The sequence below is a fragment of the Stenella coeruleoalba genome, assembly GCF_951394435.1.
Source record: "Stenella coeruleoalba genome assembly, chromosome: 7".
Classification (NCBI taxonomy): Eukaryota; Metazoa; Chordata; class Mammalia; order Artiodactyla; family Delphinidae; genus Stenella; species Stenella coeruleoalba.
The window spans coordinates 119625247-119694891 of record NC_137153.1 but is presented as its reverse complement, the minus strand read 5'-3'; the positions used below and the strand labels follow the sequence as shown (position 1 = coordinate 119694891).

The 69645-nt window shown below is 56.7% G+C and overlaps 1 protein-coding gene across 3 annotated transcripts; it reads left to right on the top strand.

Moving 5' to 3' along the window:
• Positions 1-26196: 26196 nt before the first annotated feature.
• OLFM1 (olfactomedin 1) lies at positions 26197-61826 on the top strand. Of its 3 annotated transcripts, none has more exons than XM_079927295.1 (6): positions 26197-26526; positions 38434-38583; positions 43248-43403; positions 45971-46190; positions 53696-53802; positions 60185-61826. In XM_079927295.1, exons 1-6 carry the CDS (start codon positions 26461-26463, stop codon positions 60857-60859), a joined length of 1374 nt encoding a protein of 457 aa, XP_079783421.1. In that variant the 5' UTR covers positions 26197-26460; the 3' UTR covers positions 60860-61826. The 3 variants fall into 3 exon arrangements, with proteins under 3 accessions (XP_079783421.1, XP_079783420.1, XP_079783422.1); XM_079927294.1 differs by lacking the exon at positions 26197-26526 and adding an exon at positions 36309-36546; XM_079927296.1 differs by lacking the exons at positions 26197-26526; positions 45971-46190; positions 53696-53802; positions 60185-61826 and adding exons at positions 36309-36546; positions 45457-45810.
• Positions 61827-69645: the final 7819 nt, after the last annotated feature.

The following is a 69645-nucleotide window of genomic DNA, read 5'->3' as shown; positions in this document are numbered from 1 at the left end:
CCCTCGGGTGTGGGGACCCAGGGTGGATATTTGAAAGCACACTTCCTCTCCTATTTCCCAGGTTTGCCTGGGTCCTCTGGGGTCCCTGGGACACCAGGAGTGGGCGGAGGTCTCACCCTCTCGCTGGCCACCTTGCCCGAAGTTGAGGGCCTGCACGCGGGCTGGCAGCCAGTGACCGAGAGCCAGGACTCACCATCCCTGGCATGTGCCTCTTTCCAGTCCTGGGGGCCTGGAACCCTAATCCTAAACTTAAGCCCACGAGGGCACAGCGGAAGGGGGCATCCCCCCACCTACCGTAAGACCTGTGCGTGGGTGGGACCTGGGCCTGCCAGATAAAATACAGGATGTTCTGTTAAATCTGAATTTCAGCTGTAAGACCCAAAAATTCCACTCCTAGGCTCCCTACTTAAGAAAAATGGAAACGTGTCCACACAGAATCCTATACATGAGTGTTCAGAACGGCAGGTGGAAAACATAGCCTAAAGGTGGAAACAGCCCAGATGTCTGCTGTTCACGAAAAAATTTGCACCAGGCACATGTTAAAAATAGCAAGACAGACTTTATTCAAGCCACTGTAGTAGGCGAGAGAGACTGCAGAGTAGAAACGAGCTCCGTTCCAACAAAGCAAGTCGTCGGGGGATGACACTCAAGGACGGGGGGCGTATGGGGGGGAGGGTGTCAGTGGATGGAGGTCACTCGGAGGAACTTGGTATCAAGTGGGGGATTCTGCTCTCCTGGCCCAACAGGGTTCCTGCTAAAGGCTGGCCAAGGACTTTGGCATCGAGCATGGGGGACGAGGGATGGGATCAGGTACCAGGGTTGGGGGGCGGATTCTCGATACATTGGTTTTTAGCAGAATTCTTTGCTAAACCTGGGGTTAGCATGCCAGGGGCAGGCAGCAGGCTGAGGTCGGGAAGAGGACTCAGAGTAGCCTGACTCAAGTTCAGGTGAGGAGACAGCCCTCGCCATCACCGCTGATGGCTGGGGAAGCAGATGTGGTCCATCCACACGAAGGGCTTTTATTAGCATGAGAAGGCGTGAGGCCCTGGCACACCCTACGACGTGGATGAACCTGGAAAGCACAGGAAGTGAAGAAGCCAGTCATAGAAGACCACGTATTACACGATTCCATTCATAAGAAATGCCCAGGGGCTTCCCTGGCGGTGCGGTGGTTGAGAGTCCGCCTGCCGATGCAGGGGACACGGGTTCGTGCCCCGGTCCGGGAGGATCCCACGTGCCGCGGAGCGGCTGGGCCCGAGAGCCATGGCCGCTGAGCCTGCGCGTCCGGAGCCTGTGCTCCGCAGCGGGAGAGGCCACAGCAGTGAGAGGCCCGCGTACCGCAAAAAAAAGAAATGCCCAGAAGAGAGAAATCCGTAGGGACGTAAAGGCAAGTAACGGCTGTTTAGGACGGAGGAGCTGGGGCAAGAGAGTGATGGCCAGTGGGAAGAGGGTTCCTTTCTGCGCTAATAAAAAGTCCTAAAAAACGATTGTAGTGATGATTGTGTTTACCTGCAAACATACTAAAAACTGTTGAATTGTACACTTGAAATGGATGAATCGTGCAGTATGTGAATATATGTCAATAAAGAAGTTTTTTTAAAAAAACCAGGGAGGTAGATGTCCACCCAGCACACAAGAAACTCAGCTGAGAGCTGCTTTCTCTGAACGGCTATATCACCGTTATCCTGAAAGAAATGAGAATTCAGATAAGCAAAAATCTATGCATAAACATGCCTCATACAGCATTGGTTGTTCATGTGAAATTTACATGTAACAGGCATATTCTGTATTTTTATTTGATAAATCCAGCTACCCACCCCCCCCCCCCCCCCAGGCCTATGGTCATAGAGCTTCTTCTCCAAGTTCATCTTAGCCCCAGAGGAGTCCCAGCCCGCTCTCCACATGCCAGCAACTGGGTCCTTGTACGACAGGATGGACCAGTGGTCATCACAACAACAATAATAATAGATCACAACCTCTGAAACAGGACGTAGGACAGCTACTACTGCCTGCTGTGTATTGGGTTTTCACCTCGGGCTCTGTATCCAGCTTGATGTCTCAGGTGGGGCGTCTCAGTAAACCTGGATCGGACTCCCACGCAGCAGGAAAATTAAGCTCAGGGAAGCTGCCGAAATGGACTCGACCCTTAGGTCATGGGCAAGGTCACACCAGCTCAGGGACCCTACAGAGGAAAGGCGTCACCGATGCCAGCCGAGTGAGGCCCTGAATCTTCCCGCAGGTGTCCGTAAGGATGCACCGACCACCCTGCAGGTGTGGGAACCCCTCCTCCTGGGCCTCCCAGGGCCAGGGTTGGATTCCAGATGCTGGGAGGCTGGTGGAGCTCGGGCATGTGGGTGGGCAGACAGAGCTCACGGCGAGTTACAAAATCCACACGGACCTCGGACTGGGCAGCGCTCTGTCCGCGGGAGTAGAGCTGCATCCTTGTCTGAGGCCCTGGGGCCTCCGAGACTCAACAGCCCAAACGCCCCGTGGTTAAAAGCAGGCAATAGCTTTCAGGAAGTGCTGCCTGACCTCTGTGAAGAGAAAGGGAAATGAAACCCCAAGTGCTTCTCTAAAAATTTCTCTAGGGGAGGGAGAGAAGCGTGTTCTGCTGACAGCCCAAATCCTCTCTGTGTGTATTTGCAGAGACCCCAGCCAGCGGAGGTCCTCTGTGCTAAAGCTCAGCTCTGGCCGGGCCTCTCCCCCTAACGCCTGCCCTGGTGTGCGGGGCTCTGCCGTGCCCGTGGCTGACATCGTGCAGCTGGGTTTATGGGAGGGGATTGATCCTGGAGCCCACGGACAGCCGAGAATGATGATAAGGACAGCTAACAGCAGGGTCCACTGCTACCTTCCCCGAGCAAACACAAGCAAACGGGTGTCCAGTGAGGCTAAGACTGGACATTGTGCGCAGAAGGGACAGAGCCCGAATCCATACCAAGTGTCTCGCTCCCAACTGGGTCCCCGAGACACTGTTATTTGGATGATAAATTCCTTGGAAACAACAAACACGTGTTTTTCCATCTCTCAGCATCCCCGCACTTTCCAAGACAAGACCTGGCCAGTGACAGGTACGGCCACCACCACCAGCCTCGACAGAGCCCCACTCTGTCCCAGGGCTTAGACCCTGTCTAGCTGGGGCCGACCCTGCTCTGGGCCAGGCCCTTCAATCCTTTCAATTGTCATCAAACCGGCCTTTAAGGTCACCAAAGAGATTGGCCGGAGGGTCCCACGTGCCTTTTATTCCTGTTAAGTGAGTCACCAGACACCCGGACCCACCTGCAGCCTCTCCCTGAGCCGTGGAAACTTACTCCTGGCCCAGGCCTGATGTCATCGTCAGGGTAGGGTGGACAAGGGCAGAGGGGCTTTCTGCCCAGCCCCCTGCACCTGGGGCCAGCCTACCCTCTTGGGGGCAGAGGAATGAGCGAGGGGCTTCTAACCCCCTTCCAAATAGTCTTCACCTGGAGAGGCCCTTCCTGCCCCTTAGTGGTGAAACTACGGGCTCCCGGTGGCAAATCCCCACCAGCCCCCCGTCCCCAGTCGAAATCCCATGGCATCTCTCCGTTGCATGAGGGTAGCAGGGGAATAAGTGTTCCCCTGAGTAGATCCAGGAGATCCGGCACATCAGAGTATGAGTGGGTGGCGCCTACCTACCGGGGCTGGGGCAGGAGCCCTGCATCTCTAACCAGCGGTGCCCACCTGCCCGCCCAGACACGCGGACCTGTCACACCCCTGGCCGGCCTGTGGGTTAGGGTGCCAGGTGCCATTGGTTGGCTCCCTCTGCTCCAGTAAGAAGGATGCTCAAAAGGACCTGTCTAGGGCTTCCCTGGTGGCGCAGTTGTTGAGAGTCCGCCTGCCGATGCAGGGGATGCGGGTTCGTGCCCCGGTCCGGGAAGATCCCACATGCCGCCGAGCGGCTGGGCCCGTGAGCCGTGGCCGCTGAGCCTGTGCGTCCGGAGCCTGTGCTCCGCAACGGGAGAGGCCGCAACAGTGAGAGGCCCGTGTACCGCAAAAAAAAAAAAAAAAGGACCTGTCTAGAGGGAGCTGTATCTTTGGGTCCCGAGGCACCTGTGGTCTGGGCTGAAGGTGGACACCTGTGGGTTGTCTTGTTAGCTGCAAACCCAGCCCAGGGCTTGGAGGGGTGGCCCCTCCACGGGTAGGTTTTGGTGGTCTAAACATCATTGTCATTTGCCCCGTCCTGGGGCCATGGAGAGCTAAAGAGATAATGGATGTACGTGGACGTGCCCCAGTTCTGAAGCTGGGATGCACTACACAGATGGGAGGTGTTATTAAACCAGTTTATTTCCTGGGACGTCCCTCCCAGCCAAATCCATTTCAAACCAATTAAACTGAAAAATGGCTGCAGAGAATGGTACATTGAGACTCTATGGAGTTTTTAGCCTTGGGCTTCTACTTCTGTGGGACCCCTGCCCAGGTCTGCTCAGCCCGCCTGCGGCCCCCAAAGATAACAGGTCCCAATCCCTAAAACCTGTAAATGTTACGTTATATGGAAACAGGGTCTTTGCAGATGTGATTAAGGATGTTGAGATGGGGAGATATTCCTGGGTTATCCAGGTGGCCCCATGTTATCACAAGGATCCGGATAGGACAGAGGCAGCGGGACATTTGACCCAGACAGAAGAGAAGCCACGTAAAGACGGAGGCAGAGACTGACTGCAGTGATTCATTTGGCCACAAGCCTGGGGAACGCCTGGAGCCTCCAGGAGCTGGAAGAGGCTGGCAGGTTCCTCCCCTAGAGCCTCCAGAGGGAGCGAGGTCCTGTTGACACCTTGGCATCTAGAATTGGGAGAGAATGAATTCCTCTTGTTTTTGGCCACCCAGCGTGGTCCTTTGTGGTGGCAGCCAGCGCACTGGCCTGGGGGGAGAAGCCTCTTGGGGCCTGGGGGGAAGTCTCTCCCGTCCTGACGGCCTGGGGTTTCCCAGCTGCAGGGGTGGAGGCTGATGGAAACAGTGGTTGCCGGCCGAGCACCGCTGAACCTGCTCAGGTCTGTCCCTCACCTGGTCTGGTTGGTTTGGGGTTCGTGTGACTTCATGTTTTCTCCACCAGGCCACGCTGACCCCGCCCACAGCCTTGGGAACTGTGAGACCTTCACGGAGCCCCTTTCCTGGGATATGTCATGAGAGGATGTTACGCACACCTGAGTTCTGAGGCTGGCTCCTCAAATAAGACCCAGAAACGTCTTGGCAGCACTGAAACCCCAGGGGAAGCCAGCCTCCTGCACGCCAAGCCCTGCGGCAGTGCCTGCCGTCCAGAGTGGTCTCAGCAAAGCTCTGCTCCCCGTCCTGGGGTCCAGGAGCCCCGTTTACCAGTTGCCCTGAGATGGATGACTTCACTGGGGGTTGCAGGAGCTCACTGGGCGTCCTGGCGGTGTCTGGGGTGGCCCTTATGTCCTGCCCTGGCCCAGTCTGTTGGTCACCTGCCATGTTGCTGTAAAGAGCTTCCCACTTTCCTTGGAGGCCTGGGGGTGTCGAAGCTCGGCTGTGCAGCTGGGCACAGGGAAGAAGGATGGAACCCAGCTCCAGGACGTGGAGCGATGCCCATGGCCTGAGGGGCTGAGGGGGCTTTGGAGGTTGTAGTGGACGACGAGAGCACTGGGTGATCAGAGCATTGCCTGATTCCAGCAACGTGCTCTGCTCGCCCAATTCCCTGCAGTTAGGAGACACTGATGACTAGTTCCTGGGCCAGAGGGGTTTCTTACGGCCCCGAATGCCATCTGAGGACCCACAGCCAGCTTCCTACAAGGCACCTTGGTTCATTCACTCACACGTGCCAGCAGTGCCCACGGCGGGGAGAGCAGACGGTCACAGGCACTCTCAGCTGTGTGGACTCCGTGTGCAGGGCCCCGGGGCTCAGCCCCGCAGCCTGGTCTTGCCACCCCTGCAGGAACCGTGGACTCTCTCTCGAGCCCCTGCAGACCCTCTGACCTGGGCTCAAGGCACCAGAAGCTGCAGGGCCAGGGGGTCTGACCTTCCAGCCAGCCTTGGTGGAGACGCCGATGAGCGGCCGTGGGAGTTGGGCTTGGGAAGAGCGTTGAACAATAATTCACACTTATCTAAGCTCCATCCTATTGGGAGGGAAAAGGGGTCTTGCTGGCTGTCTACTGGGCCAAAGCTTCCAGAAAATCTCTTCCTGATTGGATTCTGAACTTTTATCTCTTAAGCCCCAGAGTTGAAGGCAGCAAGGGATGGGGGAAAAGCCTGGCTTTTTGGGGGGACTTTTTTCTGTACGAAGTCAGGTCTTATGTGTGTGGACTCTAATACAATGATCGTTGAATGCCTTTGGTCACAGGCCCTTTCCTCCTCGGATCTCAAAGCATTATCGTGCTGAAACATGCCGGTTTCCTGGCAGATTGGATCCCTCATCCCCACCGACAGGCCACCCGTCCTCTTTGTGCACTTGGAATGACAATAATTACAGCAATGATAATAGCGTTAGCTCGCATCTGTAGGGTGCTTTATGGCTGATGAAAGTCTTTCCGCATCCTTCATCCTCACCTCATCCCAGCGAAGGACCAGGAGACGGTGTGGAGGCAGCAGGGCCTCCGTGCACAGAAGAGGCGTGAGACCAACACAGCAGGAAGTCAGGCCTTAGCTGTGCCCCGACTGTGGCCCTGGTCTTGGGGCCCCGCTCAGGGATGGTCTGCTCCGCACCAGGGGCCCAGGCCTGACCCCCCACCTTCTCCCTTCCCTGGATGGTGACCTCGAACACCTCTCCTGGGATCCCTCGTCCACGTCCCAGGTCTCTGACTGGGGCTATTCAGCCTCTGTACCATGAACTGCCCCCACCCACTCCAAAGACTGGTGGCAGCAGAGAGTTGGAGGCAAGGGTCTCAGTGCCCTGGTCCCTGGAAACACCGTTTTCTAGGGGTATCAGCCTCCCAGCCAAAAGCATCTTGGAAACCACCTTGCCCGTTTTCAGGTTTGAGGGAACCGAGGGGCAGGGGAGACAGAACTGCAGACCCTCTGACCTCCCATCCGCTCCCCGTCACCTCCAGGCATTGGGCTCCCCAGCGGTTCTGAAAGCCAAGCCCCAAGGGTCTCCTTGCCTAAAGGTTCCTTCTTTCCTAGGTGTGGGACCTCCCTGCCCTGGCCAGGGCTGAGGCCATCCGAGGGCTGCCCGGGGAAGAGGAGGCCTCAGCACGTGCCTCTCCTTCCTCCTGCCAGCCCTGACCCCCAGGGCGAAGCCAGGGTGTGGCCGGACCCTTGCAGGGCACAGCCAGTGCCCACTCGTTCTCCGCCTGGCAAACCTGGCACTGGAGAGTTCTTGCTTCCTAGAGATGGTTGAACCTCCCTCCTGGACCACTGATCTGAGGATGGTCCCGTGTCCCTCCCGGAGACGCTCAGAGACCCCTCTCTGCCAGCTGAGAAGATGATGTTTCTGTACCGGAAGCAGCGCCTGGATTTCTCTCACTCCAGGGGCCCTGGCTGGGAGCCCCCACACGAAGCACTTCCCAAAGCTTGTTCCTTGGCATACAAGGCCCAAGAGGATCCCTAGGAGATGGCCGGCCTCACCTTTCCACTGCAGACCCACTGTGAGCACCTGTACCTGCGCAGGTGGAAGGCCAAGGGGTCTTAGGGGAAACGGGGTCATGTGAGTACTGGCATCTTGGCAGGAAGAGGCTGCCAACCCCCTTGCCAGCTGCTCCCGGGGGAACTGCTCAGCATGTGTGGGGAGGATACACAAATGTTAGGATGTTACGTGTTGAACAAAAGATACACCTTTCATATGAGCAACGGGATCTCAGCTCTATCACACACATGTGCACACGCACGTGTGCACACACACACGCACCCAGTAGAACAAGCCCAGGACCGAGCGCCGAGGACAGCCACCCAGGGAAGCAGGGGGAGGTGGCCTGGATGAAGGGGTGAGGGCAGCTCCCGCACTCAGGCTGTGAACACAGTCCTCCGTACGGGTCCCCCCGGGCAGGTCGTGGACAGGTGGCTTCCCCTCCAGCTCCGAGTCTCCTCAGTGGTGCCGGGATTAGAAGGTTAAGGAAAACGTGCACAGTTTGGAGGAGGGTCAGGTGATGATGCCCGACCTTGGTCCACAGCAGCTCCCATGATGGTCTCTGCCAGGTGAGACGACCAGCGCTCATTTTCGTCTGTCCACTGTCCCTGTTTTCTAAATGTATGACTTTCATAATCACGAGGGCGATAAGCAGCTTGAAACCTGCAGGCCCGGCTGGAATGGCGGATCCCCCGGGGCAGAGCAGGGAGCCTGGCCTTCCCTCTCCCTCCTGGTTGCAGCAGCTTCCCGGCCGCCCTGACTAATTGGGGCCCGTTGCCCATGAGGGAAAGGGAACCCCCCCTGCCCTTGCTGACCATGGTCAGGGCCTGGGATCTGCTGTCCACGCCCCGCACTTAACACCAAGCAGACTGACAGCCGCCCCCTTGAAATGGAAATAGTGACCTACGTGCTCCACGCAAGGAGGGAGATGGGGTTTGCGGGCCACCTTCCCTGCCACTGCCTTTGCCATCATAAAGAACTGTGAAGGGCCCTTGTTCCCAATGCCACGTCCCATCTTCATGCCCACTGCCCCGGCCGAGGGTCCAAGAAAGGTTCTCATGGTGGGGCTGTGGTGATGGCTCCGGCAGCAAGGGGGCCGGCTCTAAGAATGAAGTGGGACAAGTGTTCCCAGGAGAGGAGCGGCACCCCAGAGGCTCAGAATGTCGGGGTGGCCTCTGCATGGACCAGAAGGAGAACTTCCCAGTCATGGGAGCAAAGGCAGGAAGCAGGAGGAAGCTGGAGAGTCTGCGATGCTCGCCCAGATTCCGTGGGAACTGGGGCTGCAGGACTGGAGGTGATGACAGGGCATCACTCCTGAGATCTCCGTCCCGACATCGCGCCTGTGCGCCGGGGCCTGTCCCGCGAGGCTCAGCAGAGACAAGCTGCCTCTGTTCAGTGCGGTCCTCAAACCTAGAAAGTATGTAAACTCATCTGGTGAGCGTTGGCCTCGAGATTCCCGGCCCAGAGCGTCTCGTTTGGAGGGGCCGGTGGGGCCTGGGAACCTGTAGTCAACAGGCACCCTGGAGATGCTGATGCTGGAGGCCCCTGGGTCACACGCTGAGAGGCACCACCTTGGGGGTCACGTCCCTGCTGGGTGTTTTTCCTGCTGTGAGCCAGGTGCCCGGTCTGTAGCCAACCGTGCGCTGGGAACTGCAGGAACACAGAGATCGCTGTCCGTGGGTGTTCTTTTCTGCAAAATTATTTGCATAATTAATGTGATGCAAAATTCTGCATAAGGCGAAATTCCAGGGATGAGAAGAGATGAGAGGTGGTCAGGGTCGACTGCAAAAAGGCAGCGTAAGAGAGTTTTCGAGGGGTGGGACGGTTCTTGATGGTTCTGTGCTGGGGGATGCAGAAATCTCTCAGTTACTTGCAGACTCATTTGCCTCCTGCCTTCTGCCGGTCACCCCAGGGATGTCCTGCTCACCTGGTATCTTGGACAAGAGTGAATCCAGCTGAACTCATCACCCAGCCCCGACACACACCCCTCAGCCTTCTGTCACCCTCAGCTCGGAGAGTTGTGCCAGCTCGCTCCAGGCCCCCAGATCTCTCCAGGATCATCCCGCCCAGCTCCGCATCCCGTGCCTGCCCCCACCACTCCCAGACCCTGTCCTCTCTGGTTCCCAGACACCCGTGAGCCCCACCCACTTCCTGTCTCCCCCACTGTAAATGCTAAGTTCAGGTCACCTCCTTTCTCCCCCAGGTGAAGGTCACAATCCTCTCACTGGTCTCCCTGGATCCAGCCCTACTCTCCATTCTCTACCCGGCCGCCAGGGTTCTCATTTTACTGTGTTCACTCCTCCCGCTCCCGAGTGCCTTCAGAGCACAGATGGCCATGTCTGAAAATGTTTACAGACACGAGAGTATACACGGGTGAGTGTGCACACACCCATCTCCTTGTCCTCACAGCTGAAAGGGCCTGGAAGCCACAACACCCCAAGGGCAACAAGCACACCCAGATCCCAGGTCTTGGTTTCTAACAGCATTCTCTTCTCTAACTAAAGGCTCTGGGGCTCCTTGAAGAAAGGGCTGATTCTAGACTGGGCAAGCCAAGACTGGAGCATCTTGTAGTGCCAGGGAGTAACGCAGCGTTCTCACACACACACACAGACACACACAAATGTACCGTGGTGGCCTGTCAAAGGGGCAAAGTCACCAACCTGAAAGACTTCCCAGTGGCCAAAGATGGAACTATTTGAACAACAAAATAAAGGAGCATCCAGTTATATCTCAAAGTTTCAAATACATGTGCGTGCGTTCATACTGATTTAGGAAATGATGGAGCCAGTCACTAAATGGGGTGGAAGAGGCACAGCTGTTCCGCAGAAGAGCCCCAGGTCACGTGTACAGCGACCCCACCCTCAAGGAGGTGAAGGGTAACTCCCACTCCTGCAAGTGTGGACCTCACATCGTGACTTCCTTGCAGGGAATACGGGGCCGGTCCCTGATCCACGGGGGCCACAAGGACAGCCCTGTGACCACAGATGCTGCGGCTACTCCGCGGCCCTTAAATCCCTACACGCGGGGCTGGGCGGAGCACGGGGCTCTGGGTCAGTGGTCAGCAAGTGTCACACTGTCGTGACGATGTGACCACCACAGCCCAGCTGTCCTGGTGTGTCCTTCACGCGCTTGCCAGATCCCCCTGCGGACTCAGAGGGAACCGGGGTGTATCCGCCAGCCACTCACCGGCCTTGGCAGGAGTTGAGCAAACAAGACACCGTTTGAACGTGACCTTCGGCTGGAGCCTCCATCCTCCGTCTTCTGGGTCGCAGCTCCTGGGGCAGCGGAAGGAGATGCTTCGCGCAGTGTTTCTCTGGGAGAAGGTCGCGGGGGCTGCTTGGCCCAAATGGGACACAAAAGTGGGACGGGCTGTGCTTGGAAAGGCACGACAATGTCTTTTCCAAGTACGACACGCTCTGCGCTCCACCCCCAGAGCAGTGCCATTAAATCACGTGGGCGCAGTGTCTCCAGAAGGTTCCCACAGGAAGTCCCACATGTCGGCCCAGGAGCCCAGGTTGCTCTGTAATTCCCCACCGTGGCCTTTACTGGTGGAACCTGACCTCTCTGTGGGGACTACCCCACACCCCACTTCTCAGTACCCACCTCCCCAAACGCTGGAGGTGGCCCTCCAGCCATGCTGTTCCTCTCTCTCCGACTTTCCCCTGCATGGCAGTACCCCTGTATGCCTGCACCCAGGGAATGTGACCCTTGTGCCACCCTGATGATCCCTCCGCCTGACCCCTGACCCACTCCCCCAGGCCACACAGAGAGATGCTCGAGCAGAGGACAGGATGGGGGAGAAAGAAAGAGAAGAGGTGGGGAGAACCCCGTCAGGAGCGTCCCGGGAGCCACGGAAGAGAGTGCTTCCGGAAGGTGCCGTCTGCGGTTCTAAATCCTGCCAAATGGAGTGAGATGCCAATGGGAACTGACCAAAGGGCCGGCCAGGGGTGGGGCCGCTGGACAGAGTGCTGGGGCAGTTTGGGCGCAGGGTGGGGGAAGCGGGGAGGGAGCTGGGTCAGGGAGTCGGATGCCCTTCGGAGTTGGTTTGGGGTAAAAGAAGGCAAAGAAATGGAGTGGGGTCTGCAGCACCCCGAGACTGGACAGTCTGGGTTTCTCATTGTTGAGGAACGTGCTGGTGGGAGAGATCCAGTCATCGTTTTGGGGTGGAGGGTGTCGAGCAGAAGCCAGCGGGCACGGAGGCCGCCCAGGGCCCAGGCTGTGGTGCGGGTGGGTGAGTGGGGAGGGGGAGGCTGGGGCTGTGTTTTGTTGGCTGCAGCCTGCCCTGCAGCACTGACCGCCAAGGATACAGGCGCCATTCAGCATCTGTCAGCTGCCATCCAGGACCATCACAACAAGCTGAACGTCCTGCGCTGTATAAACACGGGGCCGCTTGTGGGATTCTGAATCCTCAGGCTTTCCCGTAGCTGCTGGGCTGGGATCTCACCACCAGCATCCTGGGGATAATGGTGGCCTGGACCCTGGGAGAAGGGGCGAGGGACCATCCCTGTTGTGTCTGAAGTGAGACCCACCCACTTGTGTGCTGGGCAGGCTGAAGGGACAAGCCGGAGCATGAGAAAGGGGTGCACCCCAGCCCACAGAGCTGCCTCCCCTCCTGTCCCGGGCCAGCAGAGGATGCTCTCAAGGGTCAGGGAAGAGAGAAGGGGGCTGAGCTTCTGCCACCGTGCCGTGAGGGCTGAGCAGCCCTGGCCTTGAAGGGGTCTTTGGGCTCCCCGGCCAGGTGGTTCCTGCTCTGGCTCAGAACGACCCTTGAAGCCAGCTCCCCTCAAAGCCTGTCCCACACTCCAGGCCCCCAAGTGACCTGAAAACACCATTAAAAGCACAGCGGTCACTGGGCTGGAGGACAGGAGCGCCTCTGGGCCCCATGGGAGGTCGCCCTGTCTTGCTCTCTGGATTCTCGGTCCCCAGATCCCAAACAGAGCCACCCTGAGAGATGCAAGTGGCCATAAGCCAGCCTGAGCTGTGCTTTGCGTCCTTGCTTCTCCCCGCTTCTGAATAACGGCATTTCCACAGCTCTGGACCCCGTGCTGAGCTCTGAAAATCAGTTCCAACAGGAACTTGACTAGGTGTGGAATGTTTTTGTTTTCTCTCTCCTCACACTCCCAAATTTGCCTGGTTGGGTAATTAATGGGCCTATTTTCTTCTGCTCTTTGGAGAGCAGAAGGCTGCCTGAGGAGGAAGTACCACGGGAAATGATGGGGGAAAAGCCCGCTGACCTCAACATGCCCACGTCTCCCACAGAGCTCCCTGGCCGGTGGTGAGGGGCCCCATACAGATGCCCGTCTGTTTAAAGAATAAATCCCTCATGTCGCAGCTAATGGGGGTGGATGGCCCTGCACCTGCTAAGAGAATTGAGTGGTTCAATCAATGCTTTTCGTCTGGGACAAAACAGTGTGTTACACAAACGCACCATCGCTCCCTGAACACGGCCTTGGAAACTGGATACTTGGGAGATGCTCATCTGAAAGCGAGTCTGGCAGCCCTGTTTGCAGAAGGGAGATTTGGCCACCCCTCCCCCACCTCCACCCCTCCCCCACCCACCCCTCCCCCACCCCTCTCCCACCTCCCCACCTCCCCCCACCCCCTCCCCTTCCTTCACCCCACCCCACTCTCTCCCACACCCCTCCCCCACCCCACCTCCATCCCCTCCCCCACCCCCACCTCCATCTCCATCTCAACTCAGCTCAGCTCAGCTCACCTCAGACTTGGGAGGATTCCTGGGGGGGTTTTGTGCAAACTCCGTTCCCATTTCCAGGAGTAATGTTAGCTCCTTCCAAAAGTGTCTCCTCCACATCTCGTCCATAACACACTAGCTGGAAAAAAAGTCTTCAGCGGGCACCGTGGTCTGTGGCAGTCATCGCCAGGCCTGGAGTCACACCCGCATGCTGCCCCGCCATCCATAACCTCCTTTATTTCTGGTTCACGGGCAAGGGTGAGTGAAAACTGACTGCGACCAGGAAGCCGGAAGCCCTACCCCGGGCACAGGAGCCGCGGGCTGTGTGCGGCACAGGCGCGATCTCTCATGTGGGGGCGCCCAGACCCCAGTGGCCAACGCCTTGTACAGGAAGGGGCTGCCTTCCATTCATTCCAAGACAGGAGGGTCATGGGTCAGGCGCCGGACGTGGAGGTTGACCCTCCACAGCTGGTGGACGCCTCAACTCACAGTGGACATGCAAAGAGCCAGGCTCTCTCGATCTGAATCACAGCAGCATTCCAGAGCTGGAAAGACTCATCAGATACGTTAGGCTAGGTGACTGCCTGACACCCTGGCTCTGCCTGCCCACTGACCCCTGCTCTGCCTGCTGTGTGCCCTCTGACCTTGTGTCACAAGCTTTAGACAGGCCTGGCCTCACGACACCTCTCCCCCACTCCTGCTATAACACTGGACCTGTTGCACTGAGTTCAGAATACTCAGGGTCCTCAGGCCACCCAGGGGACCAGATGTAAGGACAGTGAGGAGGGAAGCAGCACTGCGGACCAGACAGAGTGGGGAAGAGACAAATCTCCAGGTCCGTGAGGCGAGCTGAAGGCTCTGGGGAGTGGGCGTAAGCAGGCAGATATAGGATGGGAATAAGAAAGGGGAGGCGGTGAGTGTGTGTGGAGAGTCTTAGGTTTCTGCAGCTGTGTCCACAGGGTGGCCCTGGTCACAGGGTCAGTGCCGGGCAGCTAGCACTCCTATGGGAAAACCTGCTGTCCTTCTGGTGGGAACAAATCTCAGGAAGGAGCCCAGGCAAGAGTGAGGGGAACCCAGAAAAGGAGAGAGCTAGGAAGGGGAGCCCATATTCTATACAAAGGCTCAATCTGGGACTGTGGCTGGACCCTGAAGCACACACCCATGGAGCAGACGAAGAGCAGGTGAATTGGGATTTCGGCTCAGTCATCCACAGATGGGACAGAGTTCACAGTTTGGGTCTAACCAAGTAAACTGCCTTAAAAATACCAACCTTTTGGAACCATACAACAGAATCCAAAGTCTCAGAATAAAGCAATAATAGTTTCCAAGGGTATTCAACGATTGGAGAGTCAGGAAAATGTGGTATGTTTACAAGGAAAAGATCCAGAGATGGACCAAATGTGAAATCAGTGGACAAGGGCATCCATTTTTAACTATGTCAATGAGGGAAGGAAAATACCCTCACAATGAATGGAGAGATAGAAAATCAAGCAGAGAAATAGAAAATGTAAAAATATCCAAATGGAAATTTTAGAATGGAAAAATAAAACATCACAAATTTAAACATTTTCCAGATGGGCTTAATTAGCAGATTGGAGATGACGGATGAAAGAACCAGTGAACTTGAATATATTGATAGAAATCACCCAACGTGAAGAAGAGAAAGAAAAACCACTGAGAAAATGAATGGCATCTTAGAGGGCATCCTTAAAGAAAACCTCTCAACCAAGACGTTTACATCCAATTACAGTAACTTCAACAATGAAGAATAAAGACATTTTTTGTTATAAGACAGCAAAGAGCACCCTTCTCCAGACGCTACACTACATGGAATGCTGGGGTGTTCCTCGGGCAGAATGTAACGATGCCAGGTGAAAAGGTGGACCTTCAGGAATGAATGAAGGGTATCAAAAATGGCAAGTATCGAGGTCAATAGAAAGTGACCACTTTCCCCTTAATTTCTTTAAAATACATGTGACTGGTTAAAGGAAAATGTAGACACTGTCTTTGGGGTTCATAATGCATGTGAAGTAATACATTTGACAATGATAGCATGAAGGATGAAGGTGTGACTGGATCTATGGAGTTGTAAAGTGGCACAATATTAACCCACACAGACTGTGAAAAATTAGGGAGTGTATATTGTAATTGCTAAATAATCACTAACATAACAATGCAAAGATGTACAACTCAAAAGTCCAAAGGTAAATTATAATGGAATTATTTTTAAAACAGTCAAATAATCCAAAATAAGGTAGGAAAGGAACAACAATAACAAACAACAAAAAACAGAGGAAAAACCAGAAAAGAAATATAAAATAATACACCTAAATATTAATAGAATAAGTACTCCTATTAGAAGTATCAGAATGGATTTTTTTGAAAAGCAAGACCCAACTCTATACCGTCTACAAGAGAAGCACTTTAGTAAGACAAAAACAGGTTGAAAGTAAATGGATGAAAATATATATACCATGCAAAGAATACAAGAAGTTGCAGTAGCTTTATTAATATCAGATAAAATAGACACCAAGACAAAGAACATTGTCAAAGGCAGAGATGGACATTTCATAAAGATAAAAGGGCCAATTCATCAGGAAGACAAAACAATCATGAAAGTGTGTGCACCTAATAACAGAGCCTCAAAGTACATGGAACAAACATTGACAGAGCTGAAGGAAGAGATACAAGATTGTAGTAAAATATTTTAATGCCCCTCTCCCGACAATGGACAGAAGAACTGGAGACCAAAACTTGGAGGACCTGAACAACACTATCTATCACCATGACATAGTCGATATGTATCAAACACTACACCCAACAAAGGAAAAATGCATGTTTTTTCTAAGTGCATATGGTCTGCTCACCAAGACAGACCATATTCTGAGCCACACAGCAAATAAAATAAATTTAAAAGAACTGATGTCAGACAGAGTATGTTTCCTGACTACAGTGGAATTGACTTAGAAATCAAGGACAGTAAGATATGTAGGAAACTCTCAAACATATGGACATCAACAACATCCAAACAATCCACGCTCAGGGAAGAAATCACAATGAAAAGTAGAAAATACTTCAGACTGAATGGTAATGAAAGGACAACTTATGACAATTTATGGGATGCAGTTAAAGCAGTGCTTTGAGGAAAATGTATAGCTTTAAATGGCTTGTATCAGAGATGAATAAAGGTCTACAATCAATAACTTAAGGTTCTACCTCAAAACTAAAAGAAGAGCAAAATCAACCCAGAGTAAATAGAAGGGAGAAAAGATAAAGATAAGGAAAGAAATCAAAGAAATAAGAAACCAACAAAAAAATAGAGACAATAAACAAAGCCAAAAGCTGATTTGTCAAAAAGCTCAAATGATTGGCAAAACCTTCATAAGACTAACCACCCCCCAAATGAGCAAAAACACAAATCATCAATGTCAGGAACAAAAGAATGGTTGCTATTTCAGACCTTAACAAGATAATAAGAAGATAGTATGAATAACTTAATGCTGATAAAATTAAAAATTTTTATTTTAAAAATTAAAACATTAACATTAAAAATTAATAAAAGAATATCATGAGTAATTTTATGCTAAAAAATCTGACAACTTTGGTTAAAAGGAAAACTTCCTCAAAAAATACCCAAATTTACACTAGATGAAGGAGAAAAGCTGAATATTTCTACAGCTATTCTTTAAAATGAGCTTTTTAAAAATAAAAACGAACAAACCTTCCCTCCAAGAAAATTCCAGGCCTAGATGGTTTCCCTGGTGAATTCTATCAAACATTCAAAAAGATATAACATCACATTTACACAAACCCTTGCAGATAACAGAAGAGCAGGGAAAACTTCTCCACTTGTTTCATGAGGCCAGCGTAATTCTAATATAAAAACAGACAAAGGCATTGCAAGAAAAGAACAAAGAAAAGAACAACTATGAACCAATATTTCTTATGATTGTAGACAAGAAAGTCCTTAACAAAATACTAGCAACTCAGGAAATCTAGCAACGTTTAAAAAGGATAACGCATTACAATTAAGTAGGGTTTATCTCAGAACACAAGGATAGTTTAACATTCGAAAATCAATCAACATAATTTACCATATTAACAGAATAAAGAAGAAAACCCACATGATCATGGTAATAGGTATAGAAAAAAAGCATTTGACAAAATGTTTTTCTGTAATAGATACAGAAAAAAAGCATTCGACAAAATTTGACAAAATTAGATACAGAAAAAAGACATTTGACAAAATTTGATAAAACTCTCAGGGACCTCAGGATAGAGCTATTCAGGGTAGGTACATGAAATCTAAGCTAACATCATACTTAATGGTGGCGAAGGTTTTCCCCGTATGATTGGGAACAGGCAGGGATTCCTGCTCTCACGGCTCCTGAAGAGTCTAGTCATCGCAGAAGGAAAACAAAGAAGGAGAAGCATACAGATCTGAAAAGAAGTAATCCAGTCTCTCTTTGGGGTTGAAATAATTGTACTGTCTCCATAGGAACAAGGACCAGAGACCTTCACCTCTGGGACCTAGCTTGTGCCAGCCCCTCCTGCACTTCTCCCAAATCTGTGCGCTCTGAGCAAACCCCAAAAGGAAGCATGATGCTGGTGCCGTGGATCCATTACTTAGGAGACAGAAGCTCTGTGGAAGTCTCTGATGAACCCTCTGCTGGGGCCATCGCCTCACAAGCCCCGAAAGTGCCCCCTGTTGGGTCTTAGTTCCCACCAGGACCTGCAGCAGCCCCGCGTTTCTTAACCAAAACAAAGACTTTCAGAGGTAACCCAGAAGTGGTTCCGCGCTTCATCTCCGTGCGTCGGGATGGCCCGGAATGCCCTCGGGGGGATCTTCCCTAAATAGCAGAGCGGCTACAGAATTTCAGACTGGCTCCAATCTTTTTGTCATTGCTGACAAAACGCTGGCGGGAGAGCCCCTGGAAGGTGATGTGCCTTATTTTATCTTTCCTTTTTTCTAAACCACGACCTTCCCTAGCGCATTTCACGGCCTTTGCTTTCCTTGTTGTCTTTGTTCTCAAATTGCACCCGGGGGAACCAGACAATCAGGTGAAGCTGCAGACTCCAGAGTGTGTCTCTGCAGATGTGGACGCGGGGCTGAGTGGGGCCTCGCGTGGAGGAGGGGCAGCCGGGCAGGGGAAAGCCTGGCTCTGGATCCTGAGGGGCCTGGGTTTGAGGCAGTGACTCCCCTGTCCCTGCCTCATCTCTCCACATGTAAAATGAGGCAACAGCAGGAGACAGACAACGGCTTCTAGCCTGGGCCTGGCTGAGGCTCCTTGTTTAGCAAGCTGCAGATCTCTGGCCTGTTTGTGTCCCCTGATGGCTCTCGGCTGCAAGCGTGGAATTTGGAAGGAGGTCTCCAGCCCTGGGATGGGGTGCAGGGTGGCTCTGACCCTCATCCCAGCAGGGCAATGTGGTGGGGCGAGAAGATCACTGCTGGACGCCGCAGCCCTGCAGCTCTGCTACATATGGGGGGGGCTCCATTTCCTCACTCTGAAAAAGTGGAAGCAGTGAGGCTTAAATAGAGACGCAGTGAGAATAGACTTCACACGCACGCGGCCCCCAGCGCCGTGAAGCACAGCGGGTTTAACAATTGCACCGTCCCTCCCTCTCCCCCCACCAGGAGGAAAGCCAGGGGCTGGGTGGGCTACCAGGATGGGAGCCCCTCCACGGGAACCATCCAGGCCCGGGCGGAGAAGCTGGGCTGGGCCCTCAGGTGAGAAGTAGGGGACACTGAGTGGACCCAACCCCACAGCAGCAAAGGTTGGCGAGCCCTGGCCTCAGGGTCAGGGGCCTCCCACCCAGGCTCATGCTGGGTTATTCCGCCTGCCCCTGCAGTCCTGTCTCCTCTGACAACCCAGCTCACAGAGCCCATCGGACCCCTGGGGGCTGCCCACTCCCAGTAGCCCATCTCCACCTGTGGTCACGCCCCGGACGGCAGACGGCCTCCCCCTCGGCCCCTGGACACGGCATCTCCTCCCAGGCTACTCACCCATGACCAGGCCCCACCCAGAGCTCCTGACTCCCCCCACCCCCTTCTCTCTGCATCTCCCCCTGCAGGGGCAGCCTGTTTCCCCACCCAGAGCCCCAAGCCAGCTTCTAGACCATCCTCGACTCCCGAGCCCCACACCCAGCCCTCAGCACGTCCCATCCCCAGTCTCAGGACAAAACACTGCATCAGCGCTCCTTAACGTCTCCACAGGCTTTCACTCCCCGCCAAGTCCAGTCATCCCTCTTGGGACCCTTTCAGCTGCCCCAGGGCAACAGCCTCCGGTGGTCCCACTCCGACCACCCCCAGCTCCCTTCTTCACAGAGAGGCAGAGTTCCCAAAGTGCAAGTCACACCCCGTCACCTCCCTTCTCCGAGCCCCACGGCTGCTTTGTCGTTAGAACAGAATCGGGTTTTTTTTTAATATTTATTTATTTGGCTGCACGGGTCTTAGCTGCCGCACGCGGGACCTTTAGCTGCGGCATACACACAGGATCTAGTTCCCCGACCGGGGATCGAACCCAGGCCCCCTGCACTGGGGGCACAGAGTCTTAGCCCCTGGACCACCAGGGAAGTTCCCGAGAACAGACTCTAAAAGCCTCTCTGTGGCTGCCGAGGTCCAGCTCCACCCTCCCATCTCCAGTCCCCGCCCCCTCTGCCCACGCCAGCCACGCTGGCTATCTCTGTCCCCCTCCCCAAAGTCACCAAGTCTCTGCCTTCTCCAGCCTCCAGAGGGATGCTGCCCACCCTCCACACGGACTCCTCAGACGGCTTGCCTGGCCACCTTCTCCCCAAAGCCGTCCCGGCCCAGTATCCTTACCCTCACACACCTACCACGCGCAGTGGTTCCCCAGCCTTTTTACGTGCTTGCTTGTTTATTTTCTGTCCCTGATCTCGGTTGGAAAACGATTCTCCAGAAGATGTCCATATCCTGCTCCCTGGTGCCTGCGAACGTTACCTCTTACGGAAAAGGTGCCTCTGCAACTGGGATCAGGCTGAGGACCTCGACGTGCGGAGATCATTCTGGGTTATCCAGGCGGCCCTAAGGCAACCTCAAGCGTCCTTATGAGAGGGTGCCAGAGGAGACTGACAGCCACAGAGGAGAAGCGAGGGGAAGATGGAGCAGAGAGTTTGAAGATGCCGGCCTGGAAGGCTGGGGCGATGCAGCCGCCGGCCCAGGAGCACCGGCGGCCACCAGCAGTGGAAAGGCAGGAAACACCCTCCCTGGAGCCTCCAGAGAGACGCCGGCATGACTCCTGGGGAGTTAGTCTGAGCAATAGGAAGGGTGGGATCGCTGTGTACCAGAACGGGGAGCAATGTGGTGGGAGCTGGCCTGGCTTGGGTGGGGTGCACAGAGCTGTGTACCAGCCGCGCAGCGGTCGGGCGGGAACTCGGCTACCAGTGTGGGGTTCAGGGAAGAGTCGGCACCAGGTGCAAATGCGTGACAGCATAGAGATGTGGCTGGTGTCGGGGCCTGGAGGAAGCACCTGGCAGAGACCTTCAGGAGGCGGGAAGGTGGTGAGGACCACAGAGGGCCTTGTGGAGGCCATGGGGTGTGGCCTGCCGGGTCCAGAGGAAGGAAGGGCTCCAGGGAGGAGGGGACATTAACCCGCTGGGGTGCCGCTGATTTTTTCAAGTGAGATAAAGACTCATTTTTGATAGCTGGGTTTGGCAATTTGAGCTGGACCACAGCAGCTCTGAGCAGTGGGCTCAGGAGAGACCAGGCGGAGAGCCTGTGGCCACAGTGAGTGGAGACCTTGATTTCTGGAAAGGGGAGCAGAGCGGTGTGGCGATGGTGTAGGGAAGAAAGGGAAAGAGATGTCCTTAATAAGAGGGGAGAAAACGGCCACCTTTCGTGGGAATGGCCCCACGGGGAGGAGCAGACTCATGTCGGGGAAGGGCCATGCGAACGGGGCAGACGGTCCCCCGGGACAGAGCAGGCACAGCGCCGGGGACTGCGGATCTCCTGGTGGGAGCCCCGGTGTGCTCAGTGCCGTGTGTGTGGGGAGGGGACCACGTGTGTAAGAGCAGCTGGGGAGTCGGAGCTGGGGAGCGGGCCGAGGCCGGACTCCTGGGAGCACAGGGCGCCCTTGGGGGGAAGTCACTATTTCACAGGGACTGATGGAGCCGGAGCCGTCACAGGAGTCATCTGGGGGCAGGGAGGCTGGGGAAGGCCAGGGGGCTGAGGCCCGAGAGCGGCTCCAAGGAGCCCAGCTGGACAGGTAGGAGGGGAGGCTGCAGGGGAGGCTTCCAGGGGCTGCAACCAAGGGAGGGGGTCTCAGTGCCACTGGCTCCTGGAGGAATACTTGCAAAGTGAACGTCACCTCCCACCAGGCCTGGGGGGGGGGTCGTGAGAGAAGACCTGTAAGCCCTCAGCACAGGCCGGGCACACAACAGGGATGAGAAAGGTACCAGCGCCGTGGTCTCTGCTGCCCTGCTCGCCACTTGCACCGTGACAGTGCATTGCACCCAGAACCGGCCGCCTTTCCTCCCCAGACGACTTCCCAAGGTTCGAAGTACCTCCGCCCGGCTGCACCAGCCCGCACGCTGATGAGGGGAGGCAGCTGGGGTCCTGGGTCTGAGCCCATGGCCGTCGCCAGGCCGGTGCCCGCAGCCCGGAGACGGCTTCTGTCTGGCCAGGCCTGTCACATAGTGGGTCTCAGTCAACCCCTGCCATTCAGTTCAACAAGGACAGTGGGCACCCAGGGAGGCTGAGAAGGGAGGGTGGAGGCCTGGGAGATGGGGGCTGGGCACAGCGCCTGGAGGAAGGCGCAGCGTGTAGCCCGCCGGCTCTGAGCACCAGAGGCCCGGACGACTCAACTCACGTGGGTTGGGGCCCACTTGCTAGGAAATTTGCAGGGAGGAGAGGGGAGAGTGAGTGCCGTTGCCTTGGCAACTTCTCTGTCACATTCTAATGAGGCTGACAGAGGAAGGAGGCCCGTCTTAAAGGAGAAGGAAGCACATAGATGTGGTGGCATCCTGAGGCGTCTCGGCAGGAGCTCAGCTCCTTCTGAGCTCTCGCCTGAGTTCCCGAGGACAGCAGTAGAGGGGCTGGGGTGACCGGGACCTGCTGTACCGGCTGAAGGGGCTCAGGGCTGGCATGAAAGGACAAGAGGTCACTGATGCTTAAACCAAGCCCCAAGCCCACTTCTACCTGGAGCCGTTGCTCTGGGGGCTTCATAGACTCCCAGGTGGGAGAACCGGAGGGTGAGAAGAAAGACAGGAGCCTCACCTGGTCAGCAGAGAGGTGTGACCGCATGGGGGGCCGCGGCCCCCCCTTGCACACCGACTTCAGCCACCCCCAAAGCAGTGAACGGGAGCAAAGGACTCAGGAAGGGCTGCTGGGGGCACGGGGGTGGGCACTGGACCCAGAACAAGGACCAAAACACGAGGGGACTTGGGTGGCAGGAGTGAACCCCGATCATGTGAAATAATACACGCCCTGAAAATGCAGAGAAGGGAGAGGGGAGGCCAGAGGAAGAGGAGAGGAATGTGGCCCTCTGTCAAAGCAGGTGTGGCCAACGTGGGCGGGATGGAAGCCCGGCGCAGAGGCGCGTCCACCACCAGGTGGGGAAGGGTCCATGCAGACTTTTCTTCCTCCGTATTACAGGGTTCTTCCAGGAGATTGTAGCTTGTGCCCTGAAGATAAACGAGCTTTCAGGTAGCACCATGTTCAGTTTGACTTCGTTTTCCCATCCTCTGTCAAGTTCAAGGGCAAGCTAGGGTTTCCTTGCGTGTGGGGGTGATAGGCCCTCCCATTAGCGCCTGCTCAACTGTTTAAAACAACTTTCTTAAGATATAATTCACGGACCATACAATTCACCCACGTAAAGTATACAATTCAATGGTTTTGGTATATCACATTATTATTTTAATTGTGGTAAAAATTAAATATAGTAAAATATATAAATATACTTAGTAAGAGTTTAAGTATAATTCAGTGGCATTAATGACATTTCCCATCTTGTGCAAATGTCACTGCTATTTCCAAATTTTTCATCACCCCAGACAGAAATTCTGTACCATCAGGTAATTACTCCCTATCCATCCTCCCCTCCCTCGGTCCCTGGTAACTTCTAATCGACTTTCAGATCTGTCGAACTGAAATTTGCCTATTCTAGATACCTCATGTACGTGGAACGATACAACACTTGTCCTTTCGGGACTGACTCATTTTACACAGTGTAATGTCCTCAAGGTTTATCCTTGAAGCCTGTGTCAGAACCCTCTTCCTTTTTAAGGCTGAATAATATTCCATTCTATAAATACTGCATTTTGTTTATTCATTCATCTATCAACAGACACGGGCTTCCATTTCTTTGCTGTTGTGGGTAACGCTGCTATGAGCATGGGTGTGCAAATATCTCTGTGAGAATCCGCTGTCAACTCCTTTGGGTATCTGCCCAGACATGGAATTACTGGTTCCCATACAGTCAGTCTCCTACATACGAACCTTCAAGTTGCGAACTTTCAAAGACGCGAACGTGCCTTCCATCAACGTCAGGCGTGAGTGAAACTGCAGCTCGCCCTCCATCTCCTATTGCTGACGATCCTTCAGCTCTACCATCTCCCACCTCCTCTCCCCCACTCTGGTCAGTAATTCTTCTTGCCTGCTCCCTCGATGCCAGCCCCTGGATGCCAGCTGTTGTACTGTAGTACTTCACTTTTCAAGGGACTGTACAGTAAGATTAAAAATGTTTTCTTTATTCTTTGTGTTTGTTATGTATTGTTTGTGTGAAAAGTATTATAAACCTATTACCGTACAGTCCTATCTAGCGGACTGTGTTAGTTGGGGACCTAGGCTAACTTTGTTGGACTTATAAACAAATTAGACTGACAAACGCGCTCTGGGAACGGAACTCGTTCGTATGTAGGGGACTTGCTGTAGTTGTATGATTTTTAAAACAAAAAGCAATTCTTGCTACTCTTACATCTTAGCTCTCAGCCCACCTGAGGAAATCAACACAGCCTTCCTCCCCCGTCCATAAAACAAAATCCCAAGACTGGGTCACATCCCATCTCCGTGACCATGCCGCCCACGCTTCTGAGCCTCTGTCCCTTTCTGCGCCGCTGGCGGCTGCTGAGGGAGAGACTGGGTGGAGTCTGGGGCGCTGCAAGGCTCAGTCAGCTCCTTCCTCATCCTTCTCTCAGGCTTATAAAACACTTTTACCCATTCCTGCCCTTGATCTCGTCAACAGCCTGTGAGACAGGCAGCACCGCATCATTCAACCCCATTCTACAGGAGTGGAAATGAGGCTCAGAGAGCCACTCCCAGGAAGGGCCAGGACCAGGCAGCAGCCCCTCCAGCTCCAAATGCAGCATCTCTCATGGGTCACCAGAAGCCCAGAGGCCACGGGGCTGACAAACAGCTTTCTCTCACTGAGGAGAAGGAGAACACGCAGGTTAATCAGACAGAGGAAGGGCAGAGAGAAAAGAGCCCCCGCAGCTGTACCTCGCCTTTCCTCCCATCTCATCTCAGACCCACAGGGTCCACTCAGTCTGGGCGCATCCCACAGGAACTCTCTCTGCTTAAACACCTCCAGGGCTGGGAAGCTCACTCCTTACCAGAAAGGCCAGCCCTGGACCAGAAAGGCCAACCAGGCTTCCCTGGTTGTAACTCTGTCCCCTGGCTCAGAGGACAGAATTCCTTCAAGGCAGAGCCCCCTCAAGGCCAGGGTGGACGCTGACAGGGCAGGGGTTGGCATCCCATCCTTGCTCTGAGATCGCCTGTTCTGGTGACCCCATGTGAGTTACGCCCCCAGGCTCCCGCTTCCCCATCTGTGATAGAAGAGGGCTGGGCCTCATCACCCCCTGCTGCTCTGCATTCTGTAATTACCAGGTCTGGAGCTTCTTGTTGCTACATATTTCTTTTATAGAGTTTATTTTCCAAAGAGTAAACGCTAAACACTGGAAAAGAGATAAGAAACGTGCTTCTAAATACCTATTGCCGTCTTAGCTTCTCAGAAAACAGAGGTGCTTAGGGACTTCTCCCCCCAAATGGGGGATTTAAATGGAAAATGTGGCCCCCAGGATAAGCTCCCTGGGGTCTAAGACTTGGATCTGGGCTGGGAGTACATGTGAAAGGAGAGCCTGGGGGTGACGCAGAGAGGGGGGAAGGGCGAAAGCACATCTCACCAGCTGGAGGGTGATCTCCAGGCCTGGGGGTACAACAACTGACGGGGCTCGGTGGTCTGGAAGCCCACCGCACTCTCCTAGGCACCTGGTCAGCGAAGGCATCTTGGGTATGCAGAGCTGTGTCTGGCTTCCATCTGAACACATGTGCACACACCCCAGGGCAGACCCACGGGCCTGTGCGTGCCCACCTCCGTGTATGCACGCGAACCGCGAAAACAAGGACAGACCTTCACGCACACGCCCCACCTGGGGACAGAACCCCCAGCGCGCAATGTCTGTTCTCTCTTCGCCCTCTGCTAGCCACCGCAGAAGGAGAAGAAGGAGACCTGTCAGTGCCAGATGACCCACTTTCTAGCTCTGAACACCCCCCTTTAACCCCCCCGCCCACCGCCAATCATCCTTCCTGGGTCTCAGCCTCAGTTTATCTCATTAAAGGGTGGCCTCTAAGGTCACCTCCCGCAGCTGCCATTCCCCATCCCCACTCCGCGTCCACTCGTTGAGTCCAGGGGGGCCCGGGTCTCCAGCGCCGTCCGCCTGCGTCCCCATCCCAGCTGCCAGGACCCTGGAGCGCCGCCGCCGCCGCGGCCAGCCAGGGTGGAGTTTTCTCTCCGATTAAATTTCCCCCGCCTTTTTGATGTCACATCCTGTCCCGGTCTGCTTCCCCGCCGCCGCCCTCCCCACTCCCGCGCGTGAGCGTGGCGCGCGGGGCCCTCTGCGCCCCTCCGCCCCTCCCCTTCCCCAGCAAACTTTTGGCAGCCGGGCCGCCCAGCTGCTCGCCCCAGCTTTGCGGGCACGGGGCCGCTAGGAGGAGGGGCCGAGGAGGGGCCGAGGAGGGGCCTAGGGGCGGCCCGCCCGCAGCCCGCCGCCCGCCGCAGCCGCCGCACGCCCAGCAGGGCGACCGCGGAGCCGCTCGACGCGCTCGAGATGCAGAGCAGAGGCTCCGCGCAGCAGACCCCGCGCGCCGCCTGCTCCGGGTGCTGAAGGCGCGGGGACACCGCCGGGCGCCGCCGCGGAGCCAGCAGAGCCGGGAGCGCGTCCGCGTCCACGCAGTCGCCGGCCGCCCAGGGCTCCCCGCACGCCAGGACGTGGGAGGTGTTCGCGAGACATGCGACCGGCCCGGAACCTCCTCAGCCTCCTCTTCCTCATCCTCATGGGCACGGAACTCACTCAAGTACGTGCATGCAACGCCATTTTCCTCCCTGCCTGCGAGGCGCCCGCCCGGCCCCGGGGAGCCCGGCAAAGTCGGGGAGCAGCTACCGCGCGGCCCGGCACCCCTGCCCGGGCGCCCAGCCAAGGGCTTGGGGAGAGGGCCAGAGTGCCAGCCGCGCCTGGGGTGGAGGAAGGGGTGAAGGCTGACCCGAGAGTGCTGCCGCGTCCCCCAGGACCCTCAGCCCTGAACCCTCCCTCCTGGACTCCCGGGCTGACCACTCCCTGCTGAGAAGTTCAAAGGGCAGCATTGGGGGTGGGGGTCGCCATTTGGCTGCTACTGTCACCTGGGAGGAAGACAGAGCAGGATGTCCGAGCCCCTGGCATTTGCAGAGGTGGATCTGACCTAACTCCCACCCCCTGCATCCCTCTTCTGGAGCCTCCTGCATTGGCTATAATGCTGCCCTTGGGGCTCCCTGGGCTGGCGGTGGGAATGGTGCCGCGGAGACCAGACCGGGGAGGGCGGGCGGCGTGTCTGGGGCTGGGGTGCACTGTGGGCTCCATGTGGAGGGCTGGGGGGCGGTTGTGGCCACATTCGCGGCATGAAGTGTGAGTGGCAAGCGTGTGTGGGGACCGCTGGGCATTTTAAGTGGGCTCGCCATCCCTGAACAATGTACTGTTAGAGAGCCTGTCTCCGGCTGGTATTCTCCATTTTAAAAATGCATTCCGGAGCTGGCACGTCTGGGAGGAGAAGGGCTGTCTGGGAGCGCCGGACTGGAGGTGTTGCTTTGGCACCGGGGTGCTGGGAAGAACCTGCCAGCTTCGGGAGCCAGGCTGCTCAGAGTGACATTAAAATGCCCTTTGGATGGTGCCACTGTGCCACGGTCTGAGCTGGGAGAGGCTGCAAGTCCAGGAAGTGGATGGGCTGCCAGCAGCTTGGCCCCAAGAGCCAGCTGCCCCGACCCTCCTTCCCTCTCTCCCTCCGTGCCTCCCTCCCTCTCAGAATAAAAGAGGAAACAAAGGAGAGACGAGAGGGTGAGAGGTAGATCACAGGAGAGAAGGCTCTGGAATAAGCTTCCCGTTTTGCCTTGAAGCCCTTGCCGGCTCCCTAGCTCTCCCGGGAAGTGCAGCCTCGGCACCAGCGTCGGAAGGGTTTATTGTCCCACCTAACCTCGGAGGCCCTGCTGGTGCCAGGCAGACAACCGGCCAGGCCCCTGGAGAGGTTCTGCACGGTCTCTGGGAGTGAAGTCTTCTTGGCTGCAGGGAAAGCCTGGCCAAGGGGCACACTCGTGCTCTGTGAATGGACACTGTATGTACGCATGTGCACACACACATTCACGCACACGCTTCCACGAGCGCGCACCCCACAGACATGGAGCCGGGCAGCGTGTGCCTTACTTAGACACCTCGGGAAAGAGATGGCTGGTCTGGGTGGCCCTGGAAGTGGCTGCCCTTGGGCCCTCCAAGCCCTACTGGCCTCCTCACCTGCAGGCTCCCTGAGCCCTCGTTCCCCGCCCTCCTCCAGAGGTTCACTTCTCAGCCTTTTTAAAGATCCCCCGGTCTTGGAAGAAACTTTTGGTTCAGCTTCAGTTGGAAGCTTTGTCTCGGTGGTGAGAGCTCCCGCCTGTCCACGCTGGCGGCGCCAGCCATCTGAACGTGGCCCCCCCCTGCCCACGCGGCTAGAGCCGCACCATCCTGTTCAGGACCCTGGTCAGCTCCCCGAGCCCAGGCCCTCCAGGGGCCAGGAAGGCAAACGATGTGGTTCTTTTGGAAGGCTCCTCTTTCTGAAGCTGAGCTGTGGCATCTCTCAGGGAAATGCCTTCCTCAGCACAGCCGGGAGGCAGGCCCTGCCCTCCCCGCGCCTGCCTCTGAGGCTGTGCTTTCAGAATCTCCCATCGGGAGCCCAGTATCCCTAATTGTGGTGGCATTTTGGAGCAAAGGCTCACCTGGCGAAAATCTCTCCAGCCAGCTGGAATCTGTGAAGGGGTCAGAGAGTGGCTGGCTCAGCCACCAGCTCCAGGGATCCCGGCTACCCCGGTTCTGCCCAGGTGGGCTTCTGTGGGATCAGGCCAGGTGCCTCTCACCTTTACCAGTCACCTCTAAGGCAGGAGCTGGAATTGGGAGTGGGTGTGGGTCCAGGGCTGGGCTGCTCTGAATAGTCTGAGAGCTCCTTGGGGACACCCCTACCTAAGAACCTTGCTTTCTTGATCCCGAAGTAATTCGATCCTAGGAAGCCACATTGCACGGTGTCAGGAGAAATGCTGCCTACCTGGGTGATGAGTGAAATACCTCTGGGCTTCAGGAAAAGGAGAGCAGAGCAGCGGTGACTGAGCTGTGTCCGTCTCCCCTCCACCCTTTCCCTCTTCCACTTTAGGTAAATTGCTCCCACAGCGGCACCCTCAGTCTTAGGGCGCTTCCAAGGGACGTGGACACAAGGTTCCAGGGCCACCACGTTTATGGGTTAGGACCCGTCCAGATGGGAACAAGTCAGAAACGTATGGGTTTACCTGCACTTCACAGGCGCTGCTTGAAGGATTCAGGCAGACGGGCGGGGGGAGGGGGGGAGTGTAGCGCACATGGCCGGGCCATCTGTTCTCCCGACAGCGCGCTTATGAGCCACTCAGTCAAATGCCAATTAGTGATGGATGGCCTACTATGCGCCAGGTTTGTGGGCCCAGATGAACTCTGTCCTCAGGTGGAAAGATGCTTGACTGGGTCCTGTTCTGTGATTTTCAATAAAAGGCTGGTGTTTCAAACTCCTTGAGAAGTGTCCTCGGAGTTGATCTCTCATCTTGGGGGGGGTGGGGCAGCGCTGGGGCTGCCTGAGCCCCGCCCACCCCAGCCCAGCTCGCCTTCCCTTGAGAGAAGCACGTCATCCCCATGTGTGATGGCATGAAAGGGGTGGGCAGCTCTGTGACAATGACCTTGGACCCGGCTGCCCTTCCCCTTCCCCGTCCCACCAGCCACTGTCTGGTTGCCTTGAGAAAGGCTCTGAGCCTCGGCCTGAACGTCTACCCTTTTAAAACAAGGAGGATGAAGCTAGCTGATGCTCGAAGATGGCTCCCCCCTACAAACCCGCACTCTGGTTCCGTCCTCCTCTCCTGCCACATGCAGCTCTCAGATGCCAGCTGGTCGGGCTTGACGCGGTCAAAGCCGGGCTGGCGATGCTGAGTACAGCTGTCTGTCATCCGGGCCACGGTGCTCAGTGGGGAGACCTGAGACTCTGCCATATCTATTTGTTTAAGAGCCATGAGGGCTCTGGGGTCAGAGTGGAGGGAGCTGAGAACACTTTGGAGAAGGGGTGCCGTGTGCGCGGGGTCCAAGGTTGCACCTGGGTGAGCCGGGGCAGGAAGACGGGAAGGAACAGGTGGGCAGCAGCGGGGCTGCACACAGACGCCGCGGCATGGAGAAGGGCCCAGAACCTTGGCTCTTGTATCTGGAGTTCGACAAAGGAGTGTTGAGGGATTTGCTTTATCTCAGGAGTGAAGTGGAGCTCTTCTCATTAGTCCCCAAGCCAGAAGTGGTCTTTCTTAACGACATGACGACCCCGACCCCTTGGGATAGGGCGGGGCTCCAGCTGTGAAGGAGCACAGGGCACCCTCGAGCGCCAGCTGTCACCGGGGCTGTCGAGTGCCCTCAGGCTTTACGGGCCGACTGCTGTGGGCTCTTCCGGGGCTTGGTTAGCTGCGTGCAGGTCTCAGCACCTGAGAAGAGATGGGAGTGGACTCGGCGGCGGGCAGGTGGGGGTGGGTGATGGGTGCTGTGTCTGGACAGGCAGGTGTCACGGAGCGGCTGGCGTGGAGTTAGCCACTCAGAATCCCATCACTGCAAATCCGTTCGCTCCTCCTCAGATTCAGCCAGAGTGGAAGACCCCAACCCATCGCCCTGAACAAACTGAACAAGAATAAAACCGTCCATTCAGACGGAAGCATGAATTTTGTCACCTGCTTGAATCAAAACTTCGACCCAATGATCCCACTGACGTCCTGTTCATGTGCCCCAGCCCCTCGTGTCCCCCAGATTTTAGGCCCACGTGTGCCCTGGATGCTGGGGTGTCAGTGGTCCAGGGAGTTGGGGGGTTCAGGACCATGGGGGCCTTTTCCTAAACCAGTTAGTTCAGCATGCATGGGATTGATCCCGTCTTTGCACTGAGGTTGGCCGCTGCCTCGGGGGCTGGCCAGAGACCATCTCCAGACACGCAAACAGCCCGCACGAGAGAGTTGCTCCCGTTTCCAGGGAGAAGGCTCTGTACCAGCGGGGGGGCGGGACCTGTAACCCGTCAGCAGCAGGCGGCCGCTGCATCTCCAGAAGCAATTTGCCCCTTGTCCCACGCGCTTCAGCTCTCCGCACTAAAAAGGAAGGTCATTTTCTGACCTGGGTCGTATTTATTCCTGAAGTTATCGGGCCCTGTAATCACTATTTAACATCCCATGTAAAGTAATCCAGAGCTAACTACTGGCTAAACTGAATTAGACACACGCCAGCTGTGACGGGTGCTGCGGGGGACAGGAGCTGCTTCCGGCGCTGAGAGGTGCCCTGTAGATGCTCCCCCCCCGCCAGAAGCAGCAGCCGTGAGGTCATTCCCGTGGCTCAGGTAAGGGGGGAGAGAATGGAACAGGAAAGTCCACATCTCTTCATGTTTTCAGATGATTACATATCAGAAACTGGCCAGGAGCTTAAAGCACTAGGGAGAAAACCAGTCACGAGGGTTCATATTTTTGGAGGGTCATCAAGTGTCACGCATCCCCCACACACACACCAGGAGTTTAATCTGGGTCGGGTAGAAGCCGCCCCGGTGACCCTGTGTTGTCATCCTTGGTCTCGAAATGAGGAAACCGAGGCTCAAGGGGCAGAGGGGGGCGTGGGCGGTCAGTAACCTGCCCAGGGGCCCGGCAGGGAGGTGACAGACCCCAGGTGCAGCTCCACGGTCTGTCTGACACCCGAGTTCATGTTCTCGTTAAGATGGAGAGAGAAGAATAAAAAGTAGAGAAACGGCTCAACACCACTGAGAACCAGTAAGAAAGGGGGCGCCTGGTGCCGTCACGGCAGCTCATAGGGCCTTTGGAAGAGGGTTTGAGAGCCGTGTCTCTAACTGTGTGGCCCGTTGCTCGGCCTGCTCTGAACTTGGAGCTTGGCTTTTCGAAGGGGAAGAGCCTGCGGGGGGTGGGTGTGTCAGACCCCTTGGGGGTGGTCTGCTTCCTGCCACTGAGGCTGGGTGAACCGGACAAGCCCTTTCACCCCAGGAGGTGGAGGGCGCCTTCGAGGGTGCACTGGGTGCCCTGCCTCGGTTCTCTCCAGCCTAAAGGTTCATGCAGGGAGCCCCGCACCCCTCAAATCTCCCAGCATCTGCTTGACGACTGAGATCCAGGAATTAAGAAAAAAGACACAGACCCTCTTAGCTGATGTTAACATCTAAATCTCCAAATCGCCCCACACGCCTGCGGTCCTGGTTACGCTGTTTGTTACATTTGGCATAATCTATAATCATGGGGCAGCCGCGGCGAAGAAGGCTCCTCCTTGCTCAGAGGGTCTCCCCTTCTTCTGCACCCAGGTTAAGTCCCGTGACGAACACGTAGGTGACAGTGGGCAACAGTGGCTCCCTCACTCTCGAGCGGTGTTTAGAAGACATGGGCTTCCCCGTCTCCTCGCTCTAGTCTGGGCAGTGGGGACCTGGCCTGGGTGTCTCTGATGTACGGTTCAATGGCATTTAAAATTGGATGGTCAGTAAGAGCGCGAGTGACTGGGAAGAGTGTGGATTGAAGAGTCCAGCGGAGAGAAGGGGTGGAAGGTGCCGAAGCCCCAGGCTTTGTCTCCTCGGAAGCCCTCACCTGGAGACGCTCATCTAGGGCAATTCGGTTCCTTGCAACAGTGTAGTGAGCTCACAGGACACGCTCCAGGAGCTTAAACGTCCCAGCACAGATGTCCCCGGGGTGCACATGGCTCTCACGGGTGGCTCTGGAAGGAAAGTCACTCCCACTTGCTTCAAGTGGTGCTTTGGGAGTGTGAGGGTCAAAGAAAGAACAGAGGTGTATTCATAAATATCATAAATAACTTTACTCATCACCCCAGGATGCTGCTGGTAGATCTGACAGCATAGCAGGACTCAGAGGAGAGCTCTCGGGGTTGTAAACACTTCTGCTCTCCGATGGGTGGGTGCCTGTGCCCCACCCAGGCAGTCCAGCCCCCAGATCTTGTCAAGGTGACTCTGCACAGGTGGAATCAGTGGTGCATGGCCTCGGGGGAGAGGGCATTGGCTGAGTCACCCCATAAGCAACGAGAGGGATTGCTCCAGAGTCGATACCAGCCATTGGTAGAGGGGCTGAGGTTTCTGAGGCCACGTCTGGGGTCCACAGGCAGAGGGTCCTCGCTGGTCTGAGATGCTGGTGATGGGTTGAGGGCGGAGTGTGTGCTCCGGGGAGTGGCCACGTGTGGAAGCCTCTAAAATCCAGCAGCACCAAATCCTCTGCTCTGAGCAAGTGTTACATTCTGGGGTGTTTCCTAACCCTAACCCCGCTGGACCCCAGAGCTGACTCTTAGATGTTTTCATAATGACACCACCTTCTAATTCATGTCAAGATCAATTACTTACTCAGTAGAAACCAGACCATCCTCCACTAGTTATGATGAGTCCCCTTACCCAGAAAATAGGAGATGGTAATGTTTGTGGGGCCCCAGGAGCCATGCGTTCAGCCTGGAGGGCAGGTGCCCGCTGAACTCTCCTGTCCCTGTCCTTCAAAGTGCCTCTCCCGAACTGGACCCCATTTCTGTTGGGGCAACTAAGACAAGGGGGGGCTGCGGCCTCCCTCCCATTGTCTGGGTGTGACAGTCTGAGGCAACGTTTATGAAAGGAGCATGGAACTTTCTAGAGCGGGAGCAGAGGGTGTGGGAGGAGGCCAGGGTGGGCCTCAGTCAGTCAGCTGGGGGGTGGGATGGGCGAAAAGAGTGCATCTATTCAATTCCGACTAGGATTTAAAGACGTGGGGGTGGGGGTGTGAGTCAGCTTTCTCTCCCATCCCTCCAATGCCTTGACCTCCTGGGGTCAGCTGAGTTCCCAGGAAGCTGCAGGAATTCCAGGGTGCAGCCCACGTTTGGCAGCCCAGTGTGAATAACCCAAATCTTTTCAAAAGACTGCTTCTCAGCCATGCCTCAGGGGATGCCGTAAACCCTTTCAGGCTCCCTATCAGGACTGCAGGCTCAGGAGAAATACGATGAGGGGGTTTCAGATCTCCAGGCTGGCCGTAATTGCCTGTCCCCTGGAGAGTCTGGGAGAGTCCCGGGCCAGGGGAGCTGAAGGCATTCCTCAACGCTTGGGTGGCCTAGACTCCAGCAGGTCTTTGGAGCAGGACTTGGCTTTGTGGGTGTGAATGACCTGGATTTCATTTCCTCCCCTGAACAGCCCAGCCAGGTTGGCGCTCTTCTAATTTAGAGCACCCACTGTAAATCCCGCGGGGCATCACTGCCGTGAAATCAGATCGGAAGTTCTTCAGATCAGGAGAGGTTTATTCGAATTCTCTGTATCGGCTGTGATTGGAGCTCCCCTTCCTAGAACGTAGCTCTGGGTGTTGGGAGCTGTTTTCCCGTCCAGGAATACCTCTTCTGCATCTGTACGTCTGTATCAACAGCATCTCTTGAGGGTGGTCGTTAGCCAAAAGCAGCTCTTTGGAGAGGGGGCGGAGGTGTCCAGGGGCATCTGTCACAGGCTCTCGCACCAGTCGCTCAGCTGAGCGTCCCCTCGGAGCACCTCTGGTCTTCTGCAAAGCGGGGATGGCGAGGATGGGCACCCCTACTGGCTGCCGTGTCTGCTCCTGCACTGACTCACTGGATCCTTACACATCCTGCTATTATTAAACCCGTTTTACAGATGGGGAAACCGAGGCACAGAAGGGCTAATTACCTCGGCCAGGGTCTCACAAGCGGTAAGGGGCAGAACCAGGGCTCAAGCCCAGGCTGTCTGGTCCCAGAGTCTGTACACGGAGTGTCCACTCCGAGATGCTTCTCTTGGCGATGCATGCGCTCGGTTGGTTGTACGGAAGTTTTCGTTCACGCATCATGCCCGGAGTCTGATCTGTCGCGTTGCTGTTGCTTCTGTCCTGGGGTTTACAGCGGGCTGTACCTCGTGTCGTGGTTTTGATCTGGGGTCTGCAGCACACTGCACCCCACATCTTGCACATAGTAGGTGATAAGTAAATACCTGCAGCTTCCGCAATGGACGGCGTGAGGTTTTGGAGATTGGATTGGATTGGATTGGAAGTTGTTCCGACAAAATAAGTGGTCCATGTCCTTCCGCAGTGGGAAGCGGCTGTGAGTGATTTGGTCGGCACAGCCTGCGGCCCTAAATCGGTGTTAAACGTTCATTGAAGGAGAAAGGCAGAGAGTGGGGGACTGCTGCCCACCCCCAGACCCAGCTGGCGGGACTCAGAGCACCGCGGTCGCGGAGCAGAGCCTGCAGTACCCGCTGGAGCTGGGAGATGGCGCCCTTCCCCAACTGGTGAAATTTGCTGCTTCCAACCCAGAGGCTGCCACAGATCCGTGCGTTAACCAGGTTAACAAACCAAAGGAGCGTCTTCAGCTCATGGGTCTCACACCAGTGCTCAGGCGAGGACCATCCTGGCTGTAACAGTCCCTGCTACATAGGGGGACGCAGCAGAGGAAAGCTTCATGGGAGGCCTGGTGGAAGTGCCTTTCATCACCCGTTAGAAGCCTTCTGCAAATTCTGAAGCACTATTCAGATGTTTGACCCAGTCAGGCCTGTGCTTCCAAGGAGACTTACGTGTGTCCTGACACCCATGCTGCCGAGGGCTGGGGACTTGTGCCAGCCTGCCCTGCCCCTCTCCCTGGGCATCAGGACCCCACACACACCTGGAGAACCAGTGAAGACACCCCCCCGCCCCCCAGCCACAGACCCCAGGCCCCTGACCAGGGCTCCACCTGCACCACACTCACCACGGGTGGGGCCGTTTTAGCAACCCTGCGCTGAGGCCTGAGCCCCAAACCCACACCCAGCTTCTGCACCCCTGCTGCATGCCCACCTGGACCCAGGAGCCCACACTGGGCGGTGCCACAGCTGCCAGCAAAGGCCTTAGGGCTCCTGGCTGTCCCGGGCTCCCAGAAGGGGCTTTCCCCTAGCGCCCTCCCCCAGCACTGGGGCTGGAGACCCCCCACCAGGGGCTGCTTTCGGAGCCCGCCAAGAGTTCGCCCTCCTGGCTGGGTTTCGGGGGCTGCCGGGCTGGAGGAAGCCTGGGGCCACCGCCAAGCAAGTCCCCGGCAGCGGGGCGGAGGCCTTGGGCATGGAGGGGGTGGGTCTCAGGGGGTTGCCTGGGGCTCGCTGGCCGGCGACCTTGAGGGTGGAAGGGCAGCGGCCAGCCCATGCGCTAGGGACGCCGCCGTCTGCGCGGGCGGATTTTGACAACTTGGGAGGGGGTGGTCTGTCTTTCCTCCCGGGCCACCCCCTCCCTACTCCTTGGTGACGGGGCTCTGCAGGCCTCGCTGCCAGCAGCCAGGGGGCGGCGGGGAGCCGGAGTGGAGAGGAAAAATCCACCCGTTTCCTGGGCAGATTGCGTCGGCCGCCGCCCGGACGTGTCCCCGCCTCCCGGCCGCGGCCCCCGCGCGCAACCCGCGCGGCGCTCAGAGCCCGAGCCGGCGGCTCTTCCCGGCGGCGGGCGGGTGGCAGAGGACGGTGGGCAGCGGCGGGGCGGCCACTCTCCCGGGCGCCCGGGGCGGCGCGGCCATGGCCGGGGCTCGCGGGGCGGCGGCGGCGGGCGGGCGGCGGCGGGCCGAGGGGGCGCGGGGACACGGCCGGGCGCCCCTGCCCGCCGCGGAGCCCGCCGCCTGAAGGCTGCCCGGGGCGCGGAGCCGGCGCCGGCGCGGCGCGGGCGCAGGAGGCATTCCAGGCGCGATGTCGGTGCCGCTGCTCAAGATCGGGGTTGTGCTCAGCACCATGGCCATGATCACCAACTGGATGTCCCAGACGCTGCCCTCGCTGGTGGGCCTCAACACCACCAAGCTCTCGGCGGCCAGCGGCGGGACGCTCGACCGCAGCACCGGCGTAAGTGCGCCCGCCGCCCGCCCTGGCGGGGCCTCCTCGCCCGCTCCCTCCCGGTCCCCAGCCCCGGGCGGGAGGGCGCCGCGCGGGGGAGCCGGGCGCAGGGGCAAGGGCACGCGCGGGGGCCACCCTGCTCCCCACACCCCAGCCTCGGCCACTCCTCCGCCTGCGGTCCCCTCTGTGTGGCGCTTGCTGTCTCTGCCCGGTCCCCTCGCGGGGCCGGGGAGCCTGCCCAGGGACTCAGAGGCTTGGAGTCCTCGTTCAACTAATAAGTCCCTTGTTGATAAGGTTAGGGAACTGAAGCAGGGGTCCTGGGGACTTGTCCAAGGTCACTCAGCAAGTAAGGGGTGGAGACGCGGTGGACCCCAGTCTGGCTGGCTCCAGCCGGGGCTGGGAACTGAGCCCGCCCCACTTTGCAAAAGCCGGACTGGACCGGCCGGAGTGGGGCCCGGGCGGGCGGGCTCCGGAGCTCTTGCCCTCAAAGTCCCAAGGCGTCTTTCTCTCCCATCCCCATGCGGAGATCTATAAGGTCCCCGCCGGCGGAGGGTGTAGAGGGGCCGGGCGGGGCCCGGGGAGCCACAGCTGCGGGGCTCGCCCCTTGCCTTCCGCGCGATGCCTTGGGGGAGGGGGTGAGCGGCCAGGGCCGCCTCTGGACTGGACTGACTTAGGTGGTGGCGGGAGCGGAGGCTGAGCCGGAACCACCGGGGAACGGCCGCTGGCGGGGCCGGCGGAGGAAGGGGCGCGCCTCAGGCTCGCTCCCTCTAAGCCGAAAGGAGAGGTGAAGGACACGCGGCTCCCTCTCGCGCTCCCTCTGGGCTGTCAAGGGCGCAGTGCTGGGGAGGAGGTCTCCTGGTGACCCCTTCTAAGATGGTCATCCGTTCACCTCACCTGCTCTTTCGAGAACTGCAGGCAGCATTTTCTTCCTGATGACTTTGTTCCTACCTCTGGGTCCTGAGCTCCTGGGGTTGGAAATGAATCAAATGAAATGTATCTACTGTGGATTCCCTCCACCCAACTTCTCCCCATACCAACGCTAAAAATAGCAGGGAGGTGACTACCTGAGGCCACCGGGCAGGCTGCAGGGTCTGTACCCGGGGTGTTTTCGGACAGTGGTGTCTGTCTGCCCCGTGTACATGGGCGGGACCACCTGAGCTGGGTTGCAAGGTGACACCAGCCATGTCACCATGTCAGCAGCCATGTGCAGCTCTGGTTTCGTGACCGTCCTTGGGCACACCTCAGGTTTGAGGTTGGGTGTGACCCCTGCCCAACATGTCACCAGCAACTTGGTGACATCTGCCCAATGGCTAGTGGGTGGCAGCCTGTGCAGAGTTGAAGTCGAGCATCTCTGCGGGCAGCCTTGACCAGACCACCAGCGGGAACACTGCTGGGGCTCGGGGTCATCGCAGCTCTGGGCTAAGAGGCTGCTGGATCCCGGCTAGTACCACTGGTTCTGCTTCTCCAGTACCAGGGAGCAGCAGAGAGAGGCTGCGCCAGCCTCCCGTGCTCACCTTACGGGAGGAGATCCTATTTCTCAGTTCCGTGCCGTTGTGAGTCAACCAGCATGCAGTCTCCGGTCCCCCCTCCCTTCCACCTCGCCTATCAGTTGGGTCAGATGCCAAAACTCCAAGCATCCCCTAAATTTAAAAATCCCTTGAATTAAAAAAAATGTTTTAAAGAGTCATGCCTGTTTGACTCCCTTCTAGCCCTGGGGATCCTGATGGGAGACCGTCTGTGTTCCTCCCTGTTTGTACCTCCCCACGGTCGGCACATGTCTTTTGGACCACTTCTTTCTGCCCTTTCCCGGGGGCTGGACGTGGACGGTCATCCCGGTGCGCCGCTTTCTGGTCTCACCTTTCTCCCTCCCTCTCCCTCGCCCCACGTGCTCTCCAGGTGCTGCCCACCAACCCTGAGGAGAGCTGGCAGGTGTACAGCTCTGCCCAGGACAGTGAGGGCAGGTGCATCTGCACGGTGGTCGCCCCCCAGCAGACCATGTGTTCACGGGATGCCCGCACGAAACAGCTGAGGCAGCTACTGGAGAAGGTGAGTCCGTGCAGGGTGTGTGCGCGTGTGTGTGCATTTGTGTGCCCACGCTAGCCGCAAGGTCCGTCCCAGCTCCAAGACCTCACTCTTCCCTGGCATGGCCCACTGGGAATACTGGTGAATGAATGAAACGGATGGATGGAGGGAGGGAGGGAGGGAGGGAGGAACGGAGACTCCCCCAGCGCTGCCCAGGAGGAGGCGAAAAGCTCCACTGGGAGTCACGTGGGCTTTAGCGAGGGAGCATTTGGGGCTCCTCTCCCACACCGCCGTCTCCGGGTCACGCCCACAGCCTGTGGTCCAGAGGGCTCAGAGCTGTTGCCCAGCAGCACCTGGGAGAGCTCCCTCGGAGCCCGGAAGCAGGGCCGCTGGGTGGCATCTTTGCCCCCTGCTGCTGAGTGGTTGGACCCGGCGACAGCCAGGCCAGGCGTTCACGCCCGTGGCTGCCTTCCCGGTGCAAAAGCAGATTAAATCGTCACCTTTGTGACCCACCTGGGCACAGCACTTGCGGTTTGAATCTGTTATTTCACTTGATCTTCACAAGAGCCAGGTGAAGGTGGCGAGGTTTTCACCCCGTTTTAAGAAGTGGAAATCTGGGTCCAGGCAGGTGGGCTGACTCTCCCAAGGCAAACAGCCAGTGAGCAGGGAGCCGGGTTGGCTCTCAAACCCGGGGCCGGCCTCCCACCTGGCCCACGACCTCTGCCCCCCACGGAGGCTGGCACTCCCCATGGATCTTGGCAACCCGCTGCCTGGAACATTCCTCCTGGGAACCCTGGGGTCTCAGGTAACCTGAGCGCCGGTTGTCCTGGGAGCTACTGAGGGGAGAAGGAGAAACGGCGGCCCTAGTACTCCACTCACCGCCCTCCCCAGGGAGAGGGTGCATTTCACATCAGGCGCCTTCACGCCCTGCGGGAGAGGGGTCACACCTCCCACGCCACACACACGTGCTCACGTACGCACACGTGACACACACATCACACACAGCACATATAACAGAACACACAGATACACACAGGCCACACACACAAATACGTATGCACAGTCACCACACACACCTCACACGTACACACACACCTTACACACCACACATGTTACACGTAAACGCTCACTTACACAGACACACAGACACCACACACAAATTTGCATGTGCACACACACACTCACACACACACACACCCTCAGTAAAGCCGAGACTTCTCCATCAGCTGGGGGGCCTGTGCTGGGAGGAGAGCCACCACCCCCGGGGGAGGCCCGGCAGCCGGCGGAGTCTGTCTAGTTCGGTTCAAGCCCGGCTCATGCACAGACCCTCACACGGGTTCTGGCAAAGCAGGTCCCTTTCTTGAAGTCAGTGGGGAGAGAGGGGCGTCCCTGGGGCTGTCGCGGCCCTGCTGTGTGGACGGGGCCCGGGCAGGAGGAGGGCTTGGGCAGCTGCCGCCTGGCTCCCCTCTGAGGACCTGTGCGTTTTTGTGCTGCTGTCTTTGGTCACCCCAGTAAATCACTTTAAAAGAATGAAAGAAAAATGTGTGTAACAGGTTCCACAAACATTCATTGACACCAGACTAGACCGAAGCCTGATTGGGCCTTGAATTATTCATTATTGCAGAGGAGGGGGTGGAGCTCGGAGGGGCCCCGGGAGGCTGGGGGGTGGCCCCACAAGCCCGTGGTCAGTTCCAGAAAGCTCTGTGAGCCCCTGGGAACACAGGCCTCGGAGGCCTCCTTCCTGCCTGTGTACAGCACAGCGTTACTGCTTAGACATTTAAAGTCCGCTTCTACGCTCGTGGGCACTGTGGGCACTGTGGGCACCGTGTTGCCGCCGCTTCTCGGGGCAGAAGCCGTTTGTTGTATAGAGGGCCTGGCTGCTGTGCGAGAAGGGCAGGGCTGTGCGTCCCTCACTCCTTCCCCAGCCTCCTTCTCCTCTTTCCTTCTCGGTGGGCACCATCTGAGCATCTGTTCTGTCCGTGGGCCTGTGGTCCCAGCTGGGCCTGTGTCTCCAGCCTGGCCTCCTGTTCCAACCCACCTGAGGAGCTCCCAAAGGTGGAGCCTTCGGTCCCAAGCCCAGAGGTGCTGCTTTGAACTGGCCTGCGGTCTTGAGAGGAGCCTAGCACCAGTGTCTCGTGAAAGCCAGGCCCTCACCCCGCGTGTGGGCTGAGGACCCATGGCAAAGGGCGGGCAGGGGCCTCAGGCTCTGTTCTCTTTGAAGAAGCTCATGGCCCAGAGCTTCAAAGTGTGGGCTCTGGAGTCGGTCCAGGCTTGGCATGGTGGCTGTCTGCTGTGTGACAGTAGCCAAGGCACTTAACTTCTCTGAGCCTTTGGTCTCCTTCTGTGTCAAATGAGACTTGAAATAGCGCCCACCCCCCAGAGTTTTGTAAGGGTCGGATGAGATCCATAACGCAGTGGGCTCAGCAGTGCCTGGAACGTAGAAAACGTCCCATAAGTATTAGCGATGAGTGGTCGCCTCCAGGCCAGCTGTGTCTGCTGTGTGGGCAGGTTGCTGCCGCCCCTCCCCCCTCGGCACCTGCAGCCACCTTGGGCGGGGTGGGGGATTGTGCCTTTGGTAGCTGTGTGACCTTGAACTCCTCAGTTGGCTCCTCGGGGACACAGCCTACAGGTGAGAGAATGGACGCGCCCAGAGGCGAGGCTCAGAGAAGATGCAGGAGTGTGATGGCCGCCGGGGGCTTGATTACCTGCCTTCTGGTCAGCCGGAGAGGGAGGTGCTCATCCCGCCGGGGAAGGACTATAGGAGGGGCGTATTAAAGCGACTGAGTGACTTAGCATCTTGAAAATATGTTTTCTAAATTTCAAATTTCATTTAAAAACTTTTAAATGTGTTAGAAGCCTCCTTCTCTGGCAGCTGAACAGCCCAGAGGGCTGTGTGTGGCCCCAGCAGAGCCAGGCTGAAGCCCGCGAGGGTCCCGCAGCGTCTGCTCGGCAGGTTTTAGCGGCAGCCTTGTGGGTTTTGCTGTCCATCAAGAATCCCCCTAGGAGGAGGAGGAGGAGGAGGGGTCTTGACTGGAGCCGTCATTTTTGTTCCTTCCTCCCGCCCTACGGCTGTGCATTAGGTGCTGGGCCTTGCGCTTGCAATGAGGCCTGTCCACTTCCCCCCGTTGTCCAGCAAGGCAGTTGAGACAGGGGTGTGGGTTACTGCCATGCAGGCATGGTGCCAACAAGGTGATGGTGTTTCCAAGGGGTGTGCGGCCACTTCTGGCTTGGCTCATCAGGGAAGCCTCCCTGGAGGAGGTGGCATGTGGGCTGGGCCTGGAGGGATAAAGGGAAATACAGCTTTTCTCAAAAGAAGTCCTCAGTTATTCAAAGTGACAGAACAAACTGTTGAGGGGGACAGGAAGACCTGAGGTAACAGAGCAAGTATATTTCAGTTTCCCCTAAAACATCGAAACAGAAAGGATCAGAGCGAGTCAGAGTCACCCACATACTGTATTTTACAAACTTGAATTTTTAAACTGAATACGTGTGCATTACTTTCAAATAACAAGCCAGAGAATCCCAGGCATTTTTAAGCGCTGAGCTGAGTGGTATCAGTTTTTCCTCCTTTGGGTTTCTCTTTCTCATTTATTTTATTTGCGGGGGGTGAAGGACATACCTTAAGAAGTGCAAACCACACTATCATCTCTTCTTTTACTGACCAGGCAAAGCTAAGCCTCATACCCAAATGATTTAGTTCCAAAAAAGGGAGGGTATTTGCAAATTCAGCAAAAAAGAAAACAGAAATGAAGATTTGCGGTTATGGAGTTATGGAATCCACTGGTAATTGGATTCGATTCTGAGAAAATGACCCAAACAGCACTTTGGCCACCCTGAGCCTTTTCCACCTCCCTGCTACCCCAAATGCATTGGCACAGAAGCGCAAGCCAGTTTCCTGAAAATAAAATGCACTGGCAGGTGGCTGCACTCAAACTGTTTTTCTTTGAAGCTCTCTGGAACCCTGTTGAATATTAAAGTTTCATCTTGAGGCTAGACTCAATTCAGATCTTCCTGTAAAGGTGCAGAACAGAGATTCTTCATTTGTTGGGTGATTGATTCCTGAATCTCTGTTCTGAATACACATGTTTTCAGAACAGTCATCTACCTATGATACTGTGGGATGTGATGGATGGCGTGCAAGATGCAGACTCAGGGAGCCCAGTCCCCTGCTTCCCGAGCGCTGCGCTTAGGCAATCAGCCCTCTCAGCGAGACACCCAGTGAGATTTAGGGGGAAAGAGGTCTGTGCCTGGAGGTGGGGGAAGCCCAGCTATGCTGTTCATCTTTGTTGGTGTTTATGCCTGCCTGACTGATTTCATCCTGCAGAATAAAGAGACTAGAAACAATCCCCTGCCCACGCACCCCAAAAAAAGAAGAAAAAAATCACCCAAAGCCATATGCCTGGAGCTATGACCAACAGGGAACCAGAGGTCCCTGCACCCCTGGTTGTAAGAACACGTCCTGGAAGATGGCAGAAGAAATGTTGACCGAACCAATTTGCTCTGTTTGGGGGGTTCTTGGTCATAACAATCCCTGCTGCTGGTGATTAACTAGTAAGTCACGCACGAGCCGCTTCTGGCTCCCAGTGGGCTGGCCATGTGGAAAAGGTCACTGTCGTTCGTTAGGAGGCAAATGAGGTCTGCAGGCACCTGCCGCAGCTCCGTCCTTGAATCTGTTGCCTTTTTGACAGGTGCAAAACATGTCTCAATCCATAGAGGTCCTGGACAGGCGGACTCAGAGGGACTTGCAGTACGTGGAGAAGATGGAAAGCCAAATGAAAGGACTGGAGTCCAAGTTCAAACAGGTGGAGGAGAGTCATAAGCAACACCTGGCCAGGCAGTTCAAGGTATGTGTGCTGCCTCCTCTCCTCCTCCCCCTCCCCCTCCCCCTCCCCTCCTCCCTCCCTCCCCTCCCCTTCCCCCTCCCCTCCCTTCCCCCTCCCCTCCCCCTCCCTTCCCCTCCCCTCCCCTCCCCTCCCCCTCCCCTCCCTTCCCCCTCCCCTCCCCCTCCCTCCCCCTCCCCTCCCCTCCCCTCCCCCTCCCCCTCCCCTCCCCTCCCCTCCCCCTCCCCTCCCCTCCCCTCCCCCTCCCCTCCCCCTCCCCCTCCCCTCCCCCTCCCCCTCCCCTCCCCCTCCCCCTCCCCTCCCCCTCCCCTCCCCCTCCCCTCCCCCTCCTCCCTGCCCTCCTCCTCTCCCTCCCTCCCCTCCCCCTCCCCTCCCCTTCCCCTCCTCTCCCCTCCTTCCTCCCTCCCGTCCCCTCCCCCTCCCCTCCCCCTCCCCCGCCCCTCCCCCTCCCCTCCCCTCCCCCTCCCCTCCGCGTCCCCTCTCCCTCCCCTCCCTCCCCTCCCCTCTCCCTCCCCCTCCCTCCCCTCCCCTCCCCCTCCCCTCCTCTTCCCCTCCCCTCCTCCTCCCCTCCCCTCCTCTTCCCCTCTCCCTCCCCTCCTCCTCTCCCTCCCCTCCTCCTCTCCCTCCCCTCCTCCCCTCCCTCCCCTCCCCTCCCCCTCTCCGTCCCCTCCCCTTCCCCTCCCCTCCCCTCCCCCTCCTCTGAGACTGCATATTCCCCTTCATGCTCCCACTCTCCCTCCAGAATAGCAATTGAAGCCAGGAAGGAACCCAGCAAGGATGCTCTTTTCCTTGCAAAGGGCAGCACTCCTTGGAAACAGAGAGGCCACCTGCCCTCACCCTGGTTTGGCAAAACTCACCTTGAAAGGGGCAGAGTTGAGGTGCGGTTTTCACACCTATTAGCTTCTGAGGCCAGGGCCCCAGCTCCCAGCATCTCCAGCCAAGCTGCAGATTAGCCGGGAAGGCACGTGATTGGTCCTTCCCGACTCAACAGCTGCTGCAGGTGAATCACATTAGCCAAGGATTAGCTTAATTGATTACAGCCATTTCTGAGCAGGGATCACTCAAGGCAATTCTTCACATCTGACCTAATTTAGCTGTGACAAGTCTCACTGTAGATTTGCAGGGAAGGAAGAGAGATGGCAACATCTTTCTCACTTCCCAGTATGTGTTCCTTTTCTCCATGTAACTCTGGACATTAAAGCCGGAGTTGGTTTGACCTAAATTTATATATACAGATGTACAAATATGTATATATACACCTAGAGTTTACTCAGCTTCAGCATGGTTCAATTGACAAATTATATGCCCCTTAATTGAGGTATACATGCATGTTAATTAGAAACCTAGCTCAGATGTAAATGAATGGGTCAAATCACACAGCCCCGCTGGACTGGAAACTGCTGATGCTTCTAGGTCTTCCTGCCCTTTCTATGCTAATGTTTTCCTTTGATGTGTGCTCCCGGCACGCAGCAAGAACTAGTTCGCTTTTAAAAGCAATATGTTATATAGATGAGATGGCAAGCTAATGAAGTTATAAACCTATATTATAAATAAAATAATAGCAGGTTGAACCTGTTGAGGAGAAATGAGCCTATCGCAGATGGACATGTCCTCGCTTCAGACGTGTCATCAAGAATTATCTCGGCAAGAGATTTTGACCTGCCCGACCCCAGAGAGCTTGTGTCTCTCCTCGTGAGGCCCGCACTCCCCTCTCTGGGGTAGCCTCACATTCCTCTAAGGGTGTCCTCAGCATCTGTGGGCTACATCCTCTCTGCAAGCACTCTGTCCCACTTCCCAGATCTGGGGCACTATGGCTCTGAGGGAGGAAAAGCAGCCCCTGCCTTTGACCACACTTTAATTGCCTTAAACACTTGCGGCAGAAATTGCTGTGAGGGCATCTACGTGGCTGTTAAAGCAGTTTGTCTGGACTGACTCTAGCCTTGAAGTGTGATTTTTCTTTTTAAGTGACCGTGAAGATATTTGTCTGTTAATGACTATCTGTTTAAGGCAGGCTAGTGAGCTAGTTCTTCAACAGTTTTCATTTTCTTGCTTGCAGGGCTAACTTAAAAGAGTTTTTTCAATGCTGCAGTGACTGAAGAAGCAGTCCACTCCCATGTAACCATGACAGAGGGCCAGAGAGCTTTTTTGCACCCTGCATTTTTACTATTATTTCCCGTTACTTAGCACCATACCCCTAAGGAACCTTGAATACAACCAGGATCTCTTTTGCATGCGACTGTAGATGCATTTCATGAACAGTTTGAACCCTTGTCAATGCATTTTTTGAAAAACAAAAAACAACAAAAAAAGAAACTTTGTGTATGTGACTTAAAGCATGTAACCTTCAGATGTTGCATTCTAAACTGACAATAAAGACCTTTCCCAAATATGTTGGTGTTCTGAAGACTGTTTAATATGCTCTTCTAACTCCTGTGGACCAGAATAAATCAATCTATAAATAAAGCGGGAGTGTGGACATTTTCCCTCACCTAGGGAGAAGCCAGGCCAAGGCAGGGTGTTACAAGTTTTTGCACGCATCGCACTGAACCCAGCTTATTTTAACCTTGCAGGCGATAAAAGCGAAAATGGATGAACTTAGGCCTTTGATACCTGTGTTGGAAGAGTACAAGGCCGATGCCAAATTGGTATTGCAGTTTAAAGAGGAGGTCCAGAATCTGACGTCAGTGCTTAACGAGCTGCAAGAAGAAATTGGCGCCTATGACTACGATGAACTTCAGAGCAGAGTGTCCAATCTTGAAGAAAGGCTCCGTGCATGCATGCAAAAACTAGGTAGGCCCAGAACCCTGCGGGGCGGGGCACTGCACCGCCCACCTCCCCACTCAGCTCGCTCAGGCTTAGGGAGTGGTGCTGAAGTGGACAGCGCCCGCCTGGCGTCAGGGAGCAACGGCTGGATTAGGGCTCCTGGGTAGGGCTGCCTTGACAGATAGCCGAGGGAAGTAGGCACCACCTGTCCTAGGGCCTTGTCCAATCCTGTGCAGAGGCCAGCTCACAGAGCCCATTGAGCTGCACATCTGGAAAAATGACGTTAGATGTTACCTACCATCTGAAGAACGCGCGTGTGTGTGTGCGCGCGCGCGCGTGTGTATGTGTGTGTTGGGTGACTTCTTAAGACACAGGTTTTCATAGAGCGGGAAACGTACATCTTAAGATTCCCTCCAGCTTGCGGACGAGGGCTGATGGAGCTCCCTGAGATACTGAATCATGCAAAAAAATCCATCACATCACAGTGGAAGACTTGCCATTCGCAACAAGCCAGGGAGTCCCTCCCGGTGCCTGGAAGGGGTGGGACTGGAGCCAGCGGCCCCTGGGCTCCTTCGGAATCTTATTTGTGGTTGATACCCACTCGCCTTATCCACTTCCGTGTTAATTGCTTTAGCAAATCTTAACGTGTCAGCGTCGGAGTCCACTTTTAAGTAGCACATTTTAAATCCCAATTCCATTTTCAGGTTTTCTTAGGAAAGATTGGCTGGCCCTTGCACCCACTGTTCTCTAACACAGAGGTTGTTCCTTTTCATAGGGTTTACTTTTTAGAGTAACTTAGGGTAGCTTTTAGGGTAATTCTGCTTTATGAAAAAGTTTCCTTTAGGTTTTATCTGATGTTTTCACTTGATTCCCTTTTCATCCCCCGCCCCACACACACTACAAATGCCTTATTTTAAACTTAAAACATCCCCAAAGAACAAATACTTTAAAAAAAAATCCCCATTGCTATAAAGTGGGAGAGAGAGAACGTTCAAAGGGCAAGAAGGTCGAGTCAGCCAGCCTTTTTGTTTGAACAGGTTCCCGCATCTAGTTTATTTTTAATGCCGTTCTAGGTGCCCTAGTAACGCTCCCCAGTCCGGGAGAGGGCGGTGAGCGCTGTTCAGAGCATTAGGACGAATCCGTTGTGATCTGTACACTTGCATCACGTGAGGGATTATCTGCTGCGTTTCTTCAGATGTGCTTCACGGCACCCACGTCCTGGTGTGTCCGGGACTGGGTGACCTGGGACAGTCCCGGGGAGGGGGTCTGGGCTGGACGGTCTCTACCAGCTCTTCCCATTTCAGCATTCAGGAGTCAGCGGGAATGTTTGAAATGCTACTGGTTATCAGGCTTATCCGTGGTTATGGGACTGCGTGAATACTTCTGGTGGGCACTGTCTTTGGGTTTCTACCCATAAAGCTCGCTCTACCCTAAGCTCCCGTCACCTCTCTCCAGACCCTCCAACGCTCCCCCTGGGGGCTCTCGGCCCCTGGGGGTTTCTTTGTTACTTATTTCTCCACAGTAGCATTTTTATTCCCCGGTAGACAGACCGTGTAGAAACCAGTGGGAAACCAAGATTAAACCTTCACATTTTCCGATTAACGGATGAAGGAGCCAAGTGGAAATTCAGAGGGGGCAAAGTAACAACTGATGAGAAGCTAAGGGTCTTTCTGGGAGGATGCTGCCCTTCCCGGACGAGCAGCCTTCGTGCCCGAACTCGGCCTATTTTTAGAAGCTGGGTGAATTCACTTTAGGGCTTGGGATCTTGGGGCTTTCACATGGGTCCCCTTGGGCCGCTGAAATAAGGAGAGAGGATGAAGAGGCCCCCGGAGCCCTGTTCTCCACCACTGAGTGCAGTCACTTCTGCACTCACAAAGACCTTGACCTGTAGATGGACCTGCTGAGTCTTCGGGCAGGTGGGTGGGGGTCCGTCTTTCACCAGCACTCGGGTGGGTGATGTGGGTGAACACCGAACTGAGAACCCCCATCTGGGGGAGGCAGTGTCCTAAAGTGGTAGGTGCCACTCAATGGCCCTGTGGTTCACCCAAGGCACTGACCACTTTGCATTTCAGCCGCCTCTTCGTCTGTAAGTTGAAGGCGTAGGAGTCCCTGCACCCTCGGGTCACTGTGTGAGTCCACAGACACCATTCACGTCACGGGCTGCGCACTGTGCCCAGCATAGAGTAGGTGGTGATAGGACACGTAGGCAGGTGGGTACGTAGTACCCGATAGCTAGACATGATTGCTAGGTAAAGAGACAGCTAGACCGATAGGTAGGTAGGTAGGTCCGTAGGTAGTTAGACAGTCAGATGATAGATAAGTAGGTTAGTAGGTAGGTAAACAGATAATACATAGGTAGGTAGGTAGATAGATAGACAGCAGATAATAGGTAAATAGGTAGGTAAGTCAGTAGGTTGGTAGTTGGATAGACAACAGATAATAGGTAGATAGGTAAGTAGGTAAGCCAGTAGGTAGGTAGGTAGACAACAGATAATAAGTAGGTAGGTAGATAGGTAGACAGACAACAGGTAATACGTAGATACAGCTGCTGTCGCTTCTCCCGCTTCCCAGGTTTTCATTCACGCTCGGTAACTTAGAGACCCAACCAATACCTGCGGCTGCTTATTTTAGTCTTTATTTTAGCTTTGCAAACAGGTACCATCTTAGCAGCCTGTTTCTTCGCTGGGACGTTGCCGGTGAGCGTAGAACAGGGGAAGCCAGCACTGATGCTGTCCTGGGCGGTTAGGACTCCTGAAGATGCAGTGTCTCAGAGGCCGGCAGTTCCCTCCTCGGCCTCCCCCGCCTCCCCCCGGCCCCCCGCCACCTCCGCCTCTTGTCTCCTGGGTCTGACTGTAGGTTCCTTTTGCTCTGGTGAACAGCATCTCGGTTACCTTCCTGGTGTAATGATGGGGAAGAGGGTCTCCCTGCAGTTTCCCCACAGTGCTCTTAATTAGGTCTCTATTCTCTTTAAAGTGATGTTGCTGACAATTCCGTACACAGGGGAAAAAAAACCAAGGACTGCAGGTTCCATTGGTTTTCTGTTTCCATTTTAAATCCATTTAAATGGCATTGTGTGTTTTTCCTAATGTGTTCCTCACGTTCCCAGCCGGAATGTGAATCTGAAAGTCTGATTTCTGGAACTGGACATGGGGCTCAGCACCTCTTGGGCGTCATCCGGAAGGGAGGCGGGTGTCCACGGCTCCCCTGCAGTTCCTCTGGTTCCCGGGCGAGGCAAGGGAGAGGCAGAGCTGCCCGGCGACCCCGTCCCCCGAGCTTTCGCTGCCACTCCGTGGAGAGCCTGCAGAATCAGAGGCCCCAGCAGCTAGACCAGCCAAAAGCAGAGACTTAAGAGCCGATGCGGAACGTCGTTGGTACTCATGCACGTGTCCCGGGCATGGCACATGCCCGTTAGTGTCGGGCCTCAGTCCTGTCTGTAAAATGAGGGGAACTGGCTGACTTCAGGGCTTCCCCCAGCTGGACCGTCCTGGTTCTCCGGTGCTAAAGGCCTCTGTAGGGAAGGTCAAGGAGACAGAGAGAGGGGCCCTTACCTCCTCCCCAGAGGCCGGGATGGAGCCGGGTGAGTGAGCTGCTCCCAAGGACGGTGGGTACGTTAGCCCACGCGGATTTACACTCAGGATTGAGAGGGAAGTTTAGGGTGTCTCGGTCTGCAGGGGACCGGCTAGGACAGTGAGGAGGGAGGGGACCCGAGTCTAGGTGCCGCCCACGGCAGTGACCTCAGTGGTCCCAGCAGGCAGGCAGGTGTCCCCCCAGGTTCCTTCCGGGAAGTGCTCGGGATCGCAAGAGTTCTCTCAGCGTCCCCGTCCCTGCCCAGGTGCGGAGGGGAGATGGGCGTCCAGGGTGGCCCTCGGGGCTCTGGGCCTGGGCTTGCAGGGAGGCTGCTCCGTCCCCGGTTAGCTCTTCTGCAAGGACTTGTGTCTGTCTGAGCTCCCAGCTCTGCCAGCTCTTCCCGCCTAACTCTCCAGTCTTTAGGGATACAAGCTGGGACGGGCGGTCCCGGGACCCGTCTGCCTGCTGTGGAGCAGTCAGCCCCCTCAATCTGGTCTCTGGCCCGGTTCCTTGGCGGGCACGTCGCCCTGGGGCCCGCTTAGGCTCCTGTCAGAGGTCACTCGGGCTGTTGTTCGGAAGTGGCCTCCTTCTAGGAATAGCGGGAACCAGAGGATTTCACCTGCGGAGGCTGCTCTGTCCAGGCTCCCAGCTTTGCAAGGCGGCCCCCCTCCTGAGACCCGGCCTGGGCTCTCAGGGCCCTCCCAGCTGAGGGTGCTGTGCCTGGCGCCCAGCCTCCTCTGAGATGGACCTGCTCGGCTTCCCTTCCCTCCCCATCCACGAAGCCCAAGCGCTCGTGACAAGAGAGGGCCACTTTCGTGAACGGAACGTGCCAAGACTCTGCCTCGCGGCTCTGCCGTGGGGCTTTTTTAGATCCTGACAGTTCCCGAGGTCTTGGCACAGCCAGTCTGGATGGAGAACCAAAAATAACTCCGTGACTCAAGCAGGGCGGGCAGCCTCCATCCCCAGTGGAGAGCCGAGCCCACAGCCAGGAGTTGGCCGAGCAGGCCTCACGGGCCAGCTGGGCCCTTCTCTGCTGCCTCATCCGTGATTTTAAGGCTCCCTCCGAGAGGCTGGGGGAGGCTGGGCTCAGCCCCTCGGGCCAGGGTGCACTGGGGGAGACCTCAGCCCAGGGCAGGGCGGGGCTGGAGCTGGTGCAGACGCCCTCCTCCCGCCCCCCGGCCCCCCCGCAGACGGTCTCCCCTTCTCTGCAGCCACGTGTGGGCCGAACGCAGTGGGACCATCCGGGGCAGCCCCAAGCCTGGACTTGGCCACAGTCTCAGTGTGAATCCATGGCCGCTGGCCTCACTGGGCACTTATGCGTGCCGGGCATCCTTCTAGAAGCTCCCCACTGGTTAACTGCTTTAATTCCCACCACCGCCTCTGGGGTGGGTATCCTTCTGGCAGATAAGGAAGCCGCCCTCAGAAGAGGCGGCCCACCTTCCCCCCCCCCCACCGCCCCCTCTGGCGGGTTACGTGGCAAAGCAGTGGGCTGACGAGGACTTTCTGGGAGATGGGTACTTATACCTCTCAGTTCCTGAGAGGTGAGTCATTTGTTCAGTCATTTGTTCGTTCATTCGTTCGTTTTGGACAGCTCCCCCAGGCTGAGCCTTGCGGGGGGGAGGGGCGTCCTGCCTGGGGTCGTGAGACCCGGACGCCCGGGGCCACTCCCAGGGGGTGTGCAGGCCCAGCCTGAGTCGGGGAGGCAGGGTGGGTGCCGTCCAGAAGGGAGTGGGCTCTGCAGAGGCGTCGGTGTGGGTCCAGCCACAGAAGACAGGAGGGCAGGAGCGGGGTGGGGGTCTGGCTGTCCCGATGAGGGTGGGCCTGAGCAAAGGAAGGGAGGCGAGTAGAGCTGGGCAGGCGGCCGAGCCGGGCCTCACCCGCCAGCGTCACCTTCTGAATGTGATGTAAAGGATGGATGTCTGTCTCCTTCGGGGGAGGTCGTCCCAGGCCGGGTGTGGCCGCTGAAGGCCGGGCAGGGCCTTGGCGTGAGCGGACGTCTCACTGGGAAGTGTGCCCGCGATGGAGCACCAGCAGGCATCCCACCCGGGGCCCCCGATCCGTGACACCCTTGGGGCCATGGTGCCTTGGGACTTCTCCTTCCGGGCGGCAGACAGGACCACTGTCCCTGACTCAGTGGTGGGGAGGCCCTGCACGGGACATTCACATGGGGCACTTTGCTGGCCTCTGGGCAGCAGGGAGATGGGCTGTCTCTGGTGTTCGATGGCCCCTGTTAGCATTTCCCACCCAGTTCGGAGGGTCTGCTGTCTCCCGGGGGCAGCCCAGAACCCCCCAGGGTCACAGAAACAAAGAGGGTGCTGGGGGGAGACCAGCCTAGTGTCCTGCTTCTCCCCTGCCCTCCCTCCTCCAGACGGAACCCTCAGGGAACCCCACCCCAAATTCTCAAAACCCTTGTGGGATGAGAACCTGGTCTGGGGCTCTCGTGGGCACGCACGCTCTCGCGAGATTTCCAAGGACCCACTCTTTTCTTACTTCTGGTTGCTGTAGATGTTGGCTGACCTGCACGTAATGTCCAGTCCCTTTGTCCTCTGTCTGTCCTCCCTCAGATGGGGGGTGTGGACAGGGCCGGTCTTGAGGGGACAGTATTTCAGTGGGAAAAAGTGTGCAATTCCTCCTGAAAGGGGAACAGGCAAATATACACTGGGAAGGGATGGGCGAGTAAAAATAGTTGAGTTCCTTTTTCGAATCTGGGCCAGAGGCAGCAGCCTGGGGAGCGGCACCGCTGGGGCTTAGGAGCGGGGCAGCGTGACTTGATGGGAATTTGGCTGTAAAGCCGCCTTTCTTCTGCTTTGCAGTCAGCTCTTAATCCCGGTCCAAAGCCTCCGCGTTGCCCAGATACAAGGTCTCCTGACAACACAAAGAGACAGAGCCCCAGGCACTGGGCTGGGGGTCCAGGGCGGCCACTTCTGCAGTCTTGTTCAATGATGCTGATGGATCTGCTTGCCCCACTTTAAGTTTGGGGAGAGAGTGGGAGGCACCCCAGACAGTGCAGAGGTGGCCATGGGCCCCTCCCCGAGGCCGGGCCACCTCACTTGGCGGGATGACCCCCGGCTAAACCACGGTCCCTGGGTTAAGTCACTGGCAATCTTCTGAAAACGCGCAGGTCTCCTTTAAACTTTGCAGACTGACCTCTACGTCTGCTAATACACTGGCAGTTTAGCAGAGCAGGCAGAGCTGGGGAGTTGCACGCAGGCCTGGCCTGGAAGAAAGGGAGGGCGTCCCAGCCGGCACATGTCCCCGCAGGGCAGGGCCCACTGCCTACGTCGAGGGGCCAGTCGGCTTCTGAGGGTCAGGAACCTTTTGCCCGTCTGAGGCTGGCTGAGTTGACTTATTCCGGAAGGCTTCAGGGCTATGCACACAGGGTGGCATCCAGGTGGCAGGAGGGGGATTTCTGCTGGGCATGGTGGCTGCCCGGGGCTATCAGGGGCAGTGGGAAGGGCGCTGGGCTGTCGGGAATGCCCGAGTGTCGGTGTGGCCCCGAGTGCATCCCAGCCCGTCTCCCGCCTCCATCTGTGCGACGGGAGGGCTCCGTCACCCCCGTGCTCTCTGCTCCGTCAGTGACTTCAAATCCCAGCCCTCCGGCCCCTGGGCACCTCCTCCAGGCAGTAGGGAGCCTGCCGTCACCCTGCAGGGAAGCTCACAGGCCCTCCGGGGGAAGGAGCGCCCTTCCTCCTGTGCTGGACCGCGGATGCACTTTCTCCTTAGGAGGTCCAGCGGCTGCCGCCCCTGCTTCCCAGAGGAGAAAACTGCGTCTGGGCGAGGCTGGCCGCCCCATCGGGAGGTGCGGCCCTGGCACCCCTGGCCCGAGGCCCAGGGGACTGCACCTCCCTCTCCCCACCCGCCCTGGCTTCCGTTGCTCTCTGCTTGGGGGAGGGGGGTGGTGGCCTCTCTCGCCTTTGGGGCTGGGCCCAGGCACTCACTCCCCTGCGCCGTGTCCTCTCTTACAGCGTGCGGCAAGCTGACGGGCATAAGTGACCCCGTGACCATCAAGACCTCCGGCTCGAGGTTTGGGTCCTGGATGACGGACCCTCTGGCCCCAGAAGGTGATAACAGGGTAAGTGCTTCCTTCATTGGATCTGGGTCTGGGGCGGGGGGGGGGTGGTGTGGACGAGCGAAACTTGGTGCCCCCGGGGTGGGGTTCCAGGGACTTAGGGGAGAGGTCCAGGTCCCTTGCCGAGGTCCCTGTACTAAGGCAGAGTCACAGGCCGCGAGGGAGGCGGGTCCGAGGACGCCTGCGACCCCCTCCCTGCGTGGCTCGGCCCCTGGGAGCGGAGGGGCTGCCTCCGGGCTGAAACCTTCCCGTGCTCACAGCACTGCCCCCGCTCCGCTGGGGAACAGCACGGTCAGGCCTTCTTGTTTTAATGACTTCTCATTTGCGTTTCATTTGCCATTCCTTTCATGGCTGATGGAAACTCATGTTCTTTTTTGATTTAGGAGAAAAGCCATGTTCTTTCTTTTCTAGACTCTCCCTCCCTGGGTAAAGACCTCATAAAAGGAGAGAGAGACGACCGAACGGCGCGTCTGTCTTGATCGGGATGGGGTGGGGGCTGCGTTGCGTTGTCGTTGGAGTCCCTTCGGGGCGTGGGGAGCAGAGGGCTGGCTGGCTGGGAGGGTGGCACCTGGCCCACTGGGCCCGGGTAACATCCGTCCATCACCACAGCGTCCTTGGGGAGCGTTTCAGCGAAGGGAGGTTCCGAACGCCCAGGGTTCTGGCTCTCGGTTGGAGGAAAGGAGCTGTGGGCATCCCTGTCCCTTGGTGGTCCACCAGCCTGACCGCTGGCACCCGGAGAGAACCGTCACAACAGTCCAGGGCCTCTCTTACCCAGCCCCTTGCCTGCAGGACGTTTAGAAAATAAACACTTAAAAAAAAACTTCAACTCTTCCTCTGGGCGGATTGAGAAAGGAGCTTAGGAATTGGAGAACCTCTGAGCCTTGTCTGGAGGATTTTCAGTGGGGAGGGAGCTTGAGGCTTCTGATGTCTGCTCCTCCCCCAGCCCCATTCCCACCCTTTGGACAGTGTGATCGCTTCTGTTTAGATCAGGGAGCAGCACATTCTCCTTCTGGGGAAGACGCCTGGGGGACCACGATGGGCTTTCCAGCGATCCGGGCGTCTGTCTTTTTATCCCACAACCTCCAGTGGGAGGAACCCCCGTCTCTCCCCTTCCTTACCCACCCCCCGGCAGGCCAGCAGCCTCTTCCCAGACCTCATCCCCAGGTCTGCAGGCAGAGAGTTCTGGAAGGAGGGGGCCAGCTAGAGGCTGCAAACCCGGGAAATGACCGGGTCCGGTATTTTGGGGGTGACGTTTCTTTGTGTTTTATTTTCTGAATGGTGACGGCTAGCTGGTCCTTGGAAGTTTTCTAAGAATTTAATTGGCCAGTTAATTACCAGTTAATTACCAATGAACCATTTGATTGGCCAGTTGTTACCCTGACTACTCTTCAGTTTCATCTGCATCCCCCTGGAAAACACCACTTTGGTTCTGAGTTTGGTTAGGAGTGTGCTCTTGCTGCAGATGTCAGTGATGATAACAGTAACGCAGACGTGAAAACAAGAGGGTGACGCAGACCCTGATCGCATGACGTTTATATTGAAATACAAGAGGAAGTATTGGTTTCTAGGACGCAGCGACACGTGTGCCCAGCCCTCAGCTGAGCGCACCTGTGCCTGTCCTGGTTTGGTCCCACGGCTGCCCTCCAGCCAGAGATCATAGTTGTCTCTGCTGTGTTGATGAGAAAACGCAGGGCCAGGAGGGTCACGTGACTTGCCCAAGGTCTCAGGAAAGGCTGGCCGGTGGGTTTATTAACCATTTATTTACCGCGATGTTCCAGGTTGAGTCTCCCGAGTCACCCTCCTCTCCGTTGCCTTCTCCCCACCTCCTGCCTGCCCCCTGCCCGCCCCACCACACCCACCCCACTGACCCAGCAGGCCTCTTGGGATCCGTCAGCTGGAACCAATGACCTTGGTGCTGCAGAGGACGAACCCCGGTCTAGAGGATTTCGCCCCACCTGACACCGCAGATGTGCCTCTGGGTCCCCACATTGGTGTCAGTTTCCTTTGTTGTAGTGAGCGCTCGTCAGATTTTCTTCTCTCAGAGATCACGTATGAGGGCTCCTGGAACCCCCCGTACCGTGAGGATGTAGGTTCATCTGCAAAGCCGTCGAGGCGGTGATGAATGCTTTGGGGAATTAGACATCTCTTTTCTGCTTGATGAGTTGATCACCGTCCAGGAAAGGGGGCCTTGGTGATGGACAGAGCGCAAGCAGGAAGGCGGAAGGGGGGCCTTTGTGGGAGCTGACCGCGTGGGGAGGGAGGGAGGGGACCAGCTCGCTGGCAGGGGACCCTGGGGGCCTGCTCCAAAGCTGTGGGCAGTCGGCAGTCCTGCCCCATGCCGTGAGATCAGCACAGCCACCAGCTCACAGCCTGCTAAGTGACACGTCCCCAGGTCCTGCCATTGATCTAGAAGGGAGCTGGTTTCTTTTGTTTTGATCTTTTCCATTCTCCGTCCAGTTTTGATCACACACAGGAGACCAATAACTCGCTCTCCCCCCAAAAAAAAATCAGTGTCAGCTTCAGTGCAGGAGGCCACAGAGGGCGAGGAAAGAGGGGTGTGGCCAACAGCCAGGGTGGGGAATTGCCTTGGAACCCCTGTCCGGGAGCCCTCCAAGGGGCTTTCGGGTCCCCCTGCCTTTGTGCTGAGCTGTTAGAACCAGGTTAGCTCGTTCGTTAAGCACCACCTGTGTGTAGGCACTGGCTGGGCTCCGGTGGTCCTCCACCCTGTCCAGAAGCTTCTGATGGTACCAGAGTTCCAGAAGCCATGCTCTCGTCACCCCAGGCTGTGTCCCTCCCCGGGAGACCAAGACGCTGAGGCGCGTACCTCTGACTGTGGACCGTCTAAGGTCCGGCATCCACCATCCCTCTTAACAGCCGTGCTTCCACCGTAGAAGTCCCAGGCCCGCTCACATCAGACAGTGGTAAGGGGACCAGCCAGCCTCTGGCCCCCAGGAAGTTCACGTTCAGAGGGGTGGTCTCATCACTGGAACACCTGTCATTTCCCAACCAGCAGTGAGCTCAGTTTAGTGTTTAAAAGTCCTTCCCTGTCATCTAAACAGTGTCACAGCCATCCAGGTATTTTATTCCTACAGAATCCGTCTTCCTGAAGGTCGTATTATCCGAACTGCACGGTCACACTGTTTCGTGTGGTCGGGGACGGTCTTGGGGCTGCTGACCTCGCCCCCCTTTCAAGCCTCACTCCCCAGTGAAGCCTCCCACCTCCCTACTCACCTGTCCAGCTCAGGGCTCCCTTTAGAGCATCTTTCCCACCCGAGCCGGCTCCTTGAGGTCAGGTCCTGCCAGGAGGACACGTGACAGATGCCTGCCCCGCCAAAGGGAGGAGAGGACATGGTCACATTACTAAGCGAGGCCCTTTGGGCGGCTTCCCTCCCCCGCTCCGCCCCTCCCGGGTACATCCCTGCATCACGTAAGATGGGGCCAGACTCGACAGCATCGCCCTGCCCTGCCCTGCCCCGAGATGGCCTTCTTCTCTACAAAGCACATGAAAATAATAGGGACAATTAGGAAAACCCCACGTTCTCCGTAAACTCCACTGTGTGGAACCGAAATGCAGTCAGGATGTGGGAATACCCAGGTTTTCTTACAGGGGAGGCGTTTTGATTCCAGTGAGCTGGCAGGCCACATCCACTCAAGGCGTGGCATTTACGAAGAAAGAGTCTGAAGGTGGCTTTGTTTTATCTCTTCTGGCAAAGGGACCCTCGTGGGTGGGGGAGCTTGCGCACTGGCCTCAGACCTGCCGCGGGGACTCTTCTCGCCACTCGCCCCGGGGGGCCTTCCTTCTGCTGACAGAAGCACCCGCAGCGGGGGCTCTGAGCCCTGATGCCCCAAGGGCCCCTTTCTCCCTTGGGCTTCCCTGGCTTCTGTTCCCCGGTGTGTTCTCAGCTCTCCCCCCTCCTCAGCCTGGGGCCCCACGGTCCTTCCCGCAGGACAACGGCCACAGGGAGCTGCAGCCCGCATGGAGCGTGGCCCTGAGGTCACCAGCGCCCGGAGGGCAGGGAACAAGTTCCCATCACTTGGAGAACAGGAGGCGCATGGCCACCTGGGCCACCCGAGGCATCCTGCCGGGCGGTGGTGGGTGAAGCGGGCATTGTGGTCGAGCCCAGGAGCGAGCCGAGTGGAAGGTCGCCGTCCCCTTCTGTCTGTGCCCGTGAACAGAACCTGCTTTATGGGGTCGGTTGGGCATTTCAGAGGACAGCCTCGGGAGTCTGGGAGGAAGTGGCCCAGCGAAGACAGGCAGTGGGTGTGTCCTGTGCGAGATGCAGTCTGCTTTCTGGTGAACAGACCATGTGGCCCTGGGCGAGACCCTCACCCCTGGGCCTCTCTGAATTGAGGACTTGGAGCAGGTGGTCTCTGGGACCCTGCCGAACGTTAGAATCCCCTGGAAGCTTTAACCAGCTGATGCCCGGCTCTACCCCCAAGGTCTGTGCCATTGTTCTGGGGTGTGAAAGCTCCCAGGAGACCCAGCCAGGTTGAGGACCCTGGTCCCAGGCCCCCGCGGTTCAGATGCAGCGGTTCTGGGCGGCATCCTGGAGGGGACGGGATTCCATCTGAGCCTTGGAACGTGGAGCAGGCAGGGCAGGACAAGGCATTTGAGGTGAGATCAGAGTGAACTCGTAGGGGTGGGAGGCACTGCCAGAGGTGGGCCCTCATCGCGGGCCCTGGGGGTCCCATGATGCACTCCTCTTCTGCACAGAGGGGCTCCCTGGTGGCCTAGACCCTCCAGGCCGAGAGCTGGTTGTTACACATTTAGCACCTGTGCTGATTTTCTCTCCCACCCTAAATTGCCTTTTCCGAGTGTTGCCCACTGTGACCGATTTGCCAGTTTATCGGAGGAAAAGGCAGTTTAAAAATCCTTAGAAATTGGATGCTGACTTCACGCAGCTCTGCCCACAGGAAGGAGGTGTTGATCCCTGGGGGTCCAGGGATGCGTCAACCCAACCGGGTTCCCACCATCAAAGACCCACTCGTGGCGGAGGCAGGGCGAGCTGAGATGGGGGCGGTCAGGAGAGGGTGCAGAGGGGGGCTGTCACTTGAGCTAAGTCTTGAGAGAAGCAGTGAGCTCCCTGTCTGGGAGGTAACCAAGAGGAGGCGAGATGTCAGGGCGTCCGCACGTCACCCTGCGGACCCCTGACACCTTCCGCCCAGCCCTGCACTTGCCCCGTTCTAATACGTGGCCCGCATCGCCGAGGGCTGCTCTGACGGAGGCTAAGGATAATGGAAAGCCTCAGATGAGACCCAGCCTTTAAAAAAATGTTGTTGAAAACAAAAGGCACATCTGCCTCTAAGCATCTGAATGGATGTCTCAGGAACAAGGTTACAGGTGTGGGTTTGTTTTTTTTTTAATTTTTAACGCATGCGCAATACCGTGTCTGAAAACTCCCACATCCTTAATCCCTCCTGCAGCCGGCAGAGCCCTCGACGGATAAAGCAGCTGCCTTCTTGCCAGACAGATGCACTGGGAACGGCATTAGCCCGGCAGATTTTCCTCTGACTAACTGCATTGCTTTCTAATTTGCTCCCATGTTGGTTGAAAATGACTAAAGCGTTTTGTGCAAAGTCTAGACAGCTTTCGAGTCAACTGGCATTTAAGCAGTCATTGGAAAGCTCTTCTTCTTGTGACCCCAAACTTGGGCCTCTACTGGGTTTGTTATCTTGGTTGATTTGAGCAGTCAGAGCCTTCTGGAAGCCCGGATTCCTCAGGGAGAGGCGCTTTCCCAGGACCGGGCGTGATAGAGTGATTACGCTCGGAGCTTCCCAAGTGCCAAATTAGTGACGTCCCCCCGCCGGACTGGTGGTTCAGTCCGGCCTGCTGTGAGGGCCTGGACGAAAGGAGAGGCCTGACGCACGCGCCCCCTGGGATATCGGGCATTGCCCTTCCTGGCGACCTTAATAACGGCCATCCCTGCAGACTGCCCGGTGTTGTGGGCACTTGTCCTCCTGCGGGCCCCGGCGGCTGTGCCCTCTGCCACAGCGTCCTGCTGGAGGGCGGTGCCCCATGCTGCTGGAGGGCCAGCCTTCCCAGATGACCCACACCCGCTTGGCGGGAACAGCAGAGGGTGGCGGTCAGCCACGCCCACGGCGCGGCTGCGGGGTCCCAGGCTGTCGGTCCCCACACCCCTGTGCGTGGTGTCCTTTCTCCAGGCTGGACGCTTCCTCCCCTGGTGGGGAGACAGCCCTGGCCCCTCGTGAAGGGCACCCCGTGGGTTTGGAGGAAGGACGTGACCCTATTTAGTCTGTTCTCTCCCAGTCCTTCCGGCTCCTTCTCTGGGTGCTGAATCACTAAACGCCAAGTCCGGGAGGGGATGCCTACCCGGGAGGGGTCCCCCCCGCTTCAGCACCACTGACAGGTCCGCTGTGTCCGCAGGTCTGGTACATGGACGGCTACCACAACAACCGCTTTGTCCGCGAGTACAGATCGATGCTGGCCTTCATGACCACGGACAATTTCACGTCCCACCGCCTCCCGCACCCCTGGTCCGGCACGGGGCAGGTGGTCTACAACGGCTCCATCTACTTCAACAAGTTCCAGAGTCACATCGTCATCAGGTTCGACCTAAAGACAGAGACGATCCTCAAGACGCGCAGCCTGGACTATGCCGGCTATAACAACATGTACCACTACGCGTGGGGCGGCCACTCGGACATCGACCTCATGGTGGACGAGAACGGGCTGTGGGCTGTCTACGCCACCAACCAGAACGCCGGCAACATCGTCGTCAGCAAGCTGGACCCCGTGTCCCTGCAGGTGCTGCAGACCTGGAACACCAGCTACCCCAAGCGCAGCGCCGGCGAGGCCTTCATCATCTGCGGGACCCTCTACGTCACCAACGGCTACTCGGGGGGCACCAAGGTCCACTACGCCTACCAAACCAACGCCTCTACCTACGAGTACATCGACATCCCCTTCCAGAACAAGTACTCGCACATCTCCATGCTGGATTACAACCCCAAGGACCGCGCCCTGTACGCCTGGAACAACGGCCACCAGATCCTCTACAACGTCACCCTCTTCCACGTCATCCGGTCTGATGAGCTGTAGGTCCCCTCGGCCTGGAAGCCGAGGGTCCGCCTCCTCCACCCACCTGGAAATTCCTGTGGGACGGCTGCCAAGTGAATATCGGTGAGACGAACAAGGCTGATTTGGAAAAAGCAGCAGCAGCGTGGACTCCGGCATCACGGGGTGGCGTTGCCCCCCGCGTTTCTCCAGCTCCAGCCGGAGGGCGGCCAGTGTGGGAAGAAGCCCCCGTATACACGGCTGGAACTGCAGCCCAGGGCTCCCTGGTTCCCCCGCCCTGGTCCCCTTTCTGGTCAATATACTCAAGAAGTAAGGCACTGACTGTTGGCCAGTTCTTACTGAGAACAACCCACTGTTAGGATCGCATGGACTCGTCCGTAGATCATGGTCAGCTCGATGGACCTGAGTGTCGTGTCTCATTGAAGCCCCCCTCCCCCGGGCCTGGCTCGGCGGCCGAGGGGGCCACGTAGGCTAGTGTAACTCGCATCTCATCGCCGCTGCCGTCCTTGACCACGTGTTGTGTCTTAGATGCTCTATGCTGAGACCCCAAGTAGCCCGTGGACCCGAGTTAGTCCCCAAGAGCGGCGGCCGGCGTGTGTGGCGTGGACAGGCGCAGTGCCGCACCGTTTGAATCCGCGTACCCCGTAGATACATCGTGCAATGTCCGTCTGTTGTTTCCTCGAGGTGGTGACTTGTCTGTTTAGTTGATGCCATGAATGTCGTATATGCAATGCCGTAGTTTGGATTAGTAAGTGGATGGTTTTTGTTTCTGAAGAGAAATAAAACAAAAAACACATCAGTGTTCGCCCTTATAGAGAGATGACCAAGTTCACGTTGCTAATCATGAAAGGAAATAGCCTCTTCTTGTTAAATTATCTAAATAGTGTAACCACAGATGAGAAGGGCTCATCTAGGGAAACTTCGGTTTCCAACGGGAAAGAAATGCTCTTGAGGGCAACAGTGTGCGGAAAGTACATTTTTTAAGTAAAAAAGAGGGAAACTTTGTACTATCCGGTTATCTAAGGAACAATAAAAATATTAGGAGATGTTTTTGCTTCGTTTGTCATTTCAGAAGGTTTTAAAAATGACCGAGACTTCCAGAGCCTTGCAGACGTATTCCAGAGCGAGTGCCCCTCTCAGAAGAGGACAGGGCACGGGCTGGACACAAGCCCCATTGGGTCCCTAGGCACTCATCCCCCGCAAGGGTCGGAGCCCGAGAATCAGCTTGGAGGTCCCTACTCCTTGGGTGAATCTGAATCCGAGGGCTACACCACTGGGAGTCCCACCCTACCCCACCCCGCCAGGCTCCTCCAAGATACAGCTGGAAGGAGCCTGGGACAAGCACCCGCTTCCGACGTGGCAGGGGGCATCCGCAGAGACCCTGCCGAAAAGTGGGCAAAGGTAAACCCCGGCCCTCTCTGGCCAGTCCGCTCACTGGGAGCACTGGGGATCCAGGAGGTGAGTGGCCAGCCCTGTCTGGAGTCTGGGTCCCTGAGCCTTGGAGACAGAGAACCTCATGCATCGGGGGAGCCCAGGCCACCACGGCCAGACCCGCAGATACCAAGCCAGGCTCCGTCTCTAAGTGGGCCCTGAGTCTCTGCAGGACAGAGCCGTTCTGGAGCGCCCTGGGGGTTCACATGGCCAGAGAAGGCACAGGTCAAAGTAACTCTCCTTTCACAGGACAGTTCAGGACCGGCCCTGGCGCTAGATGCCAAGGCAGGGTGTGGCATGTGGTGACCGTCCACTCCCTCCCCTGCCCTTCCCCCTGCTCCGGGGCGGCTGGCCTCCTTGGCAGGGGGGACAGCAGGGCTGTGATGTGGGCCTGGGGAGAAGCCAGCAGCCCCCGTGAGCTCAGCCCAGCTGGCACCGCACCCAAACCAGAGAGCAGAGGGGCTGATGTGTTTCCAAAACAGCCTTCTTCAGTTGCCATCACTTGTCCTGGAAAGAACCTGGCGGGTCCCCAGGCAGGGGTGTAGGTGGCACTTAGAGGGGGTGCAGCTGGCGTTCATGGCGCTGGTACTCTCGGAGTCAGTCTGAGAACATCTAAGAACATCTGACTCTGTCCCCGGGGCCCCTCGGAGGCTGGAGCCACTGAGACAGCAAGCTGGTCCGGCAAGGAGGCAGCGGGGGCATGGGGACCGTGTCTGCTAGTCACAGTGGGTGCCCTTGGGGTCCGGCCAGCTGCTGGGAAGATATGGGATGAGAAGTAGGGTGGAGGCCCCGCTTGTCCTCTCCAACCCCTCCAGTGGAGTAACACACGGAAGCAGAAAAGAATGACCACTGGCCAGGGCTTGCCCACTGTTGGGAGCCCTGGATCGCAGTCAGCTCGCCCATGAGAAATTGGGTGGGCCCTGGACCACTGGGTGGGGAGGGAGGGAGATGCCAGAGGACCCTGGAAAAATGCTGGGGGTGTGGGCCAGCAGGGCAGCCTGGGGGGAGGGGCGGTGGCCTTGCATAGTCAAGGGCCACTCCTGGGACCCTTCCCCACCCCCTCCCCCGCACCGGGGGCCACGTCTCTACTGCACGCTGGGGGCCACCTAGACGCTGCACTGCGAGGGGACAGTGCCGCCTCGGGCCTGGCCCAGGCCACCTCTGACCCCAGCGCCCCTCAGCCTCTCCCCTCTGCCCACACGCTGCAGTGGGGCTCACCGAGCAGGTCTCCACCTCCGGGCACAAGGCGCTCCAGAGCCCCTTGGCCCCTTCACCTGTGCTCTCCCCACGTCCTTCCTCCCCTCCCAGCTCAGAGCTCCCGCCTTCTGTAAGCTCCCCGTTCCCCATCTCCAAGGAGGAATCACTGCTTCTTTCCTGTTCCTTTATATCCTTCCTCCATCACCCATGCTCTGGACTGCCCCATCTTCCCAGCATCCGTGATTCTCTTAGACCCAACACATTCTTTAAGATTTGGGTTTTTTTTTTTTAATTCACCAAGCCCAAGACAAAAATAATCCAAAAAAATCATTTCTTGCTTTCTTGTTGCTGCTGGGTTTCCTTCGCCAGATACCCTGAACTGTGACGAGGAAGCGGGGTGGGAGATGGTAGGAAATGCCTGACCCCCAATTAGAGCCTCATTAGCTGCAAGTCCTCCCCGAACGAGAGGACTCGCACAGGCCGGTGACACAGCCACGGCAGGACAAGCTGCAATTAAAACTTTTAGAAGTGGGAGGCATTTTCCTACTTTCATGTTTGCAGATTACCTTGGAGGGAGCCGGCACACGCAAAATCGTCCCCGGGAGAGACAGGAGCGGGTTCTTCGTAGAACAGCCCTAACTTCAATAAGACAGTCTAAGACGCCACCGACTTCATTCCCGGTGTGAAGCCATGATGGGAGTCTGTCCAGGCAGGATCAGGCAGGGATTGTTAAGTAATTACAGCTGCAATTACGGGCCGAACTCTTCATAATTTCCCCTTAACGGCATAGGAGACAGCAGATGTACAAATACCTGCTCTGAGTCACCAGAAGACAAAATAACGAACGACCTGATAGGTTCAGAATGGATTTGCTGTCTCCGACTGAGTATTTGCTGGGGAAAATAATCCTCCAGGATATTAAATACGCAAGAAAAATGGTTCCATCCAGCGAGCAAATAAAACAACTGGCTTGCCACTATATCTCCCAGATTCCAATAACTGAATATATTGGCTGATGGCAGAATATCTGTAGATGAATTTTCTTTATTAAAAGTTTGGCCTGGAATCAAAACCCAGCAGTTCTTTGGTGGGTACCGGAGGCCAGAGCATGAGATGCCCAGTCCTGGGTGCAGCTGGGTAGGCCTGGAACTTTTTCTAGTTTCCGCAGGTTTCTTCTTGAAGGAGGCCTGTGATGGGTGACCCCACACAGCTGCCCATGGAATTCACCTCTAGCTCCTGGAGTCGCGATGCCCTTGTCGTTTAGGGAAGGCGTGCAGTGAGGGTGGCCGAGCTCTCGCAAGTGACCGGGAAGGAGGCATCTCTTGGGTTCTTGGAAAGTGCAGGGTCTCCAGACAGGGGCCAGGCTCCACCCGTGAGAAGGGAAAGGAAGGCGATGGTGATTTCAGGTAGCTGAATGGGCCAGGGTAGGGGGTAGAACATTGTCTTTAATCGGAACACTTAACGTAATCCCACTGGCAGATTATAAGTGGTAAAGGTCGGGCACCGTCACCGCTTAGAAGCCGATGTTGACACCTGCTTCCCCCGCATCCCTTTGACCTCACGCCACCTGCAGAAGAGGCACCAGGCTCCCCGTCCTCAGATGGAAACTGTCTCAGGACATCTGAGCTTCCAACCCACGAAAGAGCGTCCACGTCCACAGGACAGCCCAGGCCAACACGGGGACACGTCGGAAACCTTCAGGCCGTTGAGGGTCCCTGGGGAAGGAAGCAGCTGGGCTGGGACTGTGGGTGGCAGGTACTTCCTCAGGGCACACAGGGAAATGAACCCCCAGAGGCAGCTCCTAGAAGCTGGAGCGGGCATTTGGGAGGGAGGGGGACTTGGGTCCAATCATTGTCCAGACACCTATGTAGGCGTGGCCCAGGAAGACGGGACACATTTCACTGAAAGGAGCATGATCCGGGGACTGTTGATCCGTGAAGAGTGAGGCTGAGTCCCCAGGGCTCAGGAGCTCGAAGCCGGATCAACCGTCTGATGCCCTGCGTCATCAGGCCCAGGCAGAGCAGAGCCTTCTAGGTGTGAAGGGGCTGGTCTGCTCACCATCAGGTAAGACATCCCTTTCTTGGTGGCCCATATCTTCGGTATTGAGAGGCAGCTCTCATGAGAACCGTCTGCATTTGATTTCCTTTGGGTGAATGGTTTCTGAAAAGGTTTCCTGGAGCAGGATTTTGCCTTAATAAATCTATTGTTAGAGATTATTTTCACAGGCTATAAGAATGAGATATAGAGTCCTTTGAACCCAATAGCAAAGAGAGGCATCAATTTGTGCCTAAACCCTGCTTGTAAATTATGCTGCATCTTGCTGTTGTCACATAATTTTCCCTGAAGGTGACATTAGGGACGTGGAACTCATCCTTTTCATTGATGTGTGTATCCCATTGTGTAGATGTGGCATGGTGTGTGTCACCAGCACCCCCACGGTGGGTATTTGGGTTGTTTCTAATCGTCTGCTCTTAAAAACCATTCCGCGGTGAATAACCTCGTGTGGAATCACATCACGTATTGCACACGGTGTGTGTCTTCGGAATAAACGGCCTGAGGGTAAACGCTTCTGTTCTTCTGCCCAGTATTGTTGAATTCCCTTCCACAGGGGTTGCACCACTTTACCTTCCTTCTAGCGGTGTACGAGAGTGCAGATTTCCCCATGGAGTGCTTGGAAAATCTTCGGGAGTTTTGCAGTCTGGGAGGTAAGACGTGGTACCTCCCAGCACTTTGAATTTTCACTTCTCTTATGAAGAGTTAGGGAAGCATCTCTTGTATGTTGCAAAGCCACTGACAAGATTTATCTGGGAACTCTCAGTTCCTACCTTTTGCCCATTTTTCCCTACTCGGCTGCCGAGAATTTTCTCCCATATAAATGTTAGGCGTTCCTTGTATAGGCGGGAAGTCAGCTTTTGTGTTTCTGGGAGTTGCAAATATCCTGTGGTTTGTCAGTCTTGATTCTGGTTATGGTGGGTTTTTTAAAACGTAGTCAGGATTATCAATCACCCTTCTAATGCTTTTGGCTCTCGAGACCCAGTAAGGGCCGTCATGATGAACGGACTCATTTTTCTCTGGTGCTGACGTGGGCTTGCTTCTTCCGTTAAGACTGGCAGTGCCTTTCGGGTTTATGGAAAGTGACATGTGGGTCCACTTTGACCTTTTTCCAAAAGGCTGCCCAGCTGTCCCAACATGAGTGATTACGTGGCCCAGCCCCCCACCCCGAATCCTAGGCTGAGGGTCCCACGTACTTAGGCTCCACTTCCGGGCTCTTCTCTTTCTGAGTCTGTGTTCCATGCTGTCACTGGAAATTCTACCATTTCCATAAATTTCCATAAATTTGCCTAGAGGTGAATATTCATGGCCTCCATGACAGGCACTTACTCCACTGTTTTTTTTTTAAGATTTATTTTTATTATTTATTTATCTTTGGCTGTGTCGGGCTCTTCGTTGCGGTGTGCAGGTTTCTCTCTAATTGTGGCACGCGGGTTCTTCTCTTCTCTAGTTGTGGCGTGCAGGCTCCAGGGCACGCGGGTTCAGTAGTTGTGGCGTGCGGGTTCCAGAGCACGTGGGCTGTGTAGTTTGCGGCCCTCAGGCTCTAGTTGAGGCGCGAGGACTCAGTAGTTGTGGTGGTCGGGCCTAGCTTCCCCGCGGTATGTGGGATCTTAGTTCCCTGACCAGGGGTGGAACCTGCGTCCCCTGCATTGTAAGGCAGATTCTTTACCACTGGACCACAGGGGACGTCCCCATTCCATTCCTTTTTTTTTTTTTTTTTTTTTTTTTTTTTTTTTTTTGCGGTACGCGGGCCTCTCACCGTTGTGGCCTCTCCCGTTGCGGAGCACAGGCTCCGGACACGCAGGCTCAGCGGCCATGGCTCACGGGCCCAGCCGCTCCGCGGCATGTGGGATCTTCCCGGACCGGGGCACGAACCCGTGTCCCCTGCATTGGCAGGCGGACTCTCAACCGCTGCGCCACCAGGGAAGCCCTCCGTTGCTTTTTAAAGTTCTCTTTCAAAGGTTTGTGTACAAGGATGCCTAATCCCTGTGACTGTGGAGTCTCACCCCAGGGGTAATTATTCAATCTGAGTGGGATTTTTTTTGCCTTCACCAATTTCGTCAGATCAGCAAAGATTAAAGTAGTTTTGGGATGCTGTGTCTCTGTGAGGCCGTTCTTTGTTGTTCTAAACAGAATGTCTAAATCCAGAGACTTGGCCAGGACTCTGACGCGAGCTGAGGTCCCGTCCTCTGGAGGATCTCTGGGGAAATCCCCTGCCCCGTGGGGCGCCTTAGCTCGGCTGTCAGCCTGGGGCTGCACTGGGCCCTGCGCTCCGCTCACCCTGCCCTCGGCTGGCCGTTGACACACACGGCCTGTCCTCCAGCTGGTGAGTCACGAGATGCTTACTCATCACACAGCAGGCAGCAGAAGGTGCCAGAAAGGTGTGCCCGTAAGGATCCGGGCTCACCCCGCAGTCCAGCCCCAGGTGCTGGTGAGTCAGTGCTGTGGGCGCTGAGCAGGGCAGCAGAGGGAGGCGGAGGGCTGGCATCCATCTCTGCTTCTCCCTCGCTGGGGGAGGCCGGCAGGCGGGGGACGGGGCCTCTCCTCTCTGTGCCCTAGATCCCGCTGCATCCCATGTGCTCACACCGGCACACACGTGTGCACACACCTGCACACACCTGCACCCACGTGCCCACACCTGTACACACGTGCACATACCAGCACACGTGTGCACACACTGGCTAATTCCAAGCACCTGATCAGCCTCGGAGCAGCTGCAGGTCAGCAAACAGGCCTAGGAAGCCTCCTTGGCCCCTTTAAGGTTTAATTTCTACTTTGGCAAAAGGAGAGGGGCTACTGCCTGCTTCCACGGGAGACAGCATCCTGCCTGCTCTGGTCCAGGCCTCCGAACCTGGTCCGAGCCCTGTGCCGTCGATGGAGGGAGGGCACAGCTGAAGAGTGACATCACAGGGCATGGGCTGCAGTCAGGGGCCTTGGGGGAGGGGTGTGGACGGAGCATCACTTAACTCCCGGGCCGGCGACCGCTTTTCTGTGACCCTCCGCCTGGGCTGGTGGGAGTACTGGGCATCACGCCGGAAGACTTCAGGGCTTCCAGCCTCGAGGCAAGGAGCCCTTTGGCCTCTCAAACCTCCTGCTCCTGCCTGGGGAAACCTGTGTCTTCCATCAGATAATCCCTCAGCCATTTGCTCCCCTTCAAAGGCACCTAACCCACAGAGACTAGTTAACACCTTAACGAGTTAGCATGGTTAGTGAGTGGCAGACCTGGGACGGGCATCCCGGACACCCAGCCTTTGGCTCGTGCCAAATGAAGAGCCGTGTTTGGAGAAATCGGTGGGATGTCATACACTGTCTGCTAATTGGCCCGAGTCCCCACAATTGCGGGGAGGGACAAGGGCTGCCCCCCACCCCAGGCCATTTCTTGTTTCCCCTGTCGGGCCCTGGAGAGAGGGCTGTGACAACCCAGGTGGCTCCAGCAGCTGCCTCTGAAAAGAAACAGCAATTTCCTTATTGATCTTTTCCTTCCCACCATGAGATTGAAAATAAGGTCGCCGAGAATGATGTTGCTGGGCGCGTTCTTCATTGTTTCATTTCTGCTTATTGAATCTCGGGTTATTCCTGGAGGCCCTCCCCCTGCCTGCCCACCCCTCTGCCCCGCCCCCAGAGCTTCTCCCATCAGTGGTGCCCACGGATCTCCTGAACAGCATGGTCTTTGCCAGCACCACGAGCACAGACCCCCGGGCTGTCCACGGGGCCAGGGACCGCGTGGGTGCCCACCTTCCCACGACATCGCCCACCCCGTGCCTCCACCCAGCTCCTGGCTCCCGCCGTCATCTCCTTCAATGAGCGGGACAGGCTCTCCTAGCAGCTGCTCATCTCACTTACGCGGGCGCCGGCGTCCCGGTTATATTGGCAGTGGCAGGCCGTAATAAAGACGACAAAACAGCGGCTGCAACGGGTCATACAGAGGAGCTGATGTTCACGCAGGAAGGGCCGGGAAAGGAGACATTCCGTTAGAGCTTTCCTGCAGCTCAGCGGCTCCAGGCCTGGCCTGTGCATCCTGGAGCTTCAGACATGATGTGTCCAGAAGGAGGATTTTCTCAGGTCCTTCCTCCCAGGAGGCTGTCCGTCTGCACCAGTTCTGGGAAGGCTGGCGTGAAGGCCGCCCTGGG

What these genes read in the sequence shown, in the direction of transcription:
- OLFM1 (XM_079927294.1), top strand. Translation starts at nt 36,397, where the DNA reads ATGTCGGTGCCGCTGCTCAAGATCGGGGTTGTGCTCAGCACCATGGCC. An exon ending in TGAGGCAGCTACTGGAGAAG is followed by an intron (nt 38,584 to 43,247) that starts GTGAGTCCGTGC and finishes CCTTTTTGACAG; the next exon opens with GTGCAAAACATGTCTCAATC. An exon ending in ACCTGGCCAGGCAGTTCAAG is followed by an intron (nt 43,404 to 45,970) that starts GTATGTGTGCTG and finishes TTAACCTTGCAG; the next exon opens with GCGATAAAAGCGAAAATGGA.